This window comes from Triticum urartu, chromosome 1, assembly GCF_003073215.2.
Source record: "Triticum urartu cultivar G1812 chromosome 1, Tu2.1, whole genome shotgun sequence".
Lineage (NCBI taxonomy): Eukaryota > Viridiplantae > Streptophyta > Magnoliopsida > Poales > Poaceae > Triticum > Triticum urartu.
In genome coordinates, this window is record NC_053022.1 from 25978166 (window position 1) to 26050254 (window position 72089).

General features: G+C 45.5%; 2 protein-coding genes across 2 annotated transcripts; one reads left to right on the forward strand and one right to left on the reverse strand.

Moving 5' to 3' along the window:
* Positions 1-27551: 27551 nt before the first annotated feature.
* LOC125544693 (momilactone A synthase-like) lies at positions 27552-30760 on the reverse strand. The gene is made up of 3 exons (XM_048708465.1): positions 30603-30760; positions 30266-30340; positions 27552-28573 (listed from the first exon to the last, which is right to left on the reverse strand). The coding sequence occupies exons 1-3, from the start codon at positions 30629-30631 to the stop codon at positions 27760-27762; spliced, it is 918 nt and encodes a 305-aa protein (XP_048564422.1). The 5' UTR covers positions 30632-30760; the 3' UTR covers positions 27552-27759.
* A 24161-nt stretch (positions 30761-54921) lies between these two features.
* Positions 54922-57586, forward strand: LOC125544211. The gene is made up of 2 exons (XM_048707816.1): positions 54922-55109; positions 56094-57586. The coding sequence occupies exons 1-2, from the start codon at positions 55020-55022 to the stop codon at positions 57012-57014; spliced, it is 1011 nt and encodes a 336-aa protein (XP_048563773.1). The 5' UTR covers positions 54922-55019; the 3' UTR covers positions 57015-57586.
* The last annotated feature ends 14503 nt before the right edge of the window (positions 57587-72089 follow it).

Consider the following 72089-nt stretch of genomic DNA (forward strand, 5'->3'; position numbering starts at 1 on the left):
TGGGTATGTCTTATTGTTTGCAAACAGAGAATTCCTAGAGCAACGAGGGAGTCGTTCAACAATCCGGGCGACCGCGGCCAAGTTTCTCTTACCATGCGCAGCCTTGGTGTGAATGAACCTGCTCAATATACCGTAAGTACAAAGGATGGTCGCATGATGATTGATGCTAAAGGATGGTCAAGGTTCAAATCTAAATCATATCTTGCGATAGGGGATGATGTCAAAATCGAACTTTCTCGGCAAGGAGAGCTGGTCCAAATCAACTTTGAAATTTGCAGCACGCAACTGCCGAACTGATCTATCCTCCGAGAGATTTTGATGTAATAATTTGGCATGGTGAAACAAGTGTCCTGTGTGTATAAGTAGTACGACAGTATTATTTATCACATGGTATATCGTTGATAGAATTGCAACTCTGATTGGTGGTTAGGAACTGTCGTTCGATTTCATTCCAACAGCTGTCGTGCTTTATTCAATTTTGTGTATTCGCCTTATGACAGCATCTAAAACCACGGCCGTACCGATCGCTTGCAATATGAAAAGCGCTAAGGTAGAACACATGGGCCCCCAAACATGCAGGGTCGGCCTGCGGCCCAAAGTCCAGAACCGTGAGCCTATCTGAGTATTATATTCTCAGCTGAACCCCCATAAAAAAAGTTGAACCCCCATAATGCCCGTGCATTGCAGAGGGAGTATATTTCTCGGCAAGGTGAGCCTGTGATATAAAAGATTTGTATATTTCTTTACAGAGGGAGTATCTCTCTGTCAAAAAATATATTTATGTGTAACTAGTTACTCCTGTCTTTCTACTTCCTTTCGCTGATATGTGGGGCAACCGGCAACGGGGTCCACGTGCCATATGCACAAATTAGAGTGCACAACTTCACGGTAGACACACCCCGGTCGTAGCGCCACAGTAATGCCCAATGAGCCATCAAATCACAACCCCCCCCCCTTCCAGCTTTAGCAGTAAGTTGGACGGACGAAGCGGCAATATTTCACTGGGCCTGAATCCCCTTCTCCCTTGTCTGCTTGTTCAGAGAAAACCCCCTCTCGGCGATTGCATAGGGTTTCCTCATGGAGAACCAGGTACGAATTCTTCATCCATCCCCAATAAACACAAGTCCCTTGGTCACAGGTAATCCTAGGATGGCAGCCGCCGCCGTTGATGCATTTTTCTTCATACTGAATCTAGTGTGTTTCATTTGCAGTGCCCAAAGTGCGAGTACACTACAGGTTTCTGCGCCCTCGGCGAGACGCCACACTTGTTCCTTCTCATCCTAACACAGCATTTTGAAACGCGCACAGTATGTTCCTAGAATCCTCTTTTCTATCCGGGAGGGTGGGGGTTTTTTGAACATGTTGTGTTCTCATATTATTTTTCCTGCAGTGTATTATTTGCTCTGCCAGAACACATGTACTCAAGATGCTCGGCCTTGCCATAACTGAATACACTAGTTTAATGGTGAAAGTGAAGACAAGCCATGGATATAAGTTCCGAGTTGGGTTCATGAACCAAGAAGATCGCTGCTTTTTTATGGCCGAACTTGGATAAACTTTCTCAAGTGTTACGGACTGAAAGTTGGCGCACGAATGTTGATGGAAATAGCAGAACCTAGTCTCATCTTCACTGCGATCTTCCACCCCGACGTCGTTCCAATTGTTCATCCATGTTAGTTTTGTATCTGGTTCTTGCTTGTTGCCTCGATTACTTCTTAATCCACCTATTCTGTCTAACTAATCACAATTTAACTTTAGAAGTAGCAGCAAATCTCTCACAAAGATGCTACTTCCAACTAATATTTTCTTATAATTGGTGGCACGTGTAGGTTTTTTCAGAGTTAAGCAGTCTGCTCGTTTGTTACTCTGTACTAACTCGGCTGTTACTAATGGCACTGAAGTTGACTGGATCGACATCCACAAGTTCCTACACTTTATTGATCGTCTTGAGGTCCTTGTGGGGCGTTTCAATGGTGGAAGGCCACGTGGGATATGTGTGCCACTGCTGCACTCGTTGAACAGGTCCAACTGTGTTGAGAAACTTATGGTACGAGCTGTTTTCTGTTATATACGTTGTTCATAAACTATTGCTTATACACAGTTTTACAGTTGTGATCTTCTTGAAACAGGAACTGCCGAGTTCTATTGTTCCTATATAGATGCCTGACCATGGTCGGGTCAGACTTGCGCTTGGTCACAACATGATGTATATGTCGACCTACTCAATTCCCCTTGGAGGTGAAAAGATACTTATTCATGGGTGGTCTCAAATAATGAAGGCCCGTCCATCTTGGAGAATAGGACAGAAGATTATGTTCATACTTTTCCATGGCTCTAAAGCGGATATCCTATTTATTGACCATGTTGCGAGATGAAGCCGCTTTTAGAAGGTTGTGGATGCGCGGGGTGGCGCATGGGCCTTGTCCTGGGGCTTGGCGGCCTCACCCTTCGTTAACTGTAGGCAAAGTAGCACTGTTCGAGGCGTGCTTTCTACGGTTGAACCTGTATAAGTACTCATACTACTTTCAGCTTTGGTTGTTAAGTGCCCCTGCTGGTTTTAGTTAAGGTTGTTAAGTACTCCTGCTGCATTTACAATCTGTCGTGTTTCTTCAGTCATGTCTTCATCCAGTCGCCAAAACCAAACCAGCGCCGGCGGGGCCGCCTGCTTCCGCCTCCCACAGCTGGCTGCGCCTCAGCGCACGCATCGCCGCCCCACCGTCTCCTAAATCGTTAACGCTGACGTCCTCCGCGTGCTTTGGTGCGCTCGCCGCGGCGCTGTCCTCTCGCGTTGTCAACATGGTCAACAAACAACAGGAATCGGCAGAAGTACGTGGAGAGGATGACAGTAGGGGCCCACCACGTCAGCGTATGGAAAAATAAATGCTTCCTCCTAGTGTTTTCCTGACATCTGGGACCCACGACATTGTGAGCGTATATAGTCAATAGACAAGAGAACAGCACAAGATCGGCTGACACCTGGGACGTGGCTACTCGAGCAGTATTTTTTTGTTTGGTATTGTTGAGACGGAGCAGGGTTTGAACTGGGTTGTCGCCCATCTAGCCCAGGCTTATATTTTATGTTCACCATGTGACCAGCCCAGCTATTTTCTCTTTGTGAAAATGAGCCCAGTTTATTTTTTCTGAAGAATACCCAATCCAGGCCTACTTATTTTTCTATGCCCTGATGGGCTGCAACTCTTTCAAGATGCCTGCAAATCTTGAAAGTAATATGAAATGGGTTGTAAATATAAAAACAGATGACAAATTGGCAATTACTTTATAATTTCTGAATTTTATCACATTTTCAGATTCCTATTTCACTGGGCATTAACCTAATTTAAATATATCTTCAAAGTACTTTAAATCTGGCTGGACATTTCGGTATTAAAAATAGTTTGGAACCCACAGAAATATGCAAAATTGGCCCTGGCCAACCAAAAAAATGACTGCAATAAATTGCATAAGAAGTTTCCATGAGCTATATATAAATTATTATATATAGCCCTGGTGCGCTCGGCGCGGCGTGGTCAACGTGGTCAAGGAACGGCTTCCATCGGACGTGGACTGTACGCGGAGAGGCTGATAGCTGGGTCCATGGCCGCAGCAAGGAAGTGCCTCCTTATTACGTGTAAAATAATTATTCCTCCACCTGATAGCAGGGACCCACTGGACGGGCCACCAGTATTTTGTGAAAAAAATCGTTTCCCCCTGACTGCTGGAACCCACCGAACGGGCCACCGTATTTCGCGAAAAAAACGTTCCCCCCGCTGTCAGCTCGGACCCACCGGAAGTGCCTCCTTATTATGCACAAAAAAGTGAATACTCCCCCGGCTAGCTGGGACCCACCTTGGTGGGAGGCTGACTTGTGGGCCTACTAAGTTGACGGGGACGAAGGGCTTTGTCAACTTAGTAAATATGAACAATTCTAGCTCCATTGACCGTACGATGTCCATCCAACGGTCGTAGTGCTTCTTCAACCTCTGGTCTTCTTGCTCCAGCCGCCCAAAGCAGCGCCGGTCGTGCCGCATGCTCCTGCCTCCCGTGGTTGGCTGTGCTGCCGCGGAGGCCTCACCGCCCCCTACTATTCCCATCGCTGGCTAGGCCCTGCGGCGGCGGCAGCCTCACACCACAGACGAACCAGTGAACCCTCGTACTCCTCTCCGCGCGCGCGGGCTTCCACTGCCGCGTCTTCCCCGGCTCCTCGTCGTCCCCTTCCTAGGCCTCGCCGTCATCCACCGCCCTGGTGCTCTCGGCGCGGCGTGGTCAACGTGGTCAAGGAACGACTTCCATCAGACGTGGACTGTACGTGGAGAGGCTGACAGCTGGGTCCACGACGGCAGCAAGGAAGTGCCTCCTTATTACGCGGAAAATAATGATTCCTCCACCTGACAGCAGGGACCCACCGGACGGGCCATCGTATTTCACGAAAAAAACATTTCCCCCTTGACTGCTGGGACCCACCAGCTACACCTTCGCACGCAAGGAAGTGCGTCCGGGCAAAAAAACGATTCGCCCCCCTGACTGTTGGGACCCACCAGCTACATCTTCGCACGCAAGGAAGTGCGTCCGGGCAAAAAAACCCAAAATGATTCGCCCCCCTGACTGCTGGGACCCACCAGCTACATCTTCGCACGCAAGGAAGTGTGTTCGGGCAAAAAAATGATTCGCCCCTGACTGCTGGGACCCACCAGCTACATCTTCGCAGGCAAGGAAGTGCCTGACAGTCGGGACCCACCTGGTCGAAGCGTACGTAGCGTTGACATTCTGGTCGCGAACGTGTATGTACATACTGGTCGATGTAGAGGCGCGCACGTGTCACAGCAGAGGCGCGCACGTGTCCTAGTAGAGGCGCGCACGTAGCATGTACACGTACGTACAGCGGCCAGGGTGCAAGAAAGAAAATACGGCCACGTATGTGTACATACGGGCAGGGTCTCGAACGCCTACTCGCGCATACGTACGGCGAGGGCTCGTGTACATGGCTAGGTCGGAATGGAGAAACAGTGTCGTCGTCGTGTTCATGGGTCGGAACGGAATGCGTGGTCATGTTCATCGGGAGGGCTTGGATGGAAAAGGCAATGGAAACGAGGCCTGGCGTACCGCACAACGGAGGAAACGAACCTCCTACGGTCGAAACGGGGGTCCTGTTGATCGGGAGGGGTGTGGTGTACCGCAAAACGGAGGAAACAGACCTCCTACAGTCAAAACGGGGGTCCTGTTGATCGGGAGGGGTGTGGCGTACCGCAAAACGGAGGAAACAGACCTCCTACGGTCGAAACGGGGGTCCTGTTGATCGGGAGGGGTGTGGCGTACCGCAAAACGGAGGAAACGGACTTGTGTTGGAGCGCTACGGTCGAAACGGGGGTCCTATTCATCGGGAGGGGTGTGGCGTGCCGCAAAACGGGACTCCACGGGATATTGTTCATCTCCACCGTCGACCCCCTCCATCCTCCACGAGCTACTGTTCATCAACCGTCGACCTCCTCCAGCCTCCACGGGCTCCTGTTCATCCAGCCTCCACCGGCTACTGTTCAACCACCCCTCCACCGTCTACTGTTCATCCAGCCCTCCACACCACGGGGTCCTGTTCAACCACCCCTCCACACCATGGGGTCCTGTTCAACCACCCCTCCACGGGCACCCCTCCACCGTCTACTGTTCATCCTGCCCTCCACACCACGGGGTCATGTTCATCCACCCCTCCACGAGCACCCCTCCACCGTCTACTGTTCATCCAGCCCTCCACCACACCACGGGGTCCTGTTTATCCAGAGGCAACGCCACCGCTCACTGTTCATCCACCCCCCCCCCCCCCCCCCCCCCCCCCCCCCCCCCCCCCCTCCCCCCCCACCGCAACGCTCACTGTTCATCCCATCGATCGGCTTCAGTTAGCAGCAGTAGCCAAGGAATCGCTCGATCGGGTTCAGTTAACAGTCATCGATCGATCGCTCGGGTTCAGTAACGCGTAGCCTGCAGTGCAATCGCTCGGGTTCAGTTAGAGCCCAACGCCTCGCTCGGGTTCAGTTAGAGCCAACGCCTCGCACACACGCGTGTACGTGTACGAGAGAAACACGCATCGCTTGGCCCCCGACCTCCCACCATAACCGGGAACTCCCCGAAATTTTCCTCCCCCTCGCTTCTACCACAGTTTTTACGTCATGGACGGCCCAAAGAATTTCATGCAGCTGCGTCTCCGGCCCGCCAGGACGAAAAGCCCATTTTCTGTCATGATTTTTTGTCATAGAAGTAGGAGCCCACCACATCTATGATGATACCGGGTTTTGTAACAATTATCGTCATCGAAGTGTCATATGTATGACAGAAAAAAAATTCGTTCGGCCCAAAATGTCACGGATGTGTCTTTTTTTTGTAGTGAAAGTATAACCCCAAAACGATAGCGATAAATCAGTAAGAGACATCATAGATCACACCATATCTAATAAAGTACGGTTATGACGTTCGGACACACCATTACGCTGTGGTGTTCCAGGTGGCGTGAGTTGTGAGACTATTCCACATTGTTTCAAATGAAGATCAAACTCATAACTCAAATATTCACCTCCACGACTAGATCGTAGAAACTTTATTTTCTTGTTACAATGATTTTCCACTCTGAAATTCTTTGAACTTTTCAAATGTTTCAGACTTATGTTTCATCAAGTAGATATACCCATATCTGCTCAAATCATCTATGAAGGTCGGAAAATAAGAATACCCACCGCGAACCTCAACACTCATCGGACCGCATACATCAGTATGTATTATTTCTAGTAAGTCAGATGCTCGCTCCATACACTACTAGGAAAAGGCCTACTAATGGCGCATTGATTTTGCCTACTAATGGCGCATTACCAGTGCGCCATTAGTAGCACGCCACTAGTATATCTTATTAATGGCGCACCACAGGTGCGCCATTAGTATCTGGTATACTAATGGCGCACCAACTAGTGCGCCATTAGTATGTAACAGCATGCGCCATTAGTGTGCCTCCCGGGGGGCCATACGTAAGCATGGCTTTGTCATACTAATGGCGCATTCTCTGTTGATGGGCCATTAGTATCCTTTGGCATACTAATGGCGCACCTGGTGGTGATGCGCCATTAGTATGAATATTTGGTTTTTTTCCTTTTCTGATTTTTGCGCAGGTTACAAAATATATTATTAGACAGAATATAAAATATATTATTAGACAGAATATAGACAGCAGCACACAGCAACATCAGATTCATCGAATACAATAGAAGATTAGTCTCCGAATACAATTCATCATATTAGTCTCCGAATTCAAAAGACTGAACAAAGATAAAACATTACAAGTCTCAAGACCGCGAGTATTGAGTTTGTCGGAAGTAATACTAATCCTAACAAGTCCTACTAATCATCATCATACAACTTCTACTCGTTATTCATAACAAGTCATACGATCATCATCTTGATTGTCTTCGAACCAACCCTACTTAATTGTTCTTAGCACATGATCATCAGTATTACGCAGGACCTAAATACCCTATTTAAGCTAAAATAGCATAAAACAATATAGACCCTGACTCTCCATTATGGAGAATGGAGAACATCCTGTCTCCAATTCTTGCGCTTCGCTTCCTTTTGCTTCCAAGAAGCTCCTTACGACTGTCCATACATTTTTTCCATCCTTTGATTTTCATGTCTCCACTTCTTTTAGAAATCTCGTATGGACAATTGAGATTCGTAGGACGACCTGGCTGTATGTTTAAAACATTAACACTACCTTTCAGATACATCATATGAGGCACACAATTCTCTAGGATTATCTGTTGAAAAACATAGTAATAACTTCATAGTTAGCAATGATGTACTAGTTTTAGAAGTATGCAAAAGATGCACGGATGTCGTAATAGTAAAAATCTTACCAGGGTATCTCCATGGTGGTTACCGTAGTTGAACACATGCACTAGTGGCACGTATTTACCATAATGTTGAGGAGTTTGATTGTAGATATTGTAATTCTCAATGTCAGTACAAAATCCGACCAAATGATTTTTCTCCTTGTAAGTTGTTAATTCGGAGCCATCGATGTAGTGGGTTTTGTCTACCATCTCCCGCACATTCTTTGAACAATAAAAATAAGATGTCAATGGAAATAAGTTGTCAACTATTTTGAAATAAACAATATAAATTAGCTAATAACTATGTTTGAGAAACTCACATAGCGGTAGAACTGGAGGCGTATCAACAAGGACCCAAATGTCCATATTGTCTTGGTTGATGTCAGGATTACCAAGATCCATGGTGATAAGCATACCCTCATCAAAACCATACATCTTGCAAAATGCTTCCCAATTTTTGCAACCAAAATGGGTTACGCTCTCAGAATTATGTAGATTTACTTCAAAGTCCACATCGTGATGAGTCCTTAGGTGAATTTTCTTTGTTTCAGAAATTTCATGGTCTTCAAAATCCATCCTCTCCAAGACATAGCGTCTTGCATGGCATGGGATAAGCTATACTCGAATTGTAAAAGATGAAAATTACACGTTGAAATAGTTGAAGTCATGCTTAATTATGAAAATAACACTTGTCGTCGTTGTGTACCGTTTCAACTTCGAAGGTCTCCTCAAGCTTAATGTTGAAGCGCCGATCATCGTCCAGGTGAGGCATGTCGCACAGACCTCGATTGTCATGGCACCAGTCACACTCCGCCGGGAGACTTTCGTCGTCCGATGATGATGACGACTTATCCTGGGACAGCTCCCAGAATTGCTTGCCGCCCGAACCACCGGCCTCATCGTTGTGGGCCATGTTTCGCTCTAAATAGGAAAAAAGTTTGGTCAAAAAGTTGGTTATTTTCAAGGAACAAGATCATGGTCTCATCATTTAGGGTTTGTCGACACCGAGGCACCCTAAAAGCCTAAGCTTTCATCATTTAGGGTTTGTCGACGCCGAGGCACCCTAAAAGCCTAAGCGTACATCATTTAGGTTCTCATCGACACCGAGGCATCCGGGGCAGCCAAGTTAAGTTTTCATCATTTAGGGTTTATTGATGCCGAGGCACCCTAGGTTGGGCCTAATTACTTGGCACTAATCACTTGGCTATATTGCCACCTATGATTTAATACAGCAAGAATAAAGGGGTAGTTGATCCTACTTAATTAAGTACTAAGATACCCCAGCCCATGCATTAGTAGCAAGTACCCCATATGTCTGATTTTTAGCAAAGTCATGCTAAAATTCACGAAAAATTTCAGCATGACCTTTGCTGAAAATAGGACATATGGAGTACCCGAATTTGCCGGAACGGAAGTTAATCGACATTCCGGCAAACTCAAGGGCCTCTCGGGGTACCTGCAAAATCATCACGACACGAAGGGCCTCTCAAGGGCCTCAAGCAGCAGCGGCCCTTCACGAGCGAACTCAATGAGTGTGAACCAACAGAGTGTGGGTCACCACAATATGCTTGCAAGTAATTTTTCTGTAACTAAGGCACAATATGCTTGCAAGTAAATCACAATATGCTTGCAAGTAATTTTTCTGTAACAGTCTTGCCCCTATTTCAAGGACAAGCAAATAGATACAATGGGTAGCTTTGGCACAATCCTAAGGCACAATCCTCTGACTAATTCATCACTGTAGGCCAGCATGAAACACACTCCTCCAAAAAAGCCTAAAATTCCACTATTATTGCATGTAAAAAAAGCCTAAAATCCACTAGTATTGCCTCTAAGAAAGCCTTAAAAGTCCACTATTATTGACAATCAAAATATGATCTGAACTGTAAGGAGTTAACTGAAAAATGAGTGTTAACTGAAGCTTTCCAGTACAGATCATAACTGAAGTTATTCATAGAATATAGTGACATCAAATGCAGTTAACTAGTCTTAATTGAATCTTAGTAAGGTTCATTCTGAAGTCAAAAGTCCCCAAACAGTGAAAGGGAACAAACAAAAAAATGTTCGGGAAATTCCGAAAGAGTCTAAAGGTATGGGTTGGTTTTTGGTTCCAATTTGAAAACCCAAAATTTCATCAACACATTAATTATAATTTGTTTGTGCAAATACTTCTCTCAGGCAGCCACACACATCTTTCTTCATCCAATTTTTTCCTACAGCATCATTGAACATCTGAAACTTACCAGCTCAACTTGAGAAAAAAATGGATAGGCAGGGACGTTTGTGCTTTTTGCCATCTAATATAATCTACCTCTGCTTGATTAACTATTGTTTTGGTTTTCACTTTGTGCCAGCCCATTAGATTAGTTGGTAAAGTACATGCTTCATCTTACATTCCCTACCTGTGTGTACATGCATTTGCAGGCTTTCAAGTAAAGATTTTCAACACTCTGGGAGGTGGTAGTACTGCTGTGCTAGTGTGCTAGTACTGGTTTTATTCTTTGGAACCTTCTACTTATGAAGCTCTCTCAAGTAAAGATTTTCAACTAGTAGTACATTTTTGATGGTGCAAAAGTCCAGCAGCACTAGAACTGAACTGATTGATCTATACATGTTGTAGGAGGAGCTATATCATTTTCTCCATGGGGAAGGAGGAGAGGGAGGAGGGAGGAAGGAGGAGAGGTACCTGGGCGGGCGCGGCCGGTCGCCGGAGGGGTTGGGGTCAGGGTTGGGGTTGGCGGCGGCGGCGTCGAAGGGATGGCTCGATTGGTCGTCGGGGAGGCCTCCTGGGCGCCTCGGTTGGTCGTGGGGAGGCCGGCGGCCGCGGTCGTCGTCCTGCACCCCGTGCCCGGACTGAGGTAGAGGCGGCGCAGGGCAGGGGCCGACGCGGGGAGGCTGTCGGCGATGGCAAGGTCGCGGAGGCGTCGGCTATGGCGGAGCTGCAGTGGTGGGGGGCGCGGGGGCGGCGGCGCACGTAGGGGCGGCGGCGACGTGGGGCGGGGCAGCGCGCGGGGGGGAGGGGACTAGATCTGGCGAGAGGGAGGGTCGAGGGGGTCGGGCTAGGGGGGAAGATTACTAATGGCGCACCCCCGAGCGGTGCGCCATTAGAATGTTTTTTCTAGATAGCAATGGCGCATCCCAGAGCAGTGCGCCATTAGAATGTTTTTTTAGATAGCAATGGCGCACTACACGAGCGGTGTGCCGTTAATATGTTTATTATTATTATTTGTTGCTATTTTTTAATATTTTTTTATAAAATCAGTAATAATTTTTTATGAATATGAAAAAATATCATCAAATGGGGGTGCTCGGCGGCGGTGGAGCGGGCCGGGGAGGGTGCGGTGGGTCGGCGGCGACGGTGGAGCGAGGGAGGGTGCAGTGGGTCGTCGGCGGCGGTGGAGCTAGCGGGGGAGGGTGCGGGGGGGATCGAGATCGAGATGAAGGGGGATAGCGATCGAGATTTAAAAATATTCATCAAATTTGAAAAAATATTCATGAATTCGAAAAGTGCCCATGAAATTTAAAAATATTCATGAGTTCAAAAATATTCATGAGTTCAAATTTGATATCGTACGCCTCATAGGTCATCAGGTTGTGCTCGGCGCCCTGTGACAAGGCGAATATGAGTTGTTCTTCCGCGGAAGAATCTTTATGTAAAGGATACGACAGAAGCTTCTGCTTGAACCAACGCGTGAAACATAAGTTGTGTTCTTTACTAGTTTAAACAACGAGTGAAATACGTGAATCTTGAAGTAAAAAAATAAATATATATACTAATGGCGCACCGGGTAATAGTGTGCCATTACTAGTTTAAACTAGTAATGGCGCACTGCGAAACGATGCGCCATTAGTAGTTTTGCAAAAAAAAAATTACAGTAATGGCGCACTGTCTGCTTGGTGCGCCATTACTACTTAGAACTAGTAATGGCGCACCCCCGACCTGATGCGCCATTAGTATGTATGGAAAAATGGAAAAAAATTAATACTAGTGGCGCACTCAGTTTCCGGTGCGCCATTAGTGTCTTCCACACTAATGGCGCATCACCAACCGGTCCGCCATTAGTATATAGTAGTGGCGCACTGCTTCCATGGTGCGTCATTAGTATCAATCCTATCTATAGCCCTTTTTCCTAGTAGTGATACTGGTTTACAAGCATCAAGTGATTCATAATCAAGTGATTCTAAAAGCCCATCGGCATGGAGTTTCTTCATGCGCTTTACACCAATATCATAAACGACAGTGCCACAAATAAGTTGCACTATCATTATTAACCTTGCATCTTTTGGCTTCAACATTATGAATATGTGTATCACTACTATCGAGATTCAACAAAAATAGACCACTCATCAAGGGTGCATGACCATAAAAGATATTACTCATATAAATAGAACAACCATTATTCTCTGATTTAAATGAATAACCATCTCGCATTAAACAAGATCTAGATATAATGTTCATGATCAACGCTGGCACCAAATAACAATTATTTAGGTCTAAAACTAATCCTGACAGTAGATGTAGAGGTAGCGTGCCAACGGCGATCACATCGACCTTGGAACCATTTCCCACGCGCATCGTCACCTCGCCCTTAGCCAATCTTCGTTTAATCCGTAGCCCCTGTTTCGAGTTGCAAATATGATCAACAGAACCAGTATCAAATACCAGGCGCTACTACGAGCATTAGTAAGTTACACATCAATAACATGTATATCAAATATACCTTTCACTTTTCCATCCTTCTTATCCGCCAAATACTTGGGGCAGTTCCGCTTCCAATGACCAGTCCCTTTGTAGTAGAAGCACTCAGTCTCAGGCTTAGGTCCAGACTTGGGTTTCTTCCCTTGAGCAGCAACTTGCTTGCTGTTGTTCTTGAAGTTCCCCTTCTTCCCTTTGCCCTTTTTTCTTGAAACTAGTGGTCTTGTTAACCATCAACACTTGATGCTCCTTGATTTCTACCTTCGCAGCCTTTAGCATCGCGAAGAGCTTGGGAATTGTTTTTTCCATCCCTTGCATATTATAGTTCATCACGAAGCCTTTATAGCTTGGTGGCCGTGATTGAAGAACTCTATTAATGACACTATCATCAGGAAGATTAACTCCCAGCTAAATCAAGTGGTTGTGGTATCTAGACATTCTGAGTATGTGTTCACTGACAGAACTATTCTCCTCCATTTTGCAGCTATAGAACTTGTTGGAGACTTCATATCTCTCAACTCGGGCATTTGCTTGAAATATTAAATTCAACTCCTGGAACATCTCATATGCTCCATGACGTTCAAAACGTATTTGAAATCCCGATTCTAAGCCGTAAAGCATGGCACACTAAACTATCGAGTAGTCATCAGCTTTTCTCCGCCAGACGTTCATAACGTCCGAAGTTGCTCCTGCGGCGGGTCTTGCACCTAACGGTGCTTCCAGGACGTAATTCTTCTATGCAGCAATGAGGATAATCCTCAAGTTATGGACCCAGTCCGTGTAGTTGCTACCATCATCTTTCAACTTAGCTTTCTCTAGGAACACATTAAAATTCAAGGGAACGGAAGCACGAGCCGTAGATCTACAACAACATAGACATGCAAAAACTATCAGGTACTAAGTTCATGATAAATTAAATTTCAATTAATCATATTACTTAAGAACTCCCACTTAGATAGACATCCCTCTAGTCATCTAAATGATCACGTGATCCATATCAACTAAACCATGTCTGATCATCACATGAGATGGGGTAGTTTTCAATGGTGAACATCACTATAATGATCATATCTACTATATGATTCACGTTCGACCTTTCAGTCTCAGTGTTCCGAGGCCATATCTGCATATGCTAGGCTCATCAAGTTTAACTCGAGTATTTTACACGTGCAAAACTGGCTTGCATCCGTTGTATGTGAACGTCGAGCTTATCACACCCGATCATCACGTGGTGTCTCGGCACGACGAACTGTAGCAACGTTGCATACTCAGGGAGAACACTTATACGTTGAAATTTAGTGAGAGATCATCTTATAATGCTACCGACGTAGTAAGCAAAATAAGATGCATAAAAGATAAACATCACATGCAATCAAAATATGTGACATGATATGGCCATCATCATCTTGTGCCTTTGATCTCCATCTCCAAAGCACCGTTGTGATCTCCATCGTCGCCGACTTGACACCTTGATCTCCATCGTAGCATCGTTGTCGTCCGCCAACTGTTGCTTCTACGACTATCGCTACCGCTTACTGATAAAGTAAAGCAATTACATGGCGATTGCATTTCATACAATAAAGCGACAACCATAAGGCTCCTGCCAGTTGCCGATAACTTTTACAAAACATGATCATCTCATACAACAATTTATATCTCATCACGTCTTGACCATATCACATCACAACATGCCCTGCAAAAACAAGTTAGACGTCCTCTACTTTGTTGTTGCAAGTTTTACGTGGCTGCTACGGGCTTCTAGCAAGAACCGTTCTTACCTACGCATCAAAACCACAACAATTTTTCGTCAAGTATGTTGTTTTAACCTTCAACAAGGACCGGCCGTAGTCAAACTCGATTCGACTAAAGTTGGAGAAACAGACACCCGCAAGCCACATGTGTGCGAAGCACGTCGGTAGAACTAGTCTCATGAATGCGGTCATGTAATATCGGTCTGGACCGCTTCATCCAACAATACCACCGAATCAAAGTAAGACGTTGGTGGTAAGCAGTATGACTATTATCGCCCACAACTCTTTGTGTTCTACTCGTGCATATATCATCTACGCATAGACCTGGCTCGGATGCCACTGTTGGGGAACGTAGTAATTCAAAAAATTCCTACGATCACGCAAGATCTATCTAGGAGAAGCATATCAATGAGTTGTGAGAGTGTGTCCACGTACCCTTGTAGACCGAAAGCGTAAGCGTTATGTAACACGGTTGATGTAGTCAAACGTCTTCACTATCCAACCGATCCAAGTACCGAACGTACGGCACCTCCGTGTTCAGCACACGTTCAGCACGATGACGTCTCTCGAGCTCTTGATCCAGTAGAGGGTCGAGGGAGAGTTCCGTCAGCATGACGGCGTGGCGACGGTGTTGGTGATGTGATCTGCGCAGGGCTTCGCCTAAGCACTACGACAATATGACCGAGGTGGTAAACTGTTGAGGGGGGCACCGCACATGGCTAAGAGACAATTGTTGTGCCTTTGGGGTGCCCCCTGGCCACGCATATAAAGGAGGGGGAGGAGGAGGCCGGCGGCCAAGGAGGGCGCGCCAAGGGGGGGAGTCCAACTAGGATTCCCAATCCTAGTTGAATTCCCTTTCCTATTCCAAGAGGGGGAAGGAGAGGGAGAGGGAAAGGAAAGAGGGGGCCGCGCCCCCTCCCCTTAGTCCAATTCGGACTACCTTGGGGGGGAGGGGGCGCCACCTTGTGGCTTGCCCTCTCCTACTCCCTTATGGCCCATTAGGGCTCATAACTTCCCCGGGGGGTTCCGGTAACCCCTCGGTTCTCCGATAAATATCGGAAACGTCCCGAAACCTTTCCGGTGTCCGAGTACCTTCGTCCAATATATCAATCTTTACCTCTCGACCATTTCGAGACTCCTCGTCATGGCCGTGATCTCATCCGGGACTCCGAAAAAACTTCGGTCACCAAAACACATAACTCATAATACGAATCGTCATCGAACGTTAAGCGTGCGGACCCTACGGGTTCGAGAACTATGTAGATATGACCGAGACACATCTCCGGTCAATAACCAATAGCGGAATCTGGATGCTCATATTGTCTCCTACATATTCTACGAAGATCTTTATCGGTCAAACCGCATAACAACATATGTTATTCCTTTTGTCATCGATATGTTACTTGCCCGAGATTCGATCGTCGGTATCATCATACCTAGTTCAATCTTGTTACCGGCAAGTCTCTTTACTCGTTTCTGTAATGCATCATTCCACAACTAACTCATTAGTTACATTGCTTGCAAGGCTTATAGCGATGTGCATTACCGAGAGGGCCCAAAGATTCCTCTCTGATACATGGAGTGACAAATCCTAATCTCGGTCTATGCCAACTCAACAAACACCTTCGGAGACACCTGTAGAGCATCTTTATAATCACCCAGTTACGTTGTGATGTTTGATAGCACACAAGGTGTTCCTCCGGTATTCGGGAGTTGCATAATCTCATAGTCAGAGGAACATGTATAAGTCATGAATAAAGCAATAATGCTAAGCTAACGGATGGTTCTTGTCCATCACATTATCTCTAATGATGTGATCCCGTTCATCAAATGACAATATATGTCTATGGTCGGAAAACTTAACCATCTTTGATTAACGAGCTAGTCAAGTAGAGGCATACTAGGGACACTCTGTTTGTCTATGTATTCACACATGTACTAAGTTTCCGGTTAATACAATTCTAGCATGAATAATAAACATTTATCATGATATAAGGAAATATAAATAATGACTTTATTATTGCCTCTAGGGCATATTTTCTTCAGCTTATTGATTGATGTAGATAATATTTTGCAAATAGACCACTAACAAACTCTCTAATGATGTGATTCAAGCAAAAATTCTGAAAAATAACACAAGTTTTAGTACTTAATTGACTGCATAAATCGTGCACTTTATGTAAAAACAATTTTACAAACTATTACTAAATTCCAAAGATATACATTTTTTAGATCAAATAAGGTATAGAGCAATAGACATTTTCCTTGGCATCTTGTCTTAGTACAAAAGAATCTGAGAGAACAATACATATTAGTATAAGAGAATGGCGATAGAAATAACACCAAATATGAAACATCCATTGAGGGCGGCACCGCATCATCAGGTGAAGATACATGCGCGGAGGCTTAGACATGTATGTGGAGGCCTAGTTCTTGATGCATTGGAGGCCATCCCCTCTTTAGGACGAAAATTGGTGTACCAAGGCCTCCAACCATCTTGAGGACAACGATGCCATCCAAATCGTGTACATATGATGGGATCTCGATGAGGAAGTCCACAATGTGGGTGAAGGCGGGAAGCAGCCACCATGGTGCAACACGCAACAGGGGCCAGTGAATTACAATAGAGAGTCTGTTAAGGGGTACTTTCACAAAAACATTTCCCATGTGGCATTAGTCAACATGCCACATGGGTTGGTCAAACCTGGGTAGGACCTGTGATGGACACTTACAAATTTTTAGGACTCAGATGTGCATTTTCAAACTTATAGGACCTAGTTAACACAACCAAATTACCTTTAGGACCTCCATTGTATTTTACTCTACATAAAATGTACAATGTATTTGAGAAAAAAGGCATGTGTTGAAAAAAAGTACAAAGAAGAGTAAATGTAAAATAAGAACAAGAAAAAACAAACTAAACTGATAATGAAAAATGAAACCCAAAAGGAAATCGTTGAAAACTAACACAACAAACCATTGATAGCCGATACAGAAAATGGAAAAAAAAAAAGGGGAAATGGAACAAAACCAGGAAAACCCGACAAAAGGAACACGCAAACAAAATAATACGCTAAAAAGTTCTACGACCTGTCGATAGATCCTTCCTAAAACTGTTTTAAGGTAACAATCCCAATAGTGTTCCAGCTGTCTTCCCACGGATTTTGGGAAGGATCTAGAATGATTTTCCTTTTAACTGCGAACTTTATTCGGTTTTCTTTGTTTCTTTTATTTTTTATTTCATCAACTTTTTAAAAAATTCAGAACATTTTCTGAAATGTGGTCAGGATTTTAAGTTTGGGAACATTTTTTAATTTGTCATGATTTTGCGAAACTCAAGAATACTTTCCAAATTCTGACAAATTGTTCGGATTTTGGGAGCAATTTCTAATTAATGATTTTTCTAAACTTGGGGCATTTTTAAGAATATGATACGTTATTAAAATTAATGAACATTTTTTCGAAAACATTTTTTAAGAATACAATAAAAATTTAAAATCCAGGAATATTTTAATATCTTGAGGATTGTTTTGATTTCCGAATATTTTTCAAACTTAGTAATTTTAAAATACATAAACAATTTATTTTTTCACGGATATTTATTATATCTAGAATCATTTTTCATATTCACGAACATTTTTGGAAATCCAGGACATTTTGCAAAATTTGTGACCATTTATAAAGTTAAAAAATGAAAAATGAAAAAACAAAACTTGAGCACCACGCACTCACATAGGTCGGCCAAAACCACGCGGTGGGAGCTATTTATCGCTACACCCAGTCCAAATAAAAGTTAGCCTACAGTTTTCCTCCTTGTATTTGCCTATGGCCCGAGCCAATAAGGCTTCCCGGGGAGTCGGTTTTTTTACATTGTATAAACTTTCTTTGATAATTTCACATATATATTTGTGTAACACATGAATATTTTCTTAAAATGTGACATACATTTTTTAATGGTATTACACATTTTTTATTCCATGAACATTTTATTTATATGGTACAAATATATTAGTAAATGTCACTGACATATTTTTTAAACATGTGAACACTTTCTACATGTCATGTATTTTTACAGAATGTATTTTTAAATAGTACAAACTTTTTTAAAAATTCCATGAATGTTTTTGTGAAATATGTGAACATTTTTAGCTATCACGCACATTTTTTGTGGCTATCAAATTTTCTTTTTAATAACACGGTCATTTTTTAAAAACTGTATAAAAGCATTTCTTAAATATCATGATTTTTCTCAAACTTGTGAAACTTTTTCTTAAATGTCCGAACATTGTTTCCGAAACAATTGCCTTTTTTTTATATGAGAGAAATTTTTTCACGTCCATGAATATTTACTGTGAAAATCCCAAACCAAAATTTGAAAACAGAATGAAAAAAAATTGAGCATTTGCTTCACTCACCTTTTGTTTTTTTGGCAAAGTGTGTTGCTGGCTTTTTTTCCTAGAGGAAGTGTGTTACTTTTAGAGGGATTTGCGTTTTTTTAAGCCCTCTTGCTTTGGCAGTGCCCACGTATAGCAGGCGAGCCGTTGTTAGAGCATCTCTAGCCGCGCCCTCAACAGCCCCCCCCCCCAGGTCACTTTTTCGGCGTCGGCGCCAAAAAAACGCCTGAGTGGCGGCCCTAGGACGCCGAAAAGTGCCGGTTCGGCCCGTTTTTGGGCCCGGCGGTCGCAGGCCAAACCCGGTGCACTATGGGGCGATTGGGGCCTCCGGCGCAAGGGAAAAGCGCGGCTGGCCCACACCGTCAGGTGAAAAGTCAAGTTTTTCTTTCCCGACTCGCCTCCCACCCCCCGCGCCCTCGGCCGCCACTAGCTGTATCCCGGCACCGCCCGCCGCCCTTCACCACTAGATAGCCAATCCCCGCCGGAAAAATAGCAGAGGTTCGCCGAGGCAGCCCCTCCACCAGCAGCTGCACGGTTCAGGCCGCGGAGGGGTAGTTTAGCGGCGGGGTACACGCCCACCGGGCGCAAGGTGTTCGCCGATTTGCCTGCCTCGACGATGGACTCGGATGACGAGGAAGTGCTCGCCGCGCTACTGGAGGAGGAAGCCGAGGCCAACGTCCACGAAGAAGAGCATCTCATGGTGCTCGCCGCCCTCGCCCAACTGCTGGCGAGCAATGAAAAGCCGCGGCGAGGTGGCTTGGCGTCGGGGCGGGTGAAAGCAAAGAACCAGCATCGTCTCGAAGGCTACTGCATGCTCTACTCTGATTACTTCGCCCGATGCTCCACTTCACGGCGACAAGACATTTCGGCGCCGTTATCGGATGAGCCGAAAGCTATTCCTCAGGTTTTTGAATTCCATGCGGGAGTTCGACAGCTACTTCAAGTGCAAGAAGGATTGCACCGGCAAACTTGGATTCACCTCGATCCAGAAGTGCACGACAGCGATGAGGATGCTTGCATACGGAGCTCCCGGTGATTCACTCGACGACTATGGGCGCATGGCCGAGTCCACCAGCATTGGGTGTTTCTACAAGTTCTGTCGGGGAGTGGTGGCAGTGTTTGGACCGCAATACTTGAGAACACCCAATGCGGAAGGCACTGCTCGGATCCTAGCACAGAATGCAGCAAGAGGATTTCCTAAGATGCTTGGAAGCATCGACTGCATGCATTGGAAATGGAAGAAATGTCCATTTGCTTGGCAGGGGATGTATAAAGGCGCCAAAGGCGGTTGTAGTGTGGTACTTGAGGCGATGGCCACACAGGATCTCTCGATTTGGCACTCCTTTGATATGTCAGGAACTCACAATGACATCAATGTGCTGCAGTGCTCCCCTGTCTTTGCCAAGCTGGTTGAAGGTCATTCTCCTCCGGTGAACTTCGAGGTCAATGGGCGGCACTACAACAAGGGGTACTACCTAGCTGATGGCATCTATCCGAGATGGTCTACATTTGTGAACACTATCTCAAACGCTGTGCCATGAGGCAAGAAGTCCCACTTTGCCAAGGTGCAGGAGGCTTGCAGGAAGGATGTCGAGCGGGCTTTTGGTGTGCTCCAATCTCGATTTGCTGTTGTCCGCTATCCTGCTCAGACATGGTCGAAAGATCAAATGTGGGAGATCATGACTTGTTTTGTCATCTTGCACAACATGATCATCGAGAGCGAGCAGGAAGAGCCAGTGTTTGACACTTGATGAACCACAAGTGTAGGGGATCTATCGTAGCCTTTTCGATAAGTAAGAGTGTCAAACCCAACGAGGAGCAGAAGGAAATGATAAGCGGTTTTCAGCAAGGTATTCTCTCCAAGCACTGAAATTATCGGTAACAGATAGTTTTGTGGTAAGGTAATTTGTAACGAGTAATAAGTAATGCAAGTAAATAAGATGCAGTAAGATGGCCCAATCCTTTTTGTAGCAAAGGACAAGCCTGGACAAACTCTTATATAAAGGAAAGCGCTCCCAAGGACACATGGGAATTATCGTCAAGCTAGTTTTCATCACGTTCATATGGTTCGCGTTCGGTACTTTGATAATTTGATATGTGGGTGGACCGGTGCTTGGGTACTGCCCTTCCTTGGACAAGCATCCCACTTATGATTGACCCCTATTGCAAGCATCCGCAACTACAACAGAAGTATTAAGGTAAACCTAACCATAGCATGAAACATATGGATCCAAATCAGCCCCTTACGAAGCAACACATAAACTAGGGTTTAAGCTTCTGTCACTCTAGGAACCCATCATCTATTTATCCCAATGCCTTCCTCTAGGCCCAAACAATGGTGAAGTGTCATGTAGTCGACGTTCACATGACACCACTAGAGGGATGACAACATACATCTCACCAAAATATCGAATGAATACCAAATTCACATGACTACTTGTAGCAAGACTTCTCCCATGTCCTCAGGAACAAACGTAACTACTCACAAATCATATTCATGTTCATAATCAGAGAGGTATTAATATGCATAATGGATCTGAACATATGATCTTCCACCAAGTAAACCAACTAGCATCAACTACAAGGAGTAATCAACACTACTAGCAACCCACTGGTACCAATCTGAGGTTTTGAGACAAAGATTGAATACAAGAGATGAACTAGGGTTTGAGATGAGATTGATCCCCTCCCGATGAGAGGATCGTTGGTGATGACGATGGTGATGATTTCCCCTCCCAGAGGGAAGTTTCCCCGGCAGAACAGCTCCGTCGGAGCCCTAGATTGGTTCCGCCAAGGTTTCGCCTCATGGCCCCGGAGTTTCGTCCCGAAAGCTTTCTTATGATTTTATCCTCGATGAAAGACTCCATATAGCCAAAGATGGGCATTAGAGGGCCACCAGGGGGCCCACGAGGCAGGGGGCACGCCCAGGGGGTAGGGCGCGCCCCCCACACTCGTGGACGGTGGGTGGCCCCCCTCTGGTACTTCTTTCGTCCAATATTTTTTATATATTCTGAAACGTGCTCCCGTGAAGATTCAGGACTTTGGGAGATATGCGGAATATGTCTCTAATATTTGCTCCTTTTCCAACCCAGAATTCCAGCTACCGGCATTCCCCCTCTTCATGTAAACCTTGTAAAATAAAAGAGAATAGACATAAGTATTGTGATATAATGTGTAATAACAGCCCGTTATACAATAAATATTGATATAGAAGCATGATGCAAAATGGACGTATCAACACTGAACCATACTACAGGCAGGATCCTCTAGCTGAAGTTGATCACCAGCTACCGGCAACCTGGACTGCTTACCTCAGTATGCGTCAGTAGATCCGAGACCCACAGGTGCATCATCAACTGCAGCAGGATCTGGTGGAGCACCTATGGAGGCTCAAGGGTGACGCCGGGCTCGACGTGTGATGAAATATGAGTTTTTATTTGTTGAACTATATAATTTGTATTGAACTATTTGTTGTTGCACTATTTTGTTGAACTATTTGATTTTCTGTGATGAACTATGTGATAAAAAAATATTTATGTTCATAATTGAACGCCGAGCCACGACGAACCACGTCGAATATGGGTCGATTCTCACCCATATGGGGCCTTTATTCGCCGAAAGTGGGCCGAAAACTGGGCCAATCTCGGCGCCTGGGGGCGGCGACTGGACGCCCAACCGCCCCCAGCGCCGATTGTATCGCCAGCTCGCCCCCAGGGGGCGATTTTTATGCCTCTTGAGGGGGCCAACGGCTGGAGATGCTCTTAGGACTCACAAGAAGCGGGGCGTGGCCATATCGCCTAATGTGAGCTGTAGCGTCAGGGATTGCCGTAAATGGGCCAGCCCAGGTATATATGTAGTTTTTTCTTCTTTTTTTGCTTTTGCTTTTTGTCTTTTTTTACTTTCGCTTATATTTCAAAAAATTCTGAATATATCTATTTTTACAAGGAAAACACTTACCTTCAACCAGTCGATTTCAGGTGAGGTGAGCACCCACCGTCTCGATGCCCATCGGATTGGCTCTTCATCGAACGATCAAGAGCCAACCTCCACCTACTTCATATTCTTGCAACTTCACTCATGTTTCAGCAGGAAAGACCGCAACTAGGCCTTTACTGCAAACCGGTTGGGAAGCTAGATCATGTAGCTGCTAGGATTGGGGAGGGCAAAGGCGGCTGGATCCCACAGTGGCGTCGTTAGAGGCCTACCGGGATGACCGAAAGCAACCCCCCTGCGGTGGTGACGGCGACCAGGTCTCCGACAATGGCGGTCTTCTCGACTCAACTAGGTATGTATCCAGAAACAACCGTTGTCATGACTGACCTCCACTACCCAATTCTGCTGCGGGTCTTCGACCTCCATCACATCGCTGCCGGGAGCTTGCCGCCACTGCGCACATCGTCTCTGTCTGGCGTCCGCGAGTGTCATGACCACGCACCGACCTCTGCTTGAATTGTCTTGCCTTCATGTGTGCAGAGGAGTCCGCATGTGCCAGCCAGGCCGTGCGGCCACACGCCGACGAGTTTCTGCAACAACGACGGAGTTGCAAAGGGCGACGACAACGACGATGGTGTTTTTGCGACATCATACATTGCAATAAATTTCGGCTACATCATCCTTGTTGCAAAAGGTCTCCTGCAACAATCTATGTTGCAAAAAAAAGCTAAGACATATTTTTTTGCTAAGGGTTCTGTAACACAACCTCTGTCGCAATTATTTCTGTAACAGAAGTTCTACTTCCAAGGATTCTATAATATTGCCTTTGTTGCAATGGTGAAGAAAGCAGTAGGCTGTAGGATGTCGATAAATCTAACGGCTGCCAAGGTGGCGGATCTTTTAAAAAGATATGTCTGCCGATGCATAGCACCGCCTTTATAAAAATCACTTCACATAATAAAATGAAAAATGTTAATTGTGTATAAAAATGTTTCTCATGTATAAAGAAAAATGCGTATGGAAAAGTAGACACAAAAAATATGTTTTTTAAAATGTTAATCATGTATTTAGAAAAATGTGAATTCTGTGTTTGAAAATGTTAAACATATATAAAAATGTTTATGATGTATACAAAAAATGTACAATACATATGGAGAAAACTAGTAAAAAACATTTTTCTAAAAAAAGTTAATCATAAATCTAAAAAATGTTAGTCATATATTTTAAAATGGTAAACATGTAAAAACTGGTCCAAATATATAGCAAATATGTAGAATGTGCATGGAAAAAGTAGACATAAAATTAATATATTTAAAAAAATGAATCATGTATTTAAAAATGTTAAATGTTAATATAGAAATGTTCCTGATGTACACAAAAACTGTAGAATGTGCATGAGGAAATTACACATAAAAAGTATATTTTTAGAAAATGTTAATTATGTATTGGAAAAATGTTAAAATGTGTATATATAAAATATTCCTGATGTATAAAAAATGTAGAATGTGTATGAGAAAATTAGACAGCAGAATATTTTATAAAATATTAATCTTGTATTATAAAAATGTTGAACGTGTATATGAAATGTTAAAGTCATATATAAATAAAATGTTGATGTATACTAAAAATATACAATGTATATGAAAAAATGCACACATAAAAAGTATGTATTTAAAAAAATTAATTGATGTATTTGAAAAAACTTCATGTTCTATAAGAAAAAGAAAATTAAAAAAAGATGAAATTTGACAAACAAAAATAGAATACAAAGAAAACTAATGGAAAATATAAAATAAACCAATGAACTGGAAACAGTAAACAAAGGTTTTAACAACCAGCGAAAACCATATAGAAAAACACATAAGAAAAGAAAGAAAGAAACCAAAGAAATCAGGATTAAAATGGTGAAAAAGGAAGAGAAACAAAGGAAACCAAATAAAAATAACGAAAATCGACGAAAAGATACCAAGAAAAACAAAGAAGAAGAAAAACTAGTGAAACTGAGAAAAAAAACAAAAAACCAGAGAAAAACGAAAGAAAACAGAAGATACAACAAACAAAAAAGAAAACAGGTGAAAAAACAAAAAGAACCAAAAAAATGAAAAAACAAAAATATGAGGAAAACCAGACCTAAAGCAAACCTATAGCAAGCGACTGCAGCAAACGAGAAAACTGCACTAAAAGGGTCGGCCGGCTTGCGCTCATCTATAGCGAGACAACCTACCGTCTCGCTAAGGCGAGAAATAGCTCTGGTGGTCGGCGAGAACCTCTTGGATAAACTGGTGGGTCATGGCCTCACCGAGCCCGCTTGCGCCTCCTGTGAGTAAACGTAATCTTTTCCTTCAGCCTGCACAAAATTAGGCGTTTCAGAATTTTTGATAAAGGACATTTTCTAATTTTTTTTGCGGGGAAAAGGACATTTTCTATTGACTCATAGTGTCCGCATGTTTCCTGTGAATAGAGGAGTACCAAGTGAAAATTATGGAATTGATAAATTATTACTTGTTGTGCTGTATTGTTTGTATTGATCTGACCCTCGTGACGGGTATATATAGTGTACGATGGGGTTGAGACTTAAAGTACAGGATAGGTAATGCATGATTAAATCAATTCTGTCTCTATCCTTCCTTATCTTTAACTGAACCCAATTATACCTCTAATGAACCGAATTATACCTCTAGCATTGGGACTAAGTAAAAAGTTGGGAAGACTGAGTTGTTGTAAAATATAGCTTATTTTTTTAAGAAAGAGAATGTGAAGTGATAGTGTAAAATCAATAGAATGTATGTAATCTAATAAGAGAAACAACATGCATGCTTATAAGTATCAGGACATAATCTATACAGAAAAGCAGCTACCTTTTTTTTTACAACAACTAGGATGAGATCCAAAGTAGTATATGCAAGGACTACAATAGTCAAGAAAAGAAAGAGGTAGGTCACATCAAGATTGTGATCTGTAGTCAGCATGCATGCAAAAAAAGGTGTGATTTCCTAAGGGAAAAGGTGTTGGGTCAGATGACTACAAAATCCAGCATTCGCGTGCATAGTTTAACATAAAGATTCTTGCTACTGGTGAAAGCTCTTGGCACTGTCGCGTGCTGGCTTCGCTTTTTGGAAACAGTAGTGCACTGTCCTTGGAAGCTGCCGAGCTTCCAACTGGCCACCAAACATTGTGCACATGCCAAGCTTCCAACTCTATGACCAAACAACGTTGTAACACCTACTATTATTAGTATATAGTGTTGTGAAATGTCATATGTTGGGAGGGAAATATGTAATTTTATTTTATTTAGTATATAATTAAAATTTTAATATTCATTAACTTAGTTTCTTTAAGATAGATCGATACACAGAGCGAGGAGGTCAAAATGTTTCCGGAGAAACGTATGCACACATGGAAAGAAAATACTAAATCTGCTAATTTCAAGATATTTCCGGAGAAAGGTATACATACGTGGGTGTGTAAACTTTAAGTATGCACCATCATTTCGGCGATCAAGAGCGGAGTTGTGCAACTCATTTTAATCAACGATCAATTGTAGCAATGTAATTAATTGTTTGTAGAAGTGCAATGTTATCTTTTACATTTTAAACAAGGAAAACTATCCGCTCCTGTTATCCAATCTCTATCTTCATGAAATTAAATAAGTTCTAGTCGGAAAAGAATTATATGAGACCAGGTCTCACGCGAGACCCATTCTGATGGATGACACGTGGCATTCACAAATCATAAAGTATCCCCCACACCTCACTTAAAATCAGGGGGGAGAGATTAGATGATTTGTGATTTATGAATGTCACGTGTCATCCATCAGGACGGGTCTCATCTGCTAACCATGAGACCTGGTCTCATATAATTTTTTTCCGTTCTGGTCTGAGCAATGAAGAGCATACTGAGTCCTAGGAGAAACATGTATAATTCTCGGCTAGGTCGGCTTATGTGGCCTAGTTCGCGGCGATGGAGGTCTCACCTACCGCGGCATTCACTTGGGAGTTCCCCAGCGCCGTTACGTGACGAGAACATTAGTCACTTGGGAGTCCCCGGCATTCACTTGGTCAAAGAACATTAGTCACCTAGTGACCTCCAAGTGAACGGGCAGACCTCTCGGCTGGACTTCTGACCAAGCTCTGCCCGTTCTGTGACCAGCATGACGAGAACATTAGTCACCTTATTGTCGGCTATGTGTTTGGCAGAGAGGTCTGGACCAAGGTTTTCACAACTTTGGGATCGGTGCAAGGTGCGCCCGGGGTGGATGAATCTCTTGAGGGTTGGTGTGCTAGGCAAGGACATCTTGGGCTACACACGAAGACGGCTCGTGCTATCGGGGTCCTAGTCATGTCGGTGCTATGGAAGCACTGGAATGCTATCGTCCTTGATGGTGCAACGACTTGCGTGTAGCAGGTCTTACAAGGTTTTGCGAGTGAATGCATTGTATGGAACCAAGCGGGTATTCTGTGTGTGGTTTTGCGAGTGAGTGCATTGTATGGAACCAAGCGGGTATTCTTGGTGGGAGTTAGAAGGTGGGAGTCTAGCAAGTATTCCAGTTAGTTCTATCTTTCGTGGAGTGGTTGAGTCTTGCAGGTAGGCCCAGTTCTTTTGGCCGATTCTCCCATAATCTTGAGAATCGCCCTCAACTCAGCTTCTCTCAGAATCTTCAACACATACTTTTTTTATAACCCTAGCTAGTTAGGATGTGAACATCTAGGATTGTAGAACAAATATGAATACAAGATTCTAGGAGAAGCTGGATGGAGGGCGATTCTCAAGATTCTGGGAGAATCGCCCAAAAGAACCGGGCTGTAACTCTATTGTGGTGGGGCTCTTCCCCCTTTTTCTTCTATAATAATAGATGATACGCACACTTGTGCGTATTTAAGAAAAAAAAAGATATTTGGTCTGAAAACAAATCTATGGCAAAGCCGCGGTTAAATAAACAGTTGACACATGGGATTAATCTTCCCTCCACACTTGAAACCACAAGAATCACAAGTCACAACACCTCTACACCAAAGAACAAAAGCCCTCACTCTCCTCCCCTTTGAATAATTAGGTGCAGTTTTGTACAGAACCACATGAGCACAAAACCAAACCAACCGTAGCTAACTGATCGGTAATAATCATTCACTGTCCTGCGGCTTGGGGAACGGCACGTTCATATACTTGTAGGTGGTGAACCCGCCGTCCACAACCAGGTTGTGGCCGGACACGTACTTGCCGTCGTCGGAGGCGAGGTAGACGGCAGCCCTGGCCACGTCCACCGCCTCGCACGCAGCGCCCTTGAGCTCGCCGAGACTCCGGATGATGGCCGTCACCGTGGCCTCGTCGGCGCCCTGGAGCATCTGCGAGAACTGCCGCACCACCATCGGCGTCGCGACGGCGTGTGGCGAAATGCAGTTGACGCGGACGCCGTGACGGGCGAGCTCCGCGGCGGCTGTCCTGACGATGCCGGCGATGGCGAGCTTGGAAAGCGAGTAGGGATACGAGCCAAGGCTCCCCATGATACCACTGATGCTGCCCATGCAGAGGATGGAGCCGGAGCCCGCCGGCGCCATGACGCGCGTCGCGTGCTTGATCCCTGCCAGAGTGCCGCGCAGGTTCACGCGCATGATGTCGTCGAACTGGTCCAGGTCCAGGGTTGCCATGTCCGAAGTGCCGGAGAGAGATCCCACGATGCCGGCGCTGTTGAACATGACGTCGAGCCGGCCGTGCCTCGCGACGGCGGTGTCCACTGCCCCGGCCACGCTGTCCTCGAGGACGACGTCGCAGTGGACGAAGTGGGCCTGCGGGCCGAGTTCCTCGGCTGTTTGGAGGCCCAGCTGCGAATTGATGTCGGCGAGAACCACGCATGCGCCCTCTTGGATGAACTCATGGGCTGTGGCCTTACCCAGCCCACTTGCTCCTCCGGTTATCAGTGCAGTCTTTCCCTCCAGCCTGCACAAAATTAGAGGGAATTTGCATGTTAGACTAAAAAAAAGAGATGAAATTTGCATGTTTTCTTGGGGACTGATTGAAAAATTCTGGAGACTAGAGTTTATGTTTTTTTTTTGCGAGAAGAACTTCCAGATAGCATGGAGACGATTTTTGGACAAGCCAATCAATGACCGGTAGTTCAACGAATATTAAAAATGATAAAAATTACATCAAGATCCATAGACCATCTAGCAACGATTGCAAGCACTGAAACGAGCACTGCTATGCACATGATAGCGTGGAGACGATTTTTGGATGACAAGCCAATCAACCTGTCCATGCATCGCAACAAATGGCAGCATATTGTCCATATTGTTTGTCGTGTGCACAATAATTCCGTGTATCAACTATAACCTTTTACTATAAATGTGAAGTGGGATGGACATTAAACCATATCCCTCCGTTTCAAAATAGATGACTCAACTTTATATTAACTTTAATACAAAGTTAGTACAAAGTTGGGTCATCTATTATGGAACGGAGGGAGTATTTTTAAGAGCCAGACCAGACCTTCGGTTTGAATGGAAAAAAGCCAAAACTGGTGCCTTTTCAGATTCTTTACAGACCGGGACAAGGAGCCCAGCCCAAAAATTTCCAGTAAGACCATCAATTTTTAAAAGAGCTGGCGCGCTCGAACCAGACGGCTCTACGGCACATTGGGGGTCGTCCTATAAATGTTGCTAAAATTAGGTGGCGTGAATGGGACCAATTGGACTTTTAGTTCAGCATAGTGGCTAGTTGGGCTAGCTTGTCTTCTTGAGCACACACATATTTGACTGTATTTCTCTAAAAAAACATATTTGACTGTATTTGTCCACTTAAAAAAATGACTGTATTTGTACATTTTCCTAATGAGATTGAATCCAAAAAAAACCCGCCTATGGGACAAGTGAAAACATGAATCGACAGCTTCACTAGTTTGGTCGTCGGTCCGGTTTTTTAAAATATGAATTAAATTAACATGATGTAACAAGGTAAAATCAATAGAATGTATGTAGGCTACGAAGAGAAATATAGCGTGCACGCGTACAAGCACCAGGGCATATATGCAGTTACTCACACAAAAGAAGCTGCCATCTTTTTTTGTTCGAGTTAGGCATCTTTTACAGCAATAAGTATGATTCCCACAGAAAAAAAGCTAGGATGAAATCTGATTTGATATGCATGGAGTCAAACAGTGAAGAAAAATAGGAAAAAGGAGACACGGACAATCGTGATCTGTCTGAGAAAGTGATCAGCATGCATGCAAAAAAAGGTAGGATTATCTAAGGGAAAAGGTGTTGGGTCATACGACTACAAAATCCAGCATTCGCGCGCATAATTTAACATAAAGATTCTTGCTACCGGTGAAAGCTCTTGGCACTGTCGCCTGCCGGCTTCGCTTTTTGGGAACAGTAGTGCACTGTTCTTGGAAACTGCCGAGCTTCCAACTCGGCACCAAACATTCATGCACATGCCCAGCTTCCAACTCTCTGCCCCCCCCCCCCCCCCCCCCCCCCCCCCCCCTCTCTCTCTCTCTCATGATGAAACTACTCTAAGCACCCACCCTCTCAAGTCTCAACGGAGAGATCCACCGTATGTGCATGATCTCCTGTCTGATCACCAAGTAGGAGTACATCTAATGAATGCAGCTAGTGTTTTTCTTTCTCTTACCTTCCCTTCATCGCCGTCGATAGCCACCGCCTGGCGCCTGCCCTGCCGGCCAACTCCGAGGAAGTAGCCGCCCTCCTAAAAGGAAAGAAAAGAGGAAGTTAACATTCTACGTATCATAATTCCACAACCTGGAACTAATTCTTTCTGGTGTGCATGTCATATATGCACGACTATAATTAAAGTCAAGAATGCAAGATCCAGCAAAACTAATCAAAAGAAGGCCCACATATATACATGCATATGAGCATATAACAGTAAGAAATAAAACCTCATATGTCACAACAGAAGCCCGTTGAGACAGGGAGAGAAGTGAAGTGAGGAGAATCAAATGAAGTACCTAGCTTCACGGACGAGCCGGAGCATCATCTTCACCTTCGTCTTGTGTTCTTGGATCTTGCGGTAGAGAGAGAGAGAAGGGGTTGCTCACTTGCTCTGCTTTGTGTGGGTGTGAAAGGATGGTGGTGTGCTTGGAGCTCCTTAAATAGAGTAAAAGCGACAGCGGAGGAGCTCCTGTCCTGTCCCATCCCCTTGCAGCCAACAACCTTAATTATCTCACCATTATGAGGACAATTTAAGGGCACAGTACTCTCTAATTTCCTACACGCCCTCACTGTCTTTTGGGTCAGTGTAGGCCACCCAACGTGGAGCATTGTGAGAGGCCTAAAGAAATAATAAAAAGTGCATGTTGGTTTAGCAAGAAGGGGGTCAAGGGACAGCCAAATTGTAAAATACGTGTACCGGCTCTTCATATAAAAGTCAGTGTGTGAATCTAGGAACTTTTTGTTAAGAGTTCTATTAGACTACCCATAGTGGGAGTAACATAGGTAGTAATATCGCACATATCTAGATAAAATAGATGATGTGACAAGTAATAAATGAAAAAAAAGAGGAAAGTGATAGTATGAGGAACATCACACATATCAAGGCAAGATGAGTCTATAGCCTAATAAATGAAGTGTTGCATGTTACCACACATATGTTACTCCCCACTATAGAGCATGTTACTAGTCTATGTTACTACCCATTGTGGCTAGTCTTATGAATTTGGTGTTGCCACATCTTGCCAGCTAGATGCTTGTAAGAGTTGTTGGTGATTGATGAAACCATGATGGGTCCACTTATCACTAGTTATACTCCCTCCGTCCCATAATATAATATAAGATGTTTCTCAAGACATAGCTTGAGAGACGATCTTATATTATGGAACGGAGGGAGTAGCTCTGAACAATGAAGCAAATACGACCATAATGGAACAATTAATCCCTACCAATATGTAAGGCCGGTAGTCGATTGGGAGACTATCTAGAAAGTTGCTTTGGCCCTGTTTTCTAAATAAAGCAGATATTTTATGTAAAATCAAAAGGTTCACAAAAAATAACACTGCATAATACTATTTTTAGGCTATGTAAAACATTGCCACTTTCGCAAGTACTTGAATTGGAGCTACTGCAGGTGCCAAGTACCTTGATTTTTTTTCTCAAATCTGTAATTGACAACATGAAAGTGCCACTCTAAATATCTACATACAAAATTCAAAGTTGCAGAACAATTGCTAAGGTTTCATGCATCTGTCGTGGTGAGTACTGCACTGGTGCCTGGCTAGGTGCGTGCCCACAAAAGCTTTATCCCATCGAGTACAAGATGGAAGGTAGCCTCGCCTCAAGACAGTGGCGGAGCCAGGATTAGATAACACTCCGGATGAGAAACTAAGAGAATCTCTAGCCAATCCCTCAAAACTGAATTTTTATTCCTCCAACCGGTTTGGAGGGGTTAAACCGGACCTAGCCACTCCCTCAAAACCGAATTTCTACTCCTCTAACCGGTTTGGAGGGGTTAAACCAGACCTAGCTGATCCCTCAAAACCGGATTTTTACTCCTCAATCCAGTTTGGAGGGGTTAAACCGGACCTAGCCGATCCCTCAAAACCGAATTTTTACTTCTTCAACCGGTTTTGAGGGGTTAAACTGGACCTAGCTGATCCCTCAAAACCGAATTTTTACTCTTCTAACCGGAATGGAGGGGTTAAATCGGACCTAGCCGATCCCTCAAAACCAACTTTTTTACTTCTCTAACCAGTATGGAAGGGTAAAACCGGACCTAGCCGATCCCTTATCCTCTTTAGAGGAGTTAAAAAATTTATTCATCGCGGCTTCAGATACTCAAATATACTCATTGGCGTCTCGTTCTAAAAATAATTTCCATTTGCTCGGCACTGTCTCAGCCCACGTCCACGTCAGAACCACCCCTAGCCCTCGTCCCCTTCTTTGGTGACGCCCCGAAGCTCCCCACCACGCGCAAACTCTTTTTGAGCGGTTCCGGTGCCTACCGGCAACCATCTCACCATTCATCAGTTGCTTTAAGATTTAGGCTGTGGACAACTATTACTTCTCCTTTTCTTCTATACATATTCAATACCATGCCTAACACAACTATTGCCCCCCACTGCTGTCCTTCCTACGACAGAGATGGCAGTGACGGCAGCATGTGACAGCCCCTCTCTCTCTTCTCTCACGCATAAATCCAACCTTTTATTTCACCTTAGCTAAATTAAAATGTCCATATTATTTAAACTATAAGTTTATTTTTGAAATAACTTATAAATTGGAACTCCTGGCGCCAAGACCTTTGAAACTAGACCAATCATGGATACATTTCAAACATTTTAAATTTTCAACATTTCATATTCCATCAAACCTATTTCACTAGAAAAATGTGGAAAACCCTGTTTCAGTGGAAATATATGTGAAACCAACCTACTTAACTAGAAACCTATTTAACCCAAATATAAAATTTAAATGTAATAGTTTATTTCAAAAGATCAAAAGATTGTACATTGGTGAAATAACACATTTTCACACTTTCGAAATACACTGTTTCACATTTTCAAATAATCAGTTTCACAATCATACATTACAATTTCACTTTCCGTAGTTATTATTTCACAATTCACAAATGTGTTATTGGCTTGGTTCACAAAAATCACATCTTTTTAATTGTACAATTGTGAATGACAATTTTTCACACTTGTGAAACACAAAGAGTGAAATTATAATATAACAATGCGAAACTGATTTTTTTAGAAGAGTGAAATATGTATTTAAAAAAATATGTAACTAAAATAGATGTGATTTTTGTGAAATATGGCAGTGAAATGTAAAAATGTAGGTTTTGAATTGTGAAATAATAACCACAAAATGTGAAATTATAATGTATAAATGTGAAGCTGATTATTTCAAAAGAGTGAAAATATGTTTTTTCAAAAACATGTAATTGAAATATATGTGCTTTTCGTGAACCAAACTAGTGTGAAGTGCAATCTAGGTTCTGTATTATGAAAGAGTAACTAGAGAAAGTGAAATTCTATTGTATCTTTTATGAAACTGATTATTTGAACATGTGTAATAGTTTATTTCAGAAGAGTGAAATATGTTATTTGAAAAGTGTGCAATTTAAATAGTTGTTTTCTTTGTGAAGCAAGCCGGTGAAAAGTGAAATGTAGGTTCTGAATTGTGCAATAGTCACGACAGAAGTGAAATATACGTTCCGAATTTAAACGTGGTCAAAAAATATCCAAGATTGATCTCATTTCAATGGTTTGGCACAAGGAGTTTAATACAAAAAAGTTTCAAAAACGAATATATGGTTTAAAAGATACGAATGGTTTAAATTAGCTAAGGAGCAAGATATGGTTGGATTTATTGTGTGGGAGAAAAAAAAAGTGATTCTGCCATACTGTCATGCATGCATGTGAAGTACACTATTAGGGCCAACTTTTCGCATGCGGAACGTCCATCCCGGCCCTCTCCATCGACGCATGTGGTTTGGGAACAGCAGGAACAGCGACTTCGTTGATGGCAGCAACCACCACTATGCCTCAAAACCGGTTTAATCCAACTCAAACCTTCGTTGATGGAGCTCCTTGTGCCTCTGCAATAATACTACACACACGGACGTGTTTTACTGAGTTTAATCCAACTCAAACCTTCACGTCAGCAGCTCCGTGGAACACGTAAAAAACACCCCCGTGCCGTGAGTCTAGCATTGCTTGTGCCTCTGCCCCATACTCGCACCACCGCGACAACGGGCGCCTGCCATGCAGAGCCCGCGCTCAGGAAGCTCTTGTTGGGCTGGACGAACGGCGTCCGCCTGCACGTGGGACACGTCGGTCGCGCTGCCAGCCACCGGTCGATGCAGGGGGCGTGGAACATGTGGTTGCAGCCCGTCAGCACGCGCACCTTCTCGAGTCCCCGCACATGAACTCGGTGAGGTAAATAGCGCACTCCGACCGTGATGACCCGACCAACTCGAGCCCTGCCAAGTACGCCAGCCACGCGCATGAGTCAACGCCGAAGAGTTAGCTTGGTGACTGGTAACGCCGGCCGCCATGGAGAGCATCGTTCTAGCTTATACGTGTGTTCTGTGTGCTGCATTGCAAGTGTTGGACGAAATGCATAAGTCAAATGTAAGCTATAGGGAGTTGAGTTTAGAGGTTCGGCTAGGAACTGCTTTATTTTAGTGGAGCAAATATAATACAACGGGTTGATCAAGGGGCTAAATTATAAGGGGTCGGCTAGAAATGCTTTAAGGGCATCTACAACCGGACATTGTCAAATCCGGCACCCTCTACGCCCGCGGGCGCACCCAGGAGTACTAGGATAGTGACCAAGCAGTCTCAAAAGCCGCGTCTGGCACCCTATATCCATACAAAATCATGGAACGTGCTACGTAGATCACCAAACGGCCAAATTCAACAGGAAACATACATATCAACCAATAGCAAACGGGCATAATTTAGATATAAGCGTCACCAAAAGTGAACACAGTTAAACCGCCTGGCAAATTCTAACTATATAGTAGGAGCTAGATTATATAAACGGAGAGAGAACCGAGCTTCACCACTTTCTCACCAGCTCTCTGCCCTTCCGGTCGACGACGCTGTTGTAGGAGTCTGCGGTAGAAGGTGCGTCTGTTGGGGAACGTTGCATGAGAAACAAAAAATTTCCTACGCTCATCAAGATCAATCTAGGAGATGAACATCTACGAGAGGAGAGATTGCATCTACATTACCCTTGTAGATCGCTAAGCGAAAGCGTTAAGAAACACGGTTGATGTAGTCGAACGTCTTCACGATCCAATCACGATCCGTCCCACGAACTCCCGACCCAAGTGCCGAATGGACGCACCTCCGCGTTCAACATACGTACGACTTGATGACGCCTTCACCTCCTCGATCCAGCGAGCGACGGTGAAGTAGTAGCTCGAGTCCTCTGGCAGCACAACGACATGGTAGCGGCGGTGGTGGTGAAATCTCAGCAGAGATTCGCTAAGCACTACGAAGAGGAAGAGGGCTACGAGGGAGAGGGAAGGCAGCGCCGTGGCATAGATGGGTGCGGCTGCCCTCCCTCTACACCTCTATATATAGTGGCAAGGGAGGAGGGTGGTTCCCATAGGGTTCCCCTTGGGGTGGTGGTTGTGGGGGGGGGGGGGGCACAAGGGGAACCCTAGATGGGTTTTGGGTGGCCCCCCTAGGTGCCTTGCCCCCCAAGCAAGGGGAGGCAGCCCTAGGAGGGCGCACCACCCTTCCTGGCCTCGTAGGATGGGGTGAGGGGCGTACAACCCCTTAGTTGGCTGGTGTGCCCCCTCCTCTTGGCCCATGAGGCCCCCCAACACTTGCTGGGGGCTTCCAAAACCCCTTTCGGTCATCCTGGCCATAACCCAGTGCCCCTGGAATACTTCGGGACTCCAATACCCTTCGTCTTATATATCAATCTTCACCTTCGGACCATTCCGGTGTTCCTCGTCATGTCCGAGATCTCATCTGGGACTCCGAACAACCTTCAGTTACCACCAAAACAACTCAACTATACTTATATCGTCACCAAACGTTTAGTGTGTAGACCCTATGGGTTCGAGAACTATGAAGACATGACCGAGACACCTCCACGGTCAATAATCAATAACGGGACCTGGATGCCCATATTGGTTCCTACATATTCTACGAAGATCTTTATCGGTCAAACCTCGATGTCAAGGATTCAGTTAATCCCGTATGTAGTTCCCTTTGTCTATCCGTGTGTTACTTGCCCGAGATTCGATCGTCGGTATCACCATACCTAGTTTAATCTCGTTACCAGCAAGTCTCTTTACTCGTTCTGTAATACAAGATACCGTGACTAACTCCTTATTTACATTGCTTGCAAGCCTGTTGTGATGTTGTATTACCGAGTGGGCTCTGAGATACCTCTCCGTCATACGGAGTGACAAATCCCAGTCTTGATCCATGCCAACTCAATAGACATCCTCGGAGATACCTGTAGAGCACCTTTATATTCACCTAGTTACGTTGTGACGTTTGGTACACACAAGGTACTCTTCCGGTGTCAGTGATTTGCATGATCCAATGGTCATAGGAACATATACTACTTGACATGCAGAAAACAATAGCAATAAACTTGATAAGATCTTATGCTACGTTTATAGTTTGGATCCTTAACCATCTTTGATCAATGAGCTAGTCTAGAAGAGGCTCACTAGGGACACGTTGTTGTCTATGTATGCACACATGTATGTGAGTTTCCGATCATTACAATTCTAGCATGGATAATAAATGATTATCATGAACAGGGAAATATGATAATAACCAATTTATTATTGCTTTTAGGGCATATTTCCAACAGTCTCCCACTTGCACTAGAGTCAATAATCTAGTCCACATCACCATGTGATTAACACCCAATGAGTTCTGGGGTTAGATCATGTTATGCTTGTGATAGAGGTTTTAGTCAATGGGTCTGCAACATTCAGATCCGCGTGTACTTCGCAAATCTCTATGTCATATTATAGATGCTGCTACCTGTTGGGGAACGTAGGATGCAATTTCAGAAAATTTCCTACGCTCATGCAAGATCTATCTAGGAGATGCATAGCAACGAGAGGGGGGAGAGTGTGTCTATGTACCCTCGTAGACTGAAAGCGGAAGCGTTTGACAACGCGGTTGATGTAGTCGAACTTCTTCTAGTTCCGACCGATCAAGCACCGAACGTACGACACCTCCAAGTTCTGCACACGTTCAGCTTGATGTCATCCCTCATCCTCTTGATCCAGCAAGATGTCGAGGAAGTAGATGAGTTCCGTCAGCACGACGGCATGGTGACGGTGACGGTGATGTGATCCGCGCAGGGCTTCACCTAAGCACTAAGAAGATATGACCGTGGGAGTAAACTATGAAGGGGGGCGCCGCACACGGCTAATAATTGATGTTGTGTGTTCTAGGCGCCCCCCTCCCCACATATATATAGGTTGGAGGGTGATACGTCTCCAATGTACCTATAATTTATGAAGTATTCATGCTATTATATTATCTATTTTGGATGTTTATGGGCTTTATTAAATACTTTTATATTATTTTTGGGACTAACCGATTAACCAGAGGCCCAGCCCAAATTGTTGTTTTCTTGCCTATTTCAGTGTTTCGAAGAAAAGGAATATCAAACGGAGTCCAAACAGAATGGAACCTTCGGGAGAGTTATTTTTGGAACGGAAGCAATCCAGGAGACTTGGAGTAGACGTCAGGGAAGCTTCGAGGAAGCCACGAGGCAGGGAGGCGCGCCCTACCCCCTGGGCGCGCCCCCACCCTCGTGGGCCCCTCGTGGCTCCCCTGACCGACTTCTTTCGCCTATATATGTCCATATACCCTAAAAACATCGGAGAGCAGAATAGATCGGGAGTTCCGCCGCCGCAAGCCTTTGTAGCCACCAAAAACCAATTGGGACCCTGTTCCGGCACCCTGCCGGAGGAGGGATCCCTCACCGGTGGCCATCTTCATCATCCCGACGCTCTCCATGATGAGGAGGGAGTAGTTCACCCTCGGAGCTGAGGGTATGTACCAGTAGCTATGTGTTTGATCTCTCTCTCTCATGTTCTTGAGGTGGTACGATCTTGATGTACCGCGAGCTTTGCTATTATAGTTGGATCTTATGATGTTTCTCCCCCTCTACTCTCTTGTAATGGATTGAGTTTTCGCTTTGAAGTTATCTTATCGGATTGAGTCTTTAAGGATTTGAGAACACTTTATGCATGTATGTCTTGCATGTGCGTATCTGTGGTGACAATGGGATATCACGTGATCCACTTGATGTATGTTTTGGTGATCAACTTGCGGGTTCCGTTTGTGAACTTATGCATAGGGGTTGGCACACGTTTTCGTCTTGACTCTCCGGTAGAAACTTTGGGGCACTCTTTGAAGTTCTATGTGTTGGTTGAATAGATGAATCTGAGATTGTTTGATGCATATCGTATAATCATACCCACGGATACTTGAGGTGACATTGGAGTATCTAGGTGACATTAGAGTTTTGGTTGATTTGTGTCTTAAGGTGTTATTCTAGTACGAACTCTTGAATAGATCGATCCGAAAAAATAACTTTGAGGTGGTTTCGTACCCTACAATAATCTCTTCATTTGTTATCCGCTATTAGTGACTTTGGAGTGACTATTTGTTGCATATTTAGGGATAGTTATATGATCCAATTATGTTATTATTGTTGAGAGAACTTGCACTAGTGAAAGTATGAACCCTAGGCCTTGTTTCAACGCATTGCAATACCGTTTGTGCTCACTTTTATCATTAGTTACCTTGCTGTTTTTATATTTTCAGATTACAAAAACCTATATCTATCATCCATATTGCACTTGTATCACCATCTCTTCGCCGAACTAGTGCAGCTATACAATTTACCATTGTATTGGGTGTGTTGGGGACACAAGAGACTCTTTGTTATTTGGTTGCAGGGTTGTTTGAGAGAGACCATCTTCATCCTACACCTCCCACGGATTGATAAACCTTAGGTCATCCACTTGAGGGAAATTTGCTACTGTCCTACAAACCTCTGCACTTGGAGGCCCAACAATGTCTACAAGAAGAAGGTTGCGTAGTAGACATCAAGCTCTTTTCTAGCGCCGTTGCCGGGGAGGTGAGTGCTTGAAGGTATTTCTTTAGATCTTGCAATCGTATCTTTTTGTTTCTTGTTTTATCACTAGTTTAGTCTATAAAAGAAAACTACAAAAAATTGGAATTGAGAGTGCCTCATATCCTTCATCTTTTTAATATCTTTCATGAAAATAAGGATTCCGATAATTGTGCCAAAATGTTAGAAGAAGAATGCATTAGAATGTTTGGCACTAAATATTTGAATGATGAGCATGATTGCAATGTTGTTAGTATGAATTTTTTGAATATCCATAGTACTAATGATGATTGCACTAGTCATGATGAAAATGCCTCTTATAAGCATGTCAACTTTTGTGGAATACATAGAGCTTGCAAGTACACACCAAATAGGGAAAATATATTTTGCAAGAGGTATAAGTATTTGGAAACTAAATGGTTGCAAGAAAGGCTAGGTGTTTGTGCTGAAAATTTAAAATTTATTTGCCGTCCTTGTGAACTTTGCAATGAACGTGATCATTTCAATACCCAATGCAAATTGTTTCATGATCGTATCGTGTCCAAAAATTGTGATGACTTGATTTCCCTTGCACATCATAATGAACTTAGTTTGCTTTTGGGTTATGAAGAAATGAATCATATAACTAAGGATCTTCCAGAATTTGTCCTTGATAAAGTTCTTGATTTTGATCTAAAAGAAATTTTTATGTATTGTGCGATGAATTGCATTGAAAATCCTTATATTTCCAATTACATAAAGACAAGAAAACAAATAGAAGATGAAGAGAATACTAATGAAAGGGAAGAGACTTCCCAATATCCTCCTGTTATTTCTTATGATGAATCAGGTAACGAGGAGGAGCCTTCTATTCAACCAATCTCATTAATAAGGAGCTCCAAAAATAGGGTTAAACCCACACATGATGTGAAGAAGAAAAAGAAAAGATGGAGAAGCAAAGGTAGAAATGTATCCCTCCCAAATGATGTTGCTCCTATTACTCATTGTGATGATGATAATTGCTATACTATTGGAACTATCCATACTATTAATGATGAGAGTGATTATGCTTATGATATGAAAAGGCCCAAGCTTGGGGATGCTATGTTTGATGAGAATGACATGTTTGAGAATATATTTGCTGCAATTAATGTTTGTCGTAAGCTTGGGGATGCTATGTTTAATGAAGATGATATTTTTAGCCTCCCAAGTTTTGATGAGCAAATCATATGAATAACATGAATCAGGCGATCAGGTGATTTTGTGTGAAGAAAATTATTGAGTTCCACCATAGGCGTGGACATCAACAAGATGTGCAGTGTGAACAGCGACCGGACATGCAGCCATACGCGACATAAATCAAGCGAATGGTTAAGACGGCTATTTTTCTCACAATCACTACATCCGGCTGAACGATCAACACAACACAGCTATTTTTTCTCTACAGCCGGCGGAACATTCGACAAGACCGGCTAGGGCGACCTAGGCCTGTGGAGCACCTGTCACTCTCCCCCATGATGTATTTAAGGGACTATAAGATCGACCCGGCCAGCCCACGGCAGGTGTTTGCCCCAATTCCTCTTCCCCCAGTTCCAGGCGAGTAGCATGCAACCAGTCGAACAGATGCCAAAAGCAAGAGATCGTATAGCCCCTACGTGGCGATCGTGTGGAGTCATGCGGTGTGAACAGTGATAGGGCATGCATCCATAAGCGAAGCAAATCACATGAATAAATCAACCAGGTGATTTTGCACTAAGAAAATTGTTAAGTCACATGATCGGCTAGTGGACAACAATGGGGCATATGCAGTATGGATAGCGGCGGTTCATATAGCCATATGCAAACAAAATCACATGAATCAAGTGTCATGGTGATTCCGCAAGAAGAAAATTGTTGAGTTCCATGCGACGGGGCATGCAGTGTGGACAGTGATAGGACATTTTTTTAAAAGGTCACATTATAGGCTAGTGGACAGAGACAACGCATGCAGTATGAACAGCACCCGGGCATGCAGCCATACGCGAATACAATCACGTGAATCAAGCGATCTGGTGATTTCTTGTGAAGAAAATTATTGAGTTCCACCACAGGCCAGTGGACAGCAACAAGATGTGAAGTGTGAATAGCGACCGGCATGCAACCATACGTGACATGAATCAAGCGAACGATCAAGGCTGGCCCTAGCCTTATGGAGGCCGTAGTGCGATTAAGGCACAATGAACATTTACATTAGTAACATATATAGATTTAACAATATATAATGTATATCATGAAAAAAATATTAAAATAAAAAATAGGCAAATAAAGTATCAATACACCATCTACATGTATCTATTTAATATACTCAACTATAAGTATCTAACAAATACAACATGGTGGTGAAGTGCGTTGATGAGGGGGGCATATGCTCCCTGTTCATGTTCTTATTTTGTTCAGCAAATCAATTTTTTGTAATTTATTTAAGTTGTAAATATATTGGGCCCTTACTAAAGATGGGCCCTAGGCCACCGCACCTTTTGCCATGGCCTAGGGCAAGCCCTGGGTCAAGATGGTTGTTTTTCCCACAATCACTAAAGCCGGCTGAACGGTCAACACAATACAGTTGTTTTGTCTCTATAGCCGGCTGAACGTTCAACAAGATGGCACCGGCTACGGCGACCTGGGCCCGTGGAGCTCTTACACTCTCCCCCGCTGTGTATTCAAGGGACCATAAGATTGACCCGACCAGCACGTGGTAGGTGTTTGCCCTAATCCTCGTTCCCCAGTTCAAGGCGAGTAACGTGCAACCAGATGAACAGACGCCAAAAGCAAGAGATCGGATTGCCCCTGCGTGGTGATCACCTACAGTCATGCAATATGGACAGTGATAGGGTATGCATCCATACCGATGCAAGTAATGTACTTAACTATAAGTATCTATTGAATAAATACAATATGGTGGTGAAATGCGTCGATGGGGGGGCATATGCCCCCTTTTCATGTTCTTTTTTGTTCTGCAAATCCATTTTTTGTAATTTATTTAAGTTGTAGATATATTGGGCCCTTCCTAAAGATGGGCCCTAGGCCACCGGACCTTTTGCCATGGGCCTAGGGTAGGCCCTGGGCCAAGACGGCTATTTTTCTCACAATCACTAAAGCCGGCTGAATGGTCAGCACAACATTGTTGTTTTGTCTCTATAGCCGGCCGAACATTCAACAAGATGGCACCGGCTAGGGCGACATGGGCCCGCGGAGCTCTTGACACTCTCCCCCGCTGTGTATTTAAGGGACCATAAGATTGACACGACCAACACGTGGTAGGTGTTTACCCTAATTCCTCTTTCCCCAATTCAAGGCGAGTAACGTGCAACCAGGTGAACAGACGCCGAAAGCAAGAGAATGGATTGCCCCTGCGTGGCGATCGCCTATAGTCATGCAGTATGGCCGGTGATAGGGTATGCATCAATACCCGATGCAAGTAATGTACTCAACTATAAGTATCTATTGACAAATACAACATGATGGTGAAATGCCTTGATGAGGGGGGAATATGCCCCATGTTCATGTTCTTTTTTTCATCTGCAAATCCATTTTATTGTAATTTATATAAATTGTACATATATTGGGCCCTTACTAAATATGGGCCCTAGGCCACCGCACCTTTTGCCATGGGCCTAGGGCAGGCCATGGATCAAGATGGTTGTTTTTCTCACAATAACTAAAGCCGGATGAACGGTCAACACAACACAGTTGCTTTGTCTCTATAGCCGGCTGAACATTCAACAAGATGGCACCGGCTAGGGCGACCTGGGCACGCGAAGCACTTGGCACTCTCCCCCGCTGTGTATACAAGGGACCATAAGATCGACCCGAACATCATGTGGTAGGTGTTTGCCCTAATTCCTCTTTCCCCCAGTTCAAGGCGAGTAACGTGCAATCAGGTGAACAGACGCCAAAAGCAAGAGATCGGATTGCCCCTGCGTGGCGATCGCGTACAGTCATGCAGTATGGACGGTGATAGGGTATGCATCCATACCCGACTCAAGTAATGTACTCAACTATAAGTATCTATTGAAAAAATACAACATGGTGGTGAAGTGCGTCGACGAGGGGGGCATATGCCCCCTGTTCATGTTCTTTTTTTGTTCCGCAAATCCATCTTTTATAATTTATTTAAATTGTAGATATATTGGGCCCTTACTAAAGATGGGCCCTAGGCCACCGCACCTTTTGCCATGGGCCTAGGGCAGGCCCTGGGTCAAGACGGTTGTTTTTCTCACAATCACGAAAGCCGGCTGAACGGTCAACACAACACAGTTGTTTTATCTCTATAGCCGGATGAACATTCAACAAGATGGCACCGGCTAGGGCGACCTGGGCCCGCGGAGCTCTTGACACTCTCGCCCGCTGTATATTCAAGGGACCATAAGATCGACCCAACCAACACGTGGTAGGTGTTTGCCCTAATTACTCTTTCCCCAGTTCAAGGCGAGTAACGTGCAACCAGGTGAACAGACACCGAAAGCAAGAGATCGGATTGCCCCTGCGTGGCTGATCGCCTACAGTCATGCAGTGTGGACGGTGATAGGGTATGCATCAATACCCGATGCAAGTAACGTACTCAACTATAAGTATCTATCGAACAAATACAACATGGTGGTGAAATTCGTCGATCAGGGGGGCATATGCCCCTGTTCATGTTCTTTTTTTGTTCTGCAAATCCATTTTTTGTAATTTATTTAAGTTGTACATATATATTGGGCCCTTACGAAATATGGGCCCTAGGCCACCGCACCTTTTGCCATGGGCCTAGGGCAGGCCATGGGTCAAGATGGTTGTCTTTCTAACAATCACTAAAGCCGGGTGAACGATCAACACAACACAGTTGTTTTGTCTCTATAGCCGGCTGAACATTCAACAAGATGGCACCGGCTAGGGCGACCTGGGCCGGCGGAGCACTTGACACTCTCCCCCACTGTGTATTCAAGGGAACATGAGATCGACCTGGCCAGCACGTGGTAGGTGTTTGCCCTAATTCCTCTTTCCACAGTTCAAGGCGAGTAACATGCAACCAGGTGAACAGACGCCAAAAGCAAGAGATCGGATTGTCCCTGCGTGGCGATCACGTACAGTCATGCAATGTGGACGGTGATAGGATATGCATCCATACCCGATGAAAGTACTGTACTCAACTATAAGTATCTATTGAACAAATACAACATGATGGTCAAGTGCGTCGATGAGGGGGGGGCATATGCCCCCCGTTCATGTTCTTTTTCGTTCTGCAAATCCATTTTTTATTTATTTATTGTAGATATATTGTGTTGGGTTTCGTAGTAATTTCAAAAAATTTCCTACGCACACGCAAGATCATGGTGATGCAAAGCAACGAGAGGGGAGAGTGTTGTCTACGTACCCTCGCAGACCGACTGCGGAAGCGTTGACACAACGTAGAGGAAGTAGTCGTACGTCTTCACAATCCAACCGATCAAGCACCGAAACTACGGCACCTCCGAGTTCGAGCACACGTTCAGCTCGATGACGATCCCCGGACTCCGATCCAGCAAAGTGTCGGGGAAGAGTTCCGTCAGCACGACGGCGTGGTGACGATCTTGATGCACTACAGCAGCAGGGCTTCGCCTAAACTCCGCTACAGTATTATCGAGGAATATGGTGGCTGGGGCACCGCACACGGCTAAGGAATAGATCACGTGGATCAACTTGTGTGTTCCGGGGTGCCTCTGCCTCAGTATATAAAGGACTAGAGGGGGGAGGCTGGCCGGCCAAGGTGTGGCGCGCCAGGAGAGTCCTACTCCCTCTGCGAGTAGGATCCCCCCCCCCCAATCCTAGTTGGAATAGGATTCGCGGAGGGGAAAAAGAGAGAGAGGGGGCCGGCCACCTCTCCTAGTCCTAATAGGACTAGGGGAAGGGGGAGGCGCGCAGCCCATGTAGGGCTGCCTCTTCTATTTTCCACTAAGGCCCATCATGGCCCATTTAGCTCCCGAGGGGTTCCGGTAACCCTCTCGGTACTCCGGTAAAATCCCGATTTCACCCGGAACACTTCCGATGTCCAAATATAGGCTTCCAATATATCAATCTTTATGTCTCGACTATTTCGAGACTCCTCGTCATGTTCGTGATCACATCCGGGACTCCGAACAACCTTCGGTACATCAAAATGCATAAACTCATAATATAACTGTCATCGTAACCTTAAGCGTGCGGACCCTACGGGTTCGAGAACAATGTAGACATGACTGAGACACGTCTCCGGTCAATAACCAATAGCGGGACCTGGATGCCCATATTGGCTCCTACATATTCTACGAAGATCTTTATCGGTCAGACCGCATAACAACATACGTTGTTCCCTTTGTCATCGGTATGTTACTTGCCCGAGATTCGATCGTCGGTATCCAATACCTAGTTCAATCTTGTTACCGGCAAGTCTCTTTACTCGTTCTGTAATACATCATCCCGCAACTAACTCATTAGTTGCAATGCTTGCAAGGCTTATGTGATGTGCATTACCGAGAGGGCCCAGAGATACCTCTCCGACAATCGGAGTGACAAAATCTAATCTCGAAATACGCCAACCCAACATGTACCTTTGGAGACACCTGTAGTACTCCTTTATAATCACCCAGTTACGTTGTGACGTTTGGTAGTACCCAAAGTGTTCCTCCGGTAAACGGGAGTTGCATAATCTCATAGTTACAGGAACATGTATAAGTCATGAAGAAAGCAATAGCAACATACTAAACGATCGGGTGCTAAGCTAATGGAATGGGTCATGTCAATCAGATCATTCTCTTAATGATGTGATCCCGTTAATCAAATAACAACTCATTGTTCATGGTTAGGAAACATAACCATCTTTGATTAACGAGCTAGTCAAGTAGAGGCATACTAGTGACACTTTGTTTGTCTATGTATTCACACATGTATTATGTTTCCGGTTAATACAATTCTAGCATGAATAATAAACCTTTATCATGATTATAAGGAAATAAATAATAACTTTATTATTGCTTCTAGGGCATATTTCCTTCAGTCTCCCACTTGCACTAGAGTCAATAATCTAGATTACACCGTAATGATTCTAACACCCATGGAGCCTTGGTGCTGATCATGTTTTGCTCGTGGTAGAGGCTTAGTCAACGGGTCTGCAACATTCAGATCCGTATGTATCTTGCAAATCTCTATGTCTCCCACCTGGACTAGATCCCGGATGGAATTGAAGCGTCTCTTGATGTGCTTGGTCCTCTTGTGAAATCTGGATTCCTTTGCCAAGGCAATTGCACCAGTATTGTCACAAAATATTTTCATTGGACCCGATGCACTAGGTATGACACCTAGATCGGATATTAACTCCTTCATCCAGACTCCTTCGTTCGCTGCTTCCGAAGCAGCTATGTACTCCGCTTCACATGTAGATCCCGCTATGACGCTTTGTTTAGAACTGCACCAACTGACAGCTCCACCGTTTAATGTAAACACGTATCCGGTTTGCGATTTAGAATCATCCGGATCAGTGTCAAAGCTTGCATCAACGTAACCATTTACGACGAGCTCTTTGTCACCTCCATATACGAGAAACATATCCTTAGTCCTTTTCAGGTATTTCAGGATGTTCTTGACCGCTGTCCAGTGATCCACTCCTGGATTACTTTGGTACCTCCCTGCTAGACTTATAGCAAGGCACACATCAGGTCTGGTACACAGCATTGCATACATGATAGATCCTATAGCTGATGCATAGGGAACATCTTTCATATTCTCTCTATCTTCTGCAGTGGTCGGGCATTGAGTCTTACTCAATTTCACACCTTGTAACACAGGCAAGAATCCTTTCTTTGCTTGATTCATTTTGAACTTCTTCAAAATTTTGTCAAGGCATGTTGTTTGTGAAAGTCCAATTAAGCGTTTTGATCTATCTCTATAGATCTTTATGCCTAATATGTAAGCAGCTTCACCGAGGTCTTTCATTGAAAAACTCTTATTCAAGTATCCCTTTATGCTATCCAGAAATTCTATATAATTTCCAATTAGTAATATGTCATCCACATATAATATCAGAAATGCTACAGAGCTCCCACTCACTTTCTTGTAAATACAGGCTTCTCCGAAAGTCTGTATAAAACCAAATGCTTTGATCACATTATCAAAACGTTTATTCCAACTCCGAGAGGCTTGCACCAGTCCATAAATGGATCGCTGGAGCTTGCACACTTTGTTAGCTCCTTTTGGATCGACAAAACCTTCTGGTTGCATCATATACAACTCTTCTTCCAGAAATCCATTCAGGAATGCAGTTTTGACATCCATTTGCCAAATTTCATAATCATAAAATGCGGCAATTGCTAACATGATTCGGACGGACTTAAGCATCGCTACGGGTGAGAAGGTCTCATCGTAGTCAATCCCTTGAACTTGCCGAAAACCTTTTGCGACAAGTCGAGCTTTGTAGACAGTAACATTACCATCAGCGTCAGTCTTCTTCTTGAAGATCCATTTATTCTCAATTGCTTGCCGATCGTCGGGCAAGTCAACCAAAGTCCATACTTTGTTCTCATACATGGATCCCATCTCAGATTTCATGGCTTCAAGCCACTTTGCGGAATCTGGGCTCACCATCGCTTCTTCATAGTTCGTAGGTTCATCATGATCTAGTAGCATGATTTCCAGAACAGGATTACCGTACCACTCTGGCTCGGATCTTACTCTGGTTGATCTACGAAGTTCAGTAGTATCTTGATCCGAAGTTTGATGACCATCATCATTAGCTTCCTCACTTATTGGTGTAGGTGTCGCAGAAACAGTTTTCTGTGATGTACTACTTTCCTATAAAGGAGCAGGTACAGTTACCTCGTCAAGTTCTACTTTCCTCCCACTCACTTCTTTCGAGAGAAACTCCTTCTCTAGAAAGGATCCATTCTTAGCAACGAATGTCTTGCCTTCGGATCTGTGATAGAAGGTGTACCCAACAGTCTCCTTTGGGTATCCTATGAAGACACATTTCTCTGATTTGGGTTCGAGCTTATCAGGTTGAAGCTTTTTCACATAAGCATCGCAGCCCCAAACTTTAAGAAACGACAACTTTGGTTTCTTGCCAAACCACAGTTCATAAGGCGTCGTCTCAACGGATTTTGATGGTGCCCTATTTAACGTGAATGCGGCCGTCTCTAAAGCATAACCCCAAAACGATAGCGGTAAATCAGTAAGAGACATCATAGATCGCACCATATCTAGTAAAGTACGATTACGACGTTCGGACACACCATTACGCTGTGGTGTTCCGGGTGGCGTGAGTTGCGAAACTATTCCACAATTTTTCAAATGTACACCAAACTCGTAACTCAAATATTCTCCTCCACGATCAGATCGTAGAAACTTTATTTTCTTGTTACGATGATTTTCAACTTCACTCTGAAATTCTTTGAACTTTTCAAATGTTTCAGACTTATGTTTCATTAAGTAGATATACCCATATCTGCTTAAGTCATCTGTGAAGGTGAGAAAATAACGATATCCGCCACGAGCCTCAATATTCATCGGACCACATACATCGGTATGTATGATTTCCAACAAATCTGTTGCTCTCTCCATAGTACCGGAGAACGGTGTTTTAGTCATCTTGCCCATGAGGCACGGTTCGCAAGTACCAAGTGATTCATAATCAAGTGGTTCCAAAAGTCCATCAGTATGGAGTTTCTTCATGCGCTTTACACCGATATGACCTAAACGACAGTGCCACAAATAAGTTGCACTTTCATTATCAACTCTGCATCTTTTGGCTTCAACATTATGAATATGTGTATCACTACTATCGAGATTCATCAAAAATAGACCACTCTTCAAAGGTGCATGACCATAAAAGATATTACTCATATAAATAGAACAACCATTATTCTCTGATTTAAATGAATAACCGTCTCGCATCAAACAAGATCCAGATATAATGTTCATGCTCAACGCTGGCACCAAATAACAATTATTTAGGTCTAATATTAATCCCGAAGGTAGATGTAGAGGTAGCGTGCCGACCGCGATCACATCGACTTTGGAACCATTTCCCACGCGCATCGTCACCTCGTCCTTTGCCAGTGCCCGCTTATTCCGTAGTCCCTGTTTCGAGTTGCAAATATTAGCAACAGAACCAGTATCAAATACCCAGGTGCTACTGCGAGCTCTAGTAAGGTACACATCAATAACATGTATATCACATATACCTTTGTTCACCTTGCCATCCTTCTTATCCGCCAAATACTTGGGGCAGTTCCGCTTCCAGTGACCAGTCTGCTTGCAGTAGAAGCACTCAGTTTCAGGCTTAGGTCCAGACTTGGGTTTCTTCTCCTGAGCAGCAACTTGCTTGCTGTTCTTCTTGAAGTTCCCCTTCTTCTTCCCTTTGCCCTTTTTCTTGAAACTAGTGGTCTTGTTAACCATCAACACTTGATACTCCTTCTTGATTTCTACCTCCGCAGCTTTCAGCATTGCGAAGAGCTCGGGAATAGTCTTGTTCATCCCTTGCATATTATAGTTCATCACGAAGCTCTTGTAGCTTGGTGGCAGTGATTGGAGAATTCTGTCAATGATGCAATCATCCGGAAGATTAACTCCCAATTGAATAAAGTGATTATTATACCCAGACATTTTGAGTATATGCTCACTGACAGAACTGTTCTCCTCCATCTTGCAGCTATAGAACTTATTGGAGACTTCATATCTCTCAATCCGAGCATTTGTTGAAATATTAACTTCAACTCCTGGAACATCTCATATGCTCCATGACGTTCAAAACGTTGTTGAAGTCCCGATTCTAAGTCGTAAAGCATGGCACACTGAACTATCAAGTAGTCATCAGCTTTGCTCTGCCAGACGTTCATAACATCTGGTGTTGCTCCAGCAGCAGGCCTGGCACCCAGCGGTGCTTCCAGGACGTAATTCTTCTGAGTAGCAATGAGGATAATCCTCAAGTTACGGACCCAGTCCGTATAATTGCTACCATCATCTTTCAACTTTGCTTTCTCAAGGAACGCATTAAAATTCAACGAAACAACAGCACGAGCCATCTATCTACAATCAACATAAACAAGCAAGATACTATCAGGTACTAAGTTCATGATAAGTTTAAGTTCAATTAATCAAATTACTTAAGAACTCCCACTTAGATAGACATCCCTCTAATCTTCTAAGTGATTACGTGATCCAAATCAACTAAACCATAACCGATCATCACGTGAGATGGAGTAATTTTCAATGGTGAACATCGTTATGTTGATCATATCTACTATATGATTCACGCTCGACCTTTCGGTCTCCGTGTTCCGAGGCCATATCTGCATATGCTAGGCTCGTCAAGTTTAACCTGAGTATTCTGCGTGTGCAAAACTGGCTTGCACCCGTTGTAGATGGACGTAGAGCTTATCACACCCGATCATCACGTGGTGTCTGGGCACGACGAACTTTGGCAACGGTGCATACTCAGGGAGAACACTTCTTGATAATTTAGTGAGAGATCATCTTATAATGCTACCGTCAATCAAAGCAAGATAAGATGCATAAAAGGATACACATCTCATGCAATCAATATAAGTGATATGATATGGCCATCATCATCTTGTGCTTGTGATCTCCATCTCTGAAGCACCGTTATGATCACCATCGTCACCGGCGCGACACCTTGATCTCCATCGTAGCATCGTTGTCGTCTCGCCAATCTTATGCTTCCACGACTATCACTACCGTTTAGTAATAAAGTAAAGCATTACATCGCGATTGCATTGCATACAATAAAGCGACAACCATATGGCTCCTGCCAGTTGCCGATAACTCGGTTACAAAACATGATCATCTCATACAATAAAATTCAGCATCATGCCTTGACCATATCACATCACAACATGCCCTGCAAAAACAAGTTAGACGTCCTCTACTTTGTTGTTGCAAGTTTTACGTGGCTGCTACGGGCTTAAGCAAGAACCAATCTCACCTACGCATCAAAACCACAACGATAGTTTGTCAAATAGACTCTGTTTTAACCTTTGCAAGGACCGGGCGTAGCCACACTTGGTTCAACTAAAGTTGGAGAGACAGTCGCCCGCAAGCCACCTGTGTGCAAAGCACGTCGGGGGAACCGGTCTCGCGTAAGCGTACGCGTAATGTTGGTCCGGGTCGTCTCGTCCAACAATACCGCCGAACCAAGTATGACATGCTGGTAGGCAGTATGACTTATATCGCCCACAACTCACTTGTGTTCTACTCGTGCAAATAACATCAAACCATAAAACCTAGGCTTGGATGCCACTGTTGGGTTTCGTAGTAATTTCAAAAATTGTCCTACGCACACACAAGATCATGGTGATGCAAAGCAACGAGAGGGGAGAGTGTTGTCTACGTACCCTCGCAGACCGACTGCGGAAGCGTTGACACAACGTAGAGGAAGTAGTCGTACATCTTCACGATCCAACCGATCAAACACCGAAACTACAGCACCTCCGAGTTCGAGCACACGTTCAGCTCGATGACGATCCCCGGACTCCGATCCAGCAAAGTGTCGGGGAAGAGTTCCGTCAGCACGACGGCGTGGTGACGATCTTGATGCACTACAGCAGCAGGGCTTCGCCTAAACTCCACTACAGTATTATCGAGGAATATGGTGGCTGGGGCACCGCACACGGCTAAGGAATAGATCACGTGGATCAACTTGTGTGTTCTGGGGTGCCTCTGCCTCAGTATATAAAGGACTAGAGGGGGGGGAGGCTGGCCGGCCAAGGTGTGGCGCGCCAGGAGAGTCCTACTCCCTCTGGGAGTAGGATTCCCCCCCCCCCCCCAATCCTAGTTGGAATAGGATTCGCGGAGGGGGAAAAGAGAGAGAGGGGGCCGACCACCTCTCCTAGTCCTAATAGGACTAGGGGAAGGGGGAGGCGCGCAGCCCATGTAGGGCTGCCTCTTCTCTTTTCCACTAAGGCCCATCATGGCCCATTTAGCTCCCGGGGGGTTCCGGTAACCCTCTCGGTACTCCGGTAAAATCCCGATTTCAACCGGAACACTTCCGATGTCCAAATATAGGCTTCCAATATATCAATCTTTATGTCTCGACCATTTCGAGACTCCTCGTCATGTCCGTGATCACATCCGGGACTCCGAACAACCTTCGGTACATCAAAATGCATAAACTCATAATATAACTGTCATCGTAACCTTAAGCGTGCGGACCCTACGGGTTCGAGAACAATGTAGACATGACCGAGACACGTCTCCGGTCAATAACCAATAGCGGGACCTGGATGCCCATATTGGCTCCTACATATTCTACGAAGATCTTTATCGGTCAGACCGCATAACAACATACGTTGTTCCCTTTGTCATCGGTATGTTACTTGCCCGAGATTCGATCGTCGGTATCCAATACCTAGTTCAATCTCGTTACCGGCAAGTCTCTTTACTCGTTCTGTAATACATCATCCCGCAACTAACTCATTAGTTGCAATGCTTGCAAGGCTTATGTGATGTGCATTACCGAGAGGGCCCAGAGATACCTCTCCGACAATCGGAGTGACAAAATCTAATCTCGAAATACGCCAACCCAACATGTACCTTTGGAGACACCTGTAGTACTCCTTTATAATCACCCAGTTACGTTGTGACGTTTGGTAGTACCCAAAGTGTTCCTCCGGTAAACGGGAGTTGCATAATCTCATAGTTACAGGAACATGTATAAGTCATGAAGAAAGCAATAGCAACATACTAAACGATCGGGTGCTAAGCTAATGGAATGGGTCATGTCAATCAGATCATTCTCTTAATGATGTGATCCCGTTAATCAAATAACAACTCATTGTTCATGGTTAGGAAACATAACCATCTTTGATTAACGAGCTAGTCAAGTAGAGGCATACTAGTGACACTTTGTTTGTCTATGTATTCACACATGTATTATGTTTCCGGTTAATACAATTCTAGCATGAATAATAAACCTTTATCATGATTATAAGGAAATAAATAATAACTTTATTATTGCCTCTAGGGCATATTTCCTTCATATTGGACCCTTACTAAAGATGGTCCCTAGGCCACCACACCTTTTTCCATGGGCCTAGGGCAGGCCCTGGGTCAAGACAGTTGTTTTTCTCACAATCACTAAAGCCGGCTGAACGGTCAACACACCACGGTTGTTTTTTCTCTATAGCCAGCGGAACATTCAATAAGATGGCACCGACTAGGGCGACCTGGGCCCGCAGAGCACTTGACACTCTCCCCCGCTGTGTATTCAAGGGCTATAAGATTGACCCTGCCAACACGTGGTAGGTGTTTGCCCTAATTCCTGTTTCCCCAGTTCAAGGCGAGTAACGTGCAACCAGATGAACAGGCGCCGAAAGCAAGAGATCGGATTGCCCCTGTGTGGCGATCGCCTATAGTCATGCAGTGTGGATGGTGATAGGGTATGCATCCATACCCGAAGCGAATCACGTGAATCAAGCAACTTGGTGATTTCGCACTAAGAAAATTGTTAAGTCCCACGACCAGTTAGTGGACAACGACGGGGCATGTAGTATGGACAGCGCCGGGGCAGATAGCCATACGTGAATAAAATCACGTGAATCAATAGTCCGTGCGATTTCGCACGAAGAACTGGTTGAGTCCACACGACGGGGCATGTAGTGTGGACAGTGGTAGGGCATGCAACTATACGCGAGCGAATCACATGAATCATGGGACCTAGTGATTTCGCACTAAAAAATTAGTTGATTCCCAGGATCGGTTAGTGGACAGTGATAGTGCATGCATCCATACACGAAGGGAATCACATGAATCAAGCAACCCGCTGATTTCGCACCAAGAAACTTCTTGAATCCAATGATTGGCTAGTGGACAGCGACAGGGCATGCGGTGTGAACAATGATAGGGCATGCATCCATACGCGAAGTAAATTACATTAATCATGCAACCTGCTGATTTCACACGAAAAAAATATGAGTCCCATGATAGGATAGCGGACAACGACTGGACATGCAGTGCGAACAGTGATAGGGCATGCATCCATACGCGAAGTGGATCACATGAATCAAGCAACCTGCTGATTTCGCTCGAAGAAAATTGTTGAGTCTCACGACAGGATAGTAGACAGCGATGGGGCATGCTCTGTGAACCGTGATAGGGCATGCATCAATACCTAGGTTCACCGTTGTATTTTCGCCCCAGGGGAAACTCAAATCAAGGACCATTCAACATAAAATCAGAATAATAATCATTAAATATTATCACCATCACTTAAAGTGTATCCAAGAGCAATATTTATATGAAGGATCAATATATGTGGTAGGCCTGAGACCTTCACTAACATATTAGTACCAGTCCGGTAGGGTGTCAGATGCTGCAACCTGTTGTTGCACATCCGAGGGTGTGTGTTTTTCGTCTTTGGCCTCGACCTGTAACTAACTCTTATCCTACATTTCAATTAAAAGCTGCTTCGACAACCTTTTCGTAAAAAACAAACATATTAGAACCAGACCTTGGCGACTTGCCTGCTCCTGAGCCCATGCTTTGTCCTCCCGGCGTATCCAACATCCCAAAGGTTGTGACCTCCGTAAAATGTTCCAAAAAATATGGGACGTTCACAAAACATGTGTCCATAAGTTCTAAAGAAGTTTCAGATCCAAATTTGAAAAACATCAGGAGGTTTCAACCTAGCCAGACGAAAGATAGGCCGGCAGGCCCAATAATCCATAGCCCACAATCAGTCCACTTTGTTGTACACACGGCCGGCCTCCTTCCTCAGTTCTCCGCTCACTCCCATTCCGGCACTCCCACGGCAGCTCGCGTGAGTGATGGCCGCCGGAGACGAGGCTGGGAGCGACTCCGGAGGCGACGGCGCGGGGCCTGGCCAGGCCGCCCTCCAGGAGACGACTCAAGATCTGGTAAACGTTGAGATTCCTATCTACTAATTTGGCAGATTCCTATGAAAGCTTGTGCTCTCTCCCGATTCCAGGTCCTGATGTTGCAGTTTGGTTAGGGTTCTGGTCCCCGCGGCCGCCATGTTCTTGATTCCGCGCACGCAAACTGCCCGCGCTGTTAGGACCGGTCACGCTGTTAGGATTTTGGTCCAAGCTTCTTGTTCGGACGCGATTTCCTTAGGGTTCTTGATTCACCTCTTGCCTGACGACATGCTATCCGTACCGCACGAGGTGGCGTTGCGATCTTGTGATGCGTACTTATCTGATGGAACTGCGTGACATGTTTGCTTGATTTTCGCTGATGGGTTAGGATTAGTGTCGCCCAGAGGGGAAGAGGGGGCGGCCCTCGGCCGGTAGCTTATAGTAATTCAGAAGAAGGTGTGTTTGTTTTTTCCAGAACAGAGGAGTTCTTCCACTTATAGTAAAAAGTCAGAAATGTATACAAAGATTTGATTTTTTGATTCATGAGTAGAAACACACAATGCATTGATTAACTGCTCTGAAATTCTCACTTTTGTTGACAAATTGTGGATTGATTATAGGCGGTTTGCTCGATTTTCACTGAAGCATCAGTGTAGCTCATAGCTTAATTCAGAAGAGGGTATCTTTTTTTTCAGAACAGAGTATTTCTTCTACTCATAGTACAAACTCAACCGTTTCTACATTTAATTTTTTTTCACGGTGGAAACACGCAATGCAATGTGATTAGCTGTTTTGGAATTCCTACTAATGTGGAAAAGATGTGACTTTCTGTGGACGGATCAGGCAAGAAACTTGAAATGAACAAGGAGAATACTATTGATGATTGCCTCTTAAACTCTGAAATTGTAAAAGCAAGTTAATTACATTAGATTTGTGGTCTGGACATATTATGTACCATCTCTGCCTGATCTCGTTGTGGTAATCTTGTTATACAAAGCCTGACAAGTATTCTTTTCTTCTATGAAGCAAATGTCGTTTGTCAGGATGATGCAGACACACAGTCCACAATCATGGTCAGCCCTGCCATCAGAGCTTGCTGGTATGGTCCTTTGTCGCCTCCCTTCCCACGTTGACCGTGTGCGCTTCGCTGCTGTATGTCACCATTGGCGCTTCTCGAGACAAGAGCATAGCCTGCCCCCACCTTTACCATGGCTTGCATTCCCTGATGGAACCTTCTTCGGCCTTCCCCGTGGAGACGGGGCAAAAGAGTCCTTCAAGCTCCCAGTCAGTGCCAACTATTGTATCACCTGCGGTGACTGGCTTGTCTTCTCACAGAACGACACATGTTTCCTAATGAACCCCTTCTCCAAGATCACCTTGACGCTTCCTAAACTATCTTCTTTCTGTCTTGTGGATGAGCCTGTTGGAATTATTAATGGTCGTGATGTCGTGGATGAAGATATGTCTGGTCCTCTGCTACAGATGGATACTGCGATATCTCTGCGCAAGGTAATCAGGTGCTCGGGACTCCTTATTGCTGCCATCGTTGACATTGGGCCTCTTTGCACTGTTGCGTACTGCCAACCGGGTTCAACCACATGGCTGGTGAGTGGACTTGGCAGCAAAGGGTCGGTCATAGACATGATGTTCTATGAAGGTATGTTGTATGTCATTGACGAGTTCAACGACCTTTTGGCAATCAATGTCAGACAGGACAATGATAATTGCAAGTTAAGGGTTTCTCGGATCGAGCGTCTACTCGATGCTGCCCCCTGTGTCTTTAATTTGATCCACGGTGGCATCTCTTACTTTGAGTCGTATCTAGTTGAATCTCATTTTGCACTACTGCTGGTAAAGAGAACAATACTTGGTATATGTGATAATGACACGATTGGTGGTATCAAGCCAGTAGGGATCGAATTTGATGTGTGTCAGTCAGACTTCTAGTCCCGAAGTTGGGTGAAGGTGAGCGGTTTTGGGGATGACCAGGTATTGTTTGTCAGCCAAAGTTCATCCCAATCTGTTGACGTGTCTCAGTACAAGCTGAAGGGGGATTGCATCTACTTCATGGATGATGGCAGCTGTGACTGGTTCTGGAAGGATGCGCCAAGTTCTTGTGCGGTATATGACATGAGGGGTGGGGAGTGTTTCTTCATACCACTTCCGACAGGATCATGCAAGGACCTCAAAACGCCAGCAGCATGGCTTTTCCCTCAAAGCTGAGATAGATATTTTCCTCCATATGATTCATGATTTAGCTGATAGTTGAGCTATGGACGCTAACATTGTCAACTGGATGCTCTCAATCCAATCGCCGTGATTCGTTTGGATGTAGCATGTGTTTGTTTTGTCAGGTTTTGCATGTTGCAGCTGGAAGGCTCCCCCCCTCCTCCCCTGAGCTTTATGGTAATGTAGTCCTGCTGGGAAGCGGATGCTTGTGTTCTGTAAGCTATCTGGGAGACTTCACCTTTATTCCTATCTAAACTGAATTCGATTTGACATGTTCTTTGCAGTGCTCATCATGTGAAAATCTGCTCTATTCTTGTTAGTGGAGTTGTTTTCTTAGTACAGGTCTGTAGGGCAATCATATTCATAGTACCTTCTTGCGCTGCTATTGGATTTCATTTGTTGGGCTTCCAAACTGGATTCTTTGTTCTTTCTAGATTTGTCTTTCAGCTATTCGAATAATGACAATTGTCTGCAAGTGCAAGCTATTGATGTCGTACCTGGGGGCTGCAGCTCAATTGACATCACATTTGAGCAGCAAGTTATATACCTGTGCATTTGGTGCTCAAATTTTCATTTAATCTTTTGTCTTCTGTTCTAATCTGGTATTGCTCTCTTAGCAATACACACTGCTGGAAACGGAATGTCTTCTCTAGAATCCCCCCAGCCTTGGCACCGAGCACGCCGATTCAAGAGACATTAGGAGGGATCACTTGCTACGCTAATCATATGACAGCACCGACAAATGTTGTCAGCATACCTGAAAATATTGGTGACAAGAGTTGGACTGAAGATGCCAGTGCAAATATAGGCAAACAGTGTTGAAGACAAGAACCAGATAAACTTTCAAATAAGAAAGAGAGGCAACAACCAGATGTCGGTGCCGTGGAGGGGATAGTGTCAGAGAGAAGTAGCAGGGTCTTATCAGTACTAATGCAAAGGAGAGGGGCTTCCTTGGAATGCCTGTCAACCTTTGCACCAGCACCTCTGAATAGTGTGAAGAACCTTTCGGCGGAAACTATCAATTTTGTCCTGAATCAAACATAAGTCTACATCGGAGTGTGTCAAATGGGTAGGCGCAGTCCACGGAGAATTCTCATCTGTGGTATGACACAAGAATGGCATAACCTCCTACAGTAGGATGTAATAGGCAAACTGAAGCCTCGGCACAGCCATACATACCAAAAGAGACCCCTGTAGAAAGTGATGCCCCCAATAGACGCACTGAGGCATCTACTTGTATATATCCAGCAACCCCCTGATCCGAAGTTTGTTTCACCGGGATTCAACCGCGTCAGTAGCTAGCCTTGTTTGTACATAGCCACAGATGGTATAGCAGGATGCGTTTGTTGCACCTGCAGCGCTGCCACGTTCTATATTGTCAGCTAACCATTTCCATCTCTGGTTCGTACATAGCCACAGATGGTATAGCCGAAGAAGCTCTTGATGTTGTCATAGAATGCAGAGTTACGTGCCTACACTAGACTTTTACAAGTGAGGCTTTCATCCACTCTTGAACATCAAATGCTCTCATGAGTCATGACAATGGTGTTTCCTGACTTTAAACAGTCAAGGGTGTGTACCTGATGTATTGCCGTCAGCTGGTCATGTTTTGTAGAATTATAGTTCAACATGAAAAAAGAATGTGGTCCTCACCATTAGCTATTACACATAACCTGCAGAACATAATTGCAACAGCAGAAGTGCAGGACCATGAGTTTCTTCACTAATACATAGCACCCATGAGAAGATAATCCATGATCAAGAACATGGCTAGCTATATACTTATAGTTAGTAATTGGTTGTAAAGATAATATGAGTACAACCATTATAAAATTCACCTGCATATCCATCATCAACACTACATCGTGTGTGCCATGAACCCTTGGTATTCCTCTATCTTCATTTTTCAAAATCTGTGTGCCATTGCAGCAGCATGTATGCATCATGGAAGAGAATGTGGAGTCTTGATTATACATACTGAGAGCGTGGCCCAATTTTGAAGATTTGCTGGTGTCTCTGTTCTTCCTTCTAAATCTGATAGTACTTTCTAGTGTAGATATAACAATTAGATGTTCCCTTGTAAATGGCTAACAATTTTAAACTTGGTTGTAAGTAGGGAAGTCAAGTGAGGAACAACAAGCTACAGCAACATTTTGCAGGACTAATAAATCAACTACTACAAAAAATTTCGTTGTTTGTCAATCCTGGTGCTGATGTTTGCATTTGATTCAAGCATGCAACCAAGAATGGAATGGAATGGATCAAGAAGTAGAAAGGAATCAGACCTGACCTGGGCAGGGAAGTACCAGATGACATTGTCTTGGCTCCCCCGCCGGAGCAAGTGAAGGTGTGAAGGACATAGGTCCGGGTGAGGCTGCCGTGGCGCAGAACCTTGGCCTGGTTGTATTGCAGCAGCAGCTTCACGCACTCCACCTAGGTAGACCTGGTCTTTTCGGCCACCCTGGAGGGAGACCTCAGAAGCCGGAACTGGTGGTCTGGTCACCATCCTACCACTACCATAATCGTCAAAGGACCAAGGCAATTCATCTGAAGTGATGATTGTTAAAAAAAATGCTGTCATGCTCAGCTTCTAGCAAATATCGGGCAAGTGAACTGAGACACGGTTATTTATAATTTTATCTTGGAGTATAGTACATCAGCCGATAAGGATGCTGGGCAATCAAAAATTGAATTGACGGGTGGATAATCAAATTCAAACAAAGCACACGTTGACAAGCTGTGTGCTTGCCTCTTTTTTGTTAGACGATAGGCTTGTAGAGGTCGTGACAACTTGTAACAATGTTTTGTACGTGTGACTTGTTGTAACATGGCCGGTGGTTAGACTAGATTGATATCTATCTCCTTATCTTGTGTACAACTTGGAGTAGAGGTCAAGACTAATAACCACCGGCCGAACCCTGTAATCTTGTGCTATATAACACGTACGCGTCCCTGCCAGAGGTGTATATGCTTCCACCAATTCTTTCATGGTATCAGAGCAGGCCTTGACATCATCCATGGCAAGCTCTTCCACTTCCTTCCCATCCTCTCCATTTGTGCACGCCGCAACAGAGAAGTTTACGAGAAGGAACGAAGCTCTATGGCGCGCCACCGTCCTGTCAGCGATGAGGGGGGCTCGGATGGCGGAGTTCCTCGACGTCGAGCAGCCGGTGCCACCTCAGACCATTGAGGTCACCGGCGACGACGGCAAGACCAAGTCCAAAGCTCCTAACCCGGAGTTCTCCACGTGGTACGCGAGGGATCAGCAGGTGTTCTCGTATCTACTGACCTCGCTCCCGCATGAGATGGCAATTCAGGAGGCTACGTGCCACACCGCAGCCAAGCTGTGGAACACGGTGATGTGGACACAAACCTAGGGTAGGGTAATAGGCCTGGCCTATACATCCTACCCAAGGTCCTTGTCCTAAGAATGAATAAGTTCAAGAATCAGAAGAAGGGATCCGGCAAAGGTGTCGAGTGAAATCCACTCGACTTACGATCCACTCGATGATCCCAATTTATCCAGGTCACTCGACCATCGAACCACTCGACGACAAGAAGACCTAAAGCCGCTCTGCACGGCAACGGTCGGGCATTTACTCATATATTTAATAATCATTTGTAGCACTTTACTATGGACGTTACCTGTAACGCTCCTCCTTTATGAACATTGAACCCTGTGTAACGGAGGGGAGCTGGGGTCCTGACGCACTCTATATAAGCCACCCCCTCCTCTGGGACAAGGGTTCGCACCCCCTGTAACTCACACGCTTATAATCCAGTCGACCGCCTCCGGGCTCCGAGACGTAGGGCTATTACTTCCTCCGAGAAGGGCCTGAACTCGTAAAATTTGCGTGTACAACTCCTCCATAGCTAGGATCTTGCCTCTACATTCCTACCCCCTATTCTACCGTCAGACTTAGAACCACGACAGTTGGCGCCCACCTTGGGGCAGGTGTCGTAGCGACTTGTTGGAGAAGTTGCAATCTTTCCGATCCCCTTCATCATGGTTTCAGGCGGAGGTTTAACTGAGGGCTGCGAGATCCGTCTCGGCGCGCTCGTGTTCGTCGCCAACGACTCCGCTTGGCTTCAGGAGGCTCCACTCGACGTCGACGCACTCCCTGTCCGCGGGGCAACACACTTTCGAGCGTGCGTCCGCGGCGTCCTCCTGCGGCAGCCGTCGACCCAGTATCGGTCGGCTCTTGTGGCGTCCTCCCGCCCTGTCGCCCACCGGCGCAAGCGCTCCGGTCGATCAAGGCTTCAGCGGTGGGTGAGGCACGCGGTGTCTCGCCAGTCGGCCACCCCCCAAGTCGCGGCGATCGAGCCCGACGAATCTCTCTACGGCCTGTTCGACTGGCTCCGCAGAGACTGCATCCGAGTGCGACAGCAGTGATCCAGCGGCAGAGGTCCTGATGGTCGATGGACCTCGCTGTCCTCCCGGCTTCCCTCGCGCCGACGGTGGCGACGGCGGAGGCGATCCGTCGCATGCCCATGAGGAGTACCTCCCTGAGCCCCTCTCTTCGCAGCAGAGGGAAGAACTTCGCCGCCGGAACATGGATGCTCTTCACACTCCTATCGTTGGAGAAACCCCCGAGGCCCGGGCCTTGGAGGACGCGCGCCTGGCCAACCTGGCTGAGCGCACTCGTCTAGAAAACCTCCAGCGAGTACTCAACGAGCGTGCACGACAGCGGGTTCCAGAATCCAGTCGACGCCAACTTTTTCCACCTCCGACTCAGGTATATCAAACTCTGATCCAAAATCTTACAGCTGCAACTCGTATAGTAGAGTCAATTCAGCCCTCCCAGTCAGAAGCTGGCAGAGGTCTAATGCAGATCAGAGCTTTACTCTGGGCAGCGGGAGAGCAGAATACGGTCGTGTCACAGTCACGGAATAGGATCTATAGCAGGTCCGTTGTTGCAGATACAGTCCAGTCGGCTCACAGCCCAAGATCGCCCCCGAGGCGTGAGGGACGTGGAGACCGGCATGATCAACACAGAAACCGAGAGCAGTATGATCACCGACTCGATCGTGATGATCGTCGTCGAGTGCCTACCCCTCCCCAAGGAGTGGGTCATACGTGCCTCGACAGCAGGATGACAGACGCCCTCATAGTGTTGGGCGAAGGATTCCAGTCGACCCTAGAGAACCAGGCTTTGATGCGAGATCCATTCTCGTTCAGGGTTTGGTCGACAGGAACAGAGCTCACCGAGAAGGTCATGTCAGAGATGTACCCACCAACAGCAGAGTGCACATCTCAGGTCCGGAGTGCTTCAGCAGAGCCATCAGGGCCGCGGTGATTACTCCCAACTTCAGGTTGGCGACTGGAGTCAGTAAGTTCACTGGCGAGTCCAAGCCTGATACTTGGTTTGAGGACTACCGAGTGGTTGTTCAGATTGGCGGCAGCAATGATGAAGTGGCCATGAAACACCTGCCTCTGATGTTGGAGGGCTCGGCCAGAGCATGGCTGAATCAATTAGCACCCAACAGCATTTATACTTGGGAAGATCTTGCCCGAGTGTTTGTCAAAACGTTTGAAGGAACATGTAAACGACCAGCAGGGTTGACAGAGCTGCATTCTTGTGTGCAGAAGACAAATGAAACTTTGAGGGATTATATCCAGAGATGGATCACACTGCATCACACAGTGGAGAACGTGTCTGATCACCAAGCAGTTTGTGCCTTCAAGGAAGGCATCAAATATCGAGAGTTGAACTTGAAGTTCGGTCGGACCGGAGACATGTCTCTGAGTCGAATGATGGAGATTGACACCAAGTATGCTAATGGTGAAGAAGAAGATCAGCTCCGGAGTAGCAAGCACAAATCAGTCGCCCATGAAACCGGAGGAGGAAACTCCAGTCGGAAGCAGAAGCGCAAAGCCGAGCCAGCTGCTCCTGGAGAAACCTTAGCCGTGACTCAAGGAAAATCCAAAGGGAAGCCCAAGGGGCCATGGAACCCTAAGAAAATAAAAGATCAAGATGGAAATGATGTGCTGGATTTGCCATGCCACATCCACACAAAGAAAGATGAAGAAGGTAAAATCATTTACCCGAAGCATACCACTCGGCAGTGTCGGCTCCTAATCCAGCAGTTTCAAGAGAAACAACCCAAAGACAAGGAAAAAGAGTCAGACAAGGTTGAGGACAAAGAAGAGAGTGATGATGGTTACCCTCACGTCAATTCCACTCTGATGATTTTTGCTGATGTTGAGAGCAAGAGTTGACTGAAAGTCATCAACAGAGAAGTGAATATGGTTGCTCCGGCGACGCCCAGTTATTTGAAATGGTCTCAGACTGCCATCACATTCGACTAGTCCGATCACCCGACGCACATAGCCACCCCTGGGAGGCAAGCTTTGGTGGTCGATCCAGTTGTCGAAGGTACTCGACTGACTAAAGTCTTGATGGATGGTGGCAGTGGCCTGAATATTCTGTATGCAGAGACGCTGAAAGGGATGGGCATTCCGATGTCCAGACTTAGTGAAAGCAGTATGAGTTTCCATGGAGTCATTCCAGGCAAGAAGGCTGAATCACTCGGCCAGATTGCTCTTGACGTGGTTTTCGATGATTCCAAGAATTACTGCAAAGAAAAGCTGACATTTGAAGTTGTGGATTTCTAGAGTGCTTATCACGCTATTCTGGGCATGCCGGCTTATGCACATTTCATGGCTTGACCATGCTATGTGTACCTTAAATTGAAGATGCCTGGTCCCAAAGGTGTGATCACTATCACTGGCAATCGAAAGAAGGCAGAAGACTGCTTCCAGAAGGGCTCGAGGATCGCCGATGCGCAGATGGCTGTAGTGGAATTGCAGGAGTATCAGAAAAATGCAGATCCGAGTGATTTGTTGCGAGCTAAGAAGCCTGCAATGGATTCAACATTTCAGTCGTCCGGTGAGACGAAACCGATTCATATCCACCCGACTGATCCCAATGCTGCTCCGACCCACATTTCAACAACACTCGACTCCAAATAGGAAGAAGCGCTCATCCAGTTCCTCCGTGAGAACTGGGACATCTTTGCATGGAAACCTTCTGACATGCCAGGTGTTCCCAGGGGACTGACTGAGCATTGTTTGCGAGTCGACCCAAAGGTAAAACCGGTCAAGGAACATCTCCGACGGTCTGCCGTACAGAAGAGAAAAGCAATCGGTGAAGAAGTGGCTCGGCTCCTGGCAGCTAAGTTTATTCGAGAGATTTACCACTCCGAGTGGTTAGCTAATGTTGTCATGGTCCCTAAGAAAGACGATTCACTTCGCATGTGCATCGACTTCAAGCATATCAATTGGGCCTGCCCGAAGGATCACTTTCCTCTCCCCCACATCGATCAAATAGTCGATTCGACTGCGGGGTGTGAGCGTTTGTCCTTTTTGGACGCCTATTCCAGGTATCATCAGATCCGTCTGTATGGACCTGATGAAATTAAAACAGCTTTCATCACCCCATTCGGGTGCTTCTGTTATGTCACTATGCCATTCGGTCTGAAGAACGCTGGAGCCACGTTCATGCGGATGATTCAGAAGTGTCTACTCACTCAAATCAGTCGGAATATGGAAGCGTACATGGATGACATTGTGGTCAAGTCACGTAAAGGTTCCGACCTACTGGCTGACCTTGCTGAATCCTTTGCCAACCTTAGAAGGTATGATATCAAGCTTAATCCATCAAAGTGCACATTCGGAGTTCCAGGAGGAAAGTTACTCGGTTTTCTCGTTTCCGAACGAGGGATCGATGCTAACCCCGAGAAAGTTGGTGCCATACTTCGAATGAAACGTCCTGTGCGTGTGCGTGATGTCCAGAAGCTTACTGGTTGTTTGGCCGCCCTATGTCGATTCATTTCCAGACTCGGTGAGAAGGCGCTGCCTCTCTACCGACTGATGAAGAAGTCAGATAAGTTTGAGTGGACTCCCGAAACTGATGCAGCGTTTGCAGAGCTAAAAGCCCTGCTTTCCACCCAGCTGGTGCTTGCTGCCCCAATCAGCAAAGAGCCTTTACTGCTTTATATAACAGCCACTGGACAAGTCGTTAGTACAGTACTTATGGTCGAGCGAGAAGAAGAGGGAAAAGCCTATAAAGTTCAGCGCCCGGTTTATTATGTTTCTAAAGTTCTAACTCCGTCAAAACAGAGATATCCGCACTATCAGAAGCTTGTTTATGGGATTTACATGACCACGAAGAAGGTTGCACACTATTTCTCTGACCACTCCGTTATAGTCGTCAGCGACGCTCCATTATCAGAGATTCTGCACAACAGAGATGCTACTGGTCGAGTGGCAAAATGGGCGATTGAACTCCTTCCCTTAGATATTATGTTTGAGGCAAAGAAAGCTATCAAGTCCCAAGCAATAGCTGATTTCCTCGCCGAGTGGATCGAACAGAAAATGATGACTCAAGTTCACTCGGAGCACTGGACCATGTTCTTTGACGGTTCCAAGATGCTGAATGGTTCTGGTGCCGGGGTGGTACTGGTATCCCCCCGAGGAGACAAGCTCAGATATGTACTCCAGAATATGAAGCACTCTTATATGCGGCGTCCGTCGCCTCATGGTCTATGGCGACTCGGATTTGGTGGTCAATCAAGTGATGAAAGAGTGGGACGTCAGAAGCCCAGCCATGACTGGCTACTGCAATGCGGTGAGAAAGTTGGAAAAGAAGTTTGAGGGGTTAGAGCTCCATCATATACCCCGACTGAAAAATCAAGCAGCCGATGATTTGGCGAAGATAGGTTCCAAGAGAGAAGCCATTCCCAGCAATGTGTTTCTGGAACACATTCACACACCGTCAGTTCAAGAAGATCCTTTTACAGAAGAGCCCCCGCAACCTAAGAGCGCCACAGATCCGATTGAAGTCGAGGTCCCGGCCATGGTCGACCTAATCATGGAGGTTCTGGTCATCACTCCCGACTGGACAGTACCTTACATTGCGTACATCCTTAGGAAAGAACTCCCAGAAGATGAAGAAGAGGCTCGACAGATCGTCCGTCGATCCAAAGCCTTTACTGTGATAAGAGGACAATTGTTCAGGGAAAGTGTGACTGGGGTCAGTCAGAAATGCATAACGCCAGAAGAAGGTCGAATGATCCTCAATGACATCCACTCGGGGACATGTGGCCACCATGCGTCCTCTCGGGCCATAGTGGCTAAAGCATACCAAGCTGGGTTTTATTGGCCACGAGCAAACGAGATGGCGAAAGATATAGTCGACAGATGTGAAGGCTGCCAGTTTTACTCTGATATGACTCACAAACCAGCGTCAGCTCTGAAGACCATTCCCCTCGTCCGGCCCTTTGCTGTTTGGGGATTGGATATGATTGGGCCACTGAGAACTGGTAGAAGCGGCTTCACTCATGTGCTGGTAGCAGTCGACAAGTTTACCAAATGGATTGAAGCTAAACTGATCAAGAATCTTGAAGCCAGCACCGCTGTCAGTTTCATCAGAGAATTGACATTCAGATATGGAGTTCCACACAGCATCATCACTGACAACGGGTCGAACTTCGATTCTGAGGAGTTTAGAGCTTTCTGCGCTTCTCAAGGCACATGAGTCGACTATGCTTCAGTCGCTCACCCGCAGTCGAATGGACAAGCAGAAAGGGTAAATGGCCTAATTCTCAAGGGACTGAAACCTCGACTGATGCGTGATCTCAAACACGCAGCAGGCGCCTGGGTCGATGAACTTCCATCAGTACTTTGGGGTTTGAGGACAACTCCTAATCGGTCGACTGGACGAACTCCTTTCTTTTTGGTCTATGGAGCCGAAGCTGTTCTGCCGAGTGACCTGCTCCACAATGCACCCCGAGTCGAGATATTCTCCGAAGAGGAAGCAGAACAAGCCCGACAGGATTCAGTCGATCTCTTAGAGGAAAAGAGAGAGATGGCCTTGATCCGGTCGACCATTTATCAGCAAGATTTGCGTCGATTCCACGCCAGAAACGTGAAGGGTCGAGCCTTTCAAGAGGGAGACTTGGTTCTTCGAGTGGATCAACAAAAACCACACAAGCTCGCCCCTGCTTGGGAAGGTCCCTTCATTATCACCAGAGTTCTCCACAATGGAGCATACCATCTTTACAACGTCGAGCATCAGAAAGACGAGCCACGAGCTTGGAACGCGGATCTGCTCCGCCCCTTTTATACTTAAGTACTCACTCGGATGAGATGTAATAAGTAATACCTTTGTAGTTTATTTATCAAAAATAAGAGCTTTATAATTATCCTAAACGATTGTTGTCGCTTTTATTTAAGTCTGAAATCCCCCAGTGGGTGGCTTAGCTGTGAATCTGCTTCGCCTAAGTTCGAAAAATCCTACCGAGTGGTGAGCAAGCCTCTCACTCGGGGACTTAGCTGTGAATCCATTTCGCCTAAGTTCGAAAAATCCTACTGAGTTGTGAGCAAGCCTCTCACTCGGTGGTTTAGCTGCGAATCCGTTTCGCCTAAGTTCGAAAAATCCTACCGAGTGGAGAGCACGCCTCTCACTCGGTGGCTTAGCTGCGAATCCGTTTTGCCTAAGTTCGAAAAATCCTACCGAGTGGTGAGTAAGCCTCTCACTCGGTGGCTTAGCTGCGAATCCGTTTCGCCTAAGTTTTAAAAAAAGTCCTACCGAGTGGAGAGCGATCCTCCCACTCGGGGGCTTAGCTGCAGTCCAGTACTCGCCTAACTTTAAAAAAAATCCTACCGAGTGGAGAGCGATCCTCCCACTCGGGGGCTTAGCTGCAGTCCAGTACTCGCCTAAGTTTAAAAAATCCTACCGAGTGGAGAGCAATCCTCCCACTCGGGGGCTTAGCTGCAGTCCAAGTACTCGCCTAAGTTTGAAAAATCCTACCGAGTGGAGAGCAATCCTCCCACTCGGGGGCTTAGCTGCAGTCCAAGTACTCGCCTAAGTTTGAAAAATCCTACCGAGTGGAGAGCAATCCTCCCACTCGGAGGCTTAGCTGCAGTCCAAGTACTCGCCTAAGTTTGAAAAATCCTATCGAGTGGAGAGCAATCCTCCCACTCGGGGGCTTAGCTGCAGTCCAAGTACTCGCCTAAGTTTGAAGCACATCCCCATCCGCAAGGACGACGAGGTGCAGGTCAACTGTAACCTTCTCCTTCGGAGCTACTCTGCAAATACAATGTGCGCTCCATCCCTATTCGTAAGGACGGCGAGGTGCAGGTCAACTGCAACCTTCTCCTTTGGAGGTGCGCCACAAATACAATGTGCGCTCCATCCCTATCCTTAAGGACGACGAGGTGCAGGTCGACTGCAGCCTTCTCCTTTGGAGCTGCGCCACAAATACAATGTGCGCTCCATCCCTATCCGCAAGGACGACGAGGTGCAGGTCGACTACAACCTTCTCCTTCGGAGCTGCGCCACAAATACAATGTGCGCTCCATCCCTATCCGCAAGGACGACGAGGTGCAGGTCGACTGCAACCTTCTCCTTAGGATCTATGCCACAAGTACAATGTGCGCCCCATCCCCATCCGCAAGGACGACGTCGTGTAGGTCGACTGCAATGCGCGCCCCATCCCTACCTGCAAAGACGATGAAGCGCAGGTCGACTGAAATCACTACCTCAGAGCTGCATCTCAAACACAAAGATTATTCCGAGTGAAGAACAAATTCCACTCGAAGGCAAACGCAAGCATATTCAGAAATAAACCAAGTTCGGATAAATCCTAAGGTTCCGAACGATGGATCAAAAGTATTCGAGCATCAAGCCCGAAGAAGTTTAACGGTTACACAATCATTCGGTATACCGAGGAAAATAAAAGTGAAGCTTAATGTTTTTCGGTCACGCATCAGGAGAAGGACTGGCTGGGTCGCAGAAACTGTCAAGGTCGATGCTGTCTGCAATGCGAGTGGCGGCGGCAAGGAAGGTGTCCATGAAAGACTGGAAAGTGTGCCTCTTCGTGTTAGCAACCTTGAGCTCCGCCAGCTTGTCTTCTTTGGCATCCTTACATTGCACTCGGACCAGAGACAAGGCGACGTCAGCACCACAGCGAGCGGATGACTTCTTCCATTCTTGCACGCTCTCAGGGATTTGATTCAGTCGATCCATCAGGCACTCGAGATCTTGAGACAGTTCTGCCTGAGGCCAAAGTTCTGCATCAACCCGAGTCATTGCAGCTTTCAGACAGGCCAGATAAGCAACCGCGCTGTCCATACGAGACTCCAGCCGCATCACGTTCATCGCAACATCATCCTTGACTGGACAGTTGATGGGATCAAGACCCGTCTCGACTCGCCCAGTTTCTGCTTCAAAGTCTTGGCAAAACTCTGCACAGTCGAGTGAATGATGAGTCGACAGTACAATTAGACTTGTCAGTCGACAGAAATAAGACAGATTAATCAGTACCTTCAAGTTTCAAGACCAGCTTCGCAGCAAGTTGGCCCAGATAAGACTCTAGCTCGCCATTCTTGGCCTTGAGACTTCCAATTTCGTCGGTCAGTTTCTCCTTGTCTTTCTTTAGTCGCTCGACCTCTTGATTGGCGTCAGAAACAGCAGTCTTCAGCTTGGAGTTTTCTTCTTCTAACATGCTGACTGAAGCAAGCTTATTGTCAGCAAGCGCTGTCTTCTCGCGCGCCTCCTTCTGCGCCGCAGCTAGATCCAGATCCTTCTTCTCCAAAGCCTGCTTCATTTTCTCTAAAGAAATAACATTCTTCAGACGGGCTTGGAATTGGCGGTTTTCACTACATACATCTGCTCGAGTGGAGTCACTCGGTTCAAAAAAATGGAAAGGGAAAGTGCCAGCAGTGGGATAAACACTCGGCGATTGATTACCTCCCATGGCAGCTACTTCGTCACGAGCGCTCTTGAGATTCTTCCTGGCCAATTCCAGATCAAGGTTGAGGCTGATTTGCTGTTTGTTCATTGCAGAAAGCTGAGCCCCAAGATCACAAGATTTCTGCAGTCACAAGCCATATCAGTCGACAGATATAAAAAGACATCACAATGTTAGCTACTCTAAGACTACCACCAAATCAAACATTCAATGGCAGCCTCGGGGACTACACCCAGTGGGTGCACTTAGCGTGCCCCCACTGATTTTGCAAAAAAAAGAAGAAGGTTCTCAGACCACAGTCGACTGCCCGCAGTCACCTATGGTCTCGGGGACTACACCCAGTGGGTGCACTCAGTGTGCCCCCACTGGTTTCGATTCCACTCGGCGTGGTCTGCCCAGCTCGAGTCGCAAAAAAACAAGAGAGGTTCCTATTCTCAGACCACAGTCGACTGCCGCAGTCACCTATGGTCTCGGGGACTACACCCAGTGGGTGCACTCAGCGTGCCCCCACTGATGCAAAGATTAAGTTTGAATCGACACAAAGATACATACAACATCAAAATAGCCACACCCCGGTGGGTGATTAGACAAGAAATACGGTCGATTGGAAAGTCGACTAACCTGGACATTGGCTTGCAGAGCAGCTCCGGCGTTGAAGGCTACCTGACTAGCCTCATGCACCATTTTCATCTGTCCCATCACAAGATTCAACTGGAGAAGAGCTTCCTTGGCAGCAGCTGGTGGATCGTCTGGAGTTTGATATGCAGTGAAAAGTGATGGAGGCTGAGCAATCGAAGCAGCCGCCGGATCTGAAGCTGGGAGTTGTATCAGCGCGGCAGAAGTCTGAGTAGCTGATCCTGAGGGGCAGTCAGTCGACAGCGGAACCGCGAAGGTGACGTTGGTTCGAGCTTGATCCGACAATCGCTCAACCGTCGTCCCAGGCGTCACAGTCGACCGAGGAACCTGAACTTCAGGCGCTTTCCCGCTCGTTTCCTTGTCCTTCCTCCTCCCTCTCAGCGGCACTTCTTCGTCATCGTCCGGGAGCACAACAACATCTCGTGGATCTGCAAGAAACAGAGAAAGCCATAAGGATAACTGTCAAACCATTCAGTCGACCAGGCGAATTCGAATCGACCAGACTTACTGGCTTTGGAGGTGACGGCGTCGTCAGCTTCCTCGTCGGCTGGAGTCCTGTCAATATCCATGTCGGTCGCGGCTGAGGTCGGGCTACACTAGTTCATCGTTCACTCGGTCAGAATAAGAAAACCGGTCGGAACATAAAAATTGATCGGAACAAGAAGATACGAGAAGAGCATTTACCCAGAGGCAACAGGGACGTCCATCTTGATCTTAGGCAAGGTCTTCCGAGCCTTCGAAGGATTGGCTTTGGGCTGCTTGGTGACCTTCTCAGTCAAATCTGGAGTCGGAGACCGAGCGCGCTTGTGAGATGAGGCACCCGACGCCACAGCTTTGCCGTGCCTGCTCGCGGGATCATGGCGCAGCTTGGATCGACGTTCAGAATGAGGCGGTGAGTCGACCACTTCCTCGTCGGCCGACTCGTCACTCTCGTCATCATCATCATCAGCTGGAGACTCCCACTCGCCGCTCTCCTTGGTGTTGTCCTCGCCCTCTTGGTCTTGCTCCAGAGCCTGTTCACCATTGGGCATCGAATACATTTCCGTGTAGATCTGCAAAACAAGAGACCGATCAACAGTCAGTCAGAACGTCAATTAGTCGGTAAATACGTTCAAAAATTCAGTTATGATGACCAGACCTTGTCTGGCAGGTTGCTGTTGCTGAAAGGGTCGACTCTCCTAGCGCCCCTGGGGTTGTCCTTGTTCCCAGTGATGCTCCTCAACCACTCGGCTACAGTTTTGTCCTCCACCTCCTCCGAATAAACCCGAGCGGTGTCACCAGCCCCGGAGTACATCCACATGGAATGGTCTCGAGCTTGGAGGGGTTGGATCCGCCGACTGAGGAACACCTCGAGCAGGTCCTGAAGGAAATATGCCCTAGAGGCAATAATAAAGTTATTAT

Bases quoted from the DNA above. Each gene is read 5' to 3' on its own strand.
- LOC125544211 (XM_048707816.1), top strand. From the start codon at position 55,020: ATGGCCGCCGGAGACGAGGCTGGGAGCGACTCCGGAGGCGACGGCGCG. The intron at 55,110-56,093 runs GTAAACGTTGAG...TCTTCTATGAAG, and splicing joins AGGAGACGACTCAAGATCTG to CAAATGTCGTTTGTCAGGAT.
- LOC125544693 (XM_048708465.1), bottom strand. From the start codon at position 30,631: ATGATGCTCCGGCTCGTCCGTGAAGCTAG. The intron at 30,341-30,602 runs GTACTTCATTTG...CTTTCCTTTTAG, and splicing joins CGGCTCGTCCGTGAAGCTAG to GAGGGCGGCTACTTCCTCGG. The intron at 28,574-30,265 runs GTAAGAGAAAGA...AATTTTGTGCAG, and splicing joins TCGACGGCGATGAAGGGAAG to GCTGGAGGGAAAGACTGCAC.